The sequence below is a fragment of the Heptranchias perlo genome, chromosome 1 (assembly GCF_035084215.1).
Source record: "Heptranchias perlo isolate sHepPer1 chromosome 1, sHepPer1.hap1, whole genome shotgun sequence".
Classification (NCBI taxonomy): Eukaryota; Metazoa; Chordata; class Chondrichthyes; order Hexanchiformes; family Hexanchidae; genus Heptranchias; species Heptranchias perlo.
Window position 1 is genome coordinate 15,531,926 of NC_090325.1, and position 72,089 is coordinate 15,604,014.

The 72,089-nt window shown below is 46.3% G+C and overlaps 1 protein-coding gene across 1 annotated transcript; it reads left to right on the forward strand.

Moving 5' to 3' along the window:
- Positions 1 to 1,099: 1,099 nt before the first annotated feature.
- Positions 1,100 to 33,521, forward strand: thnsl2 (threonine synthase-like 2). Its single transcript, XM_067981718.1, has 9 exons — positions 1,100 to 1,199; positions 4,519 to 4,751; positions 7,845 to 8,039; positions 11,520 to 11,672; positions 15,313 to 15,543; positions 16,680 to 16,828; positions 19,144 to 19,269; positions 29,000 to 29,151; positions 30,183 to 33,521. The coding sequence occupies exons 2-9, from the start codon at positions 4,529 to 4,531 to the stop codon at positions 30,385 to 30,387; spliced, it is 1,434 nt and encodes a 477-aa protein (XP_067837819.1). The 5' UTR covers positions 1,100 to 1,199; positions 4,519 to 4,528; the 3' UTR covers positions 30,388 to 33,521.
- The last annotated feature ends 38,568 nt before the right edge of the window (positions 33,522 to 72,089 follow it).

Genomic DNA, 72,089 nt, shown 5'->3' on the forward strand with positions numbered 1-72,089 from the left:
CCTTACCTAAGAAAGGATATACTTGCCATAGAAGGAGTGCAGCGAAGGTTCACCAGACTGATTCCTGGGATGGCAGGACTGTCGTATGAGGAGAGATTGGATCGACTAGGCCTGTATTCACTAGAGTTTAGAAGAATGAGAGGGGATCTCATTGAAACATATAAAATTCTGACAGGGCTGGACAGACTGAATGCAGGGAGGATGTTTCCCCTGGCTGGGGGGTCCAGCACGAGGGGTCACAGTCTCAGGATACGGGGTAGGACATTTAGGACTGAGATGAGGAGAAATTTCTTCACTCAGAGGGTGGTGAACCTGTGGAATTCTCTACCACAGAAGGCTGTGGAGGCCAAGTCACTGAACATATTTAGGAAGGAGCTAGATAGATTTCTAGACACAAAAGGCATCAAGGGGTGTGGGGAGAGAGCGGGAATATGGTATTGAGATAGAGGATCAGTCATGATCATATTGAGTGGCGGAGCAGGCTCGAAGGGCCGAATGGCCTACTCCTGCTCCTGTGTTCTATGTTTTCTACCACTGGCAGGATCAGCCATGATCTAATTGAATGGCTGAGCAGGCCTGAGGTGCTGAATGATCTACTCCTATTCCTATGTTCCTAGTTCTGTATAGGGTACACCCGAGCAGCCCTATGCCCCATTTTATATTGCCGATTAGATGACTCAGTGCTGCACTGCCGCATGTGCCAGGAAAACGGGCAAACATTTAAATAGCATCATCGGGCACCAGTAGAAAACCTGATTGGAAAATTGGATGGGGCATTAAAATTTGATTTCAGCTGGTTAATCAGGACACAATTGGTTGGAAAATGTACCCAAAGATATAAAATGTCCAATAGGACGCAAATTCTAATTTCCTTACAGACGTTTTATGGAAATGTTAAGCTGTTGCTGAAAAGCACAGCCAGGGTTTGGGAGCAAATAAAAGCAGAAAATGCTGGAAATACTCAGCAAAGTCAGGCAGCATCTGTGGAAAAAGAAACAGAGTTAACGTTTCAGGTCGATGACCTTCCGTCGGTGAGTGTGGCATTGTAGTTTCAGAGAATGGTCAGAAAGCCTGTTGAGGGTGCTGTGGGGGGAGTTTGATCCGTCTGTCGGGCGCAGCTGTTCTTGTTCCACACTGTCATTAAAATTGTTCCTGTCCAAAGTCTCTGGAATGTTCTGTTGCTTTATCGTCTGCTGAAAGTAAGTATGGCAAGAGTTATAAAAACAAAAGAGGAAAATTAGAAGCAGCACTTTAATCAATGCCGTAACAGAGAGTGAACTGTGAACTGAGCCTAGGATTGCTAACACTTTCCACAATTGTAATCAAAGCTGAATATTCTTTGTGTTGAAGGTCAGATTGACAGTTTGGAAATACTTACAGAGGCAGTGCTGCCGAGCACTTGTGTGGCACTTTAACATATTTGTATAGGGTTCCCTACTCTGGCTGGACCTATTCCTAGAGGTTTGGTCACATGGCATTCGCTGCAGTCTGCCACCGCCATTGCATTTAATTTAAAGGTTTGATATCTGTGCATTGCTGAGGCCGTCAATGCCTCCCATTGACAGCTATCACTTTAAACCACTGATCTGGGTTTGATAATGCTGAATTTGAAACTCCAGGATGTCAAAGCATAATTCGGTTCATAATGGTAACCTGAGAATCTAACCATGCAAATTAAAAATTATGAAGTGGTTCGATAGACGTAGAGAAGATGTTTCCACTTGCGGGGGGGAGTCCAAAACTAGGGGGCCATAAATATAAGATAGTCACTAATAAATCCAATGGGGAAATCAGGAGAAACTTCTTTACCCAGAGAGTGGTTAGAATGTGGAACTCGCTACCACAGGAAGAGGTTGAGGCGAATGGTATAGATGCACGTGAGGGAGAAAGGAATAGAAGGATAAGTTGAAAGGGTGAGATGAAGTTGGGTGGGAGGAGGCTCATGAGGAGCATAAACACCGACATAGACCTGTTGGGCCAAATGGCCTGTTTTTGTGGTGTAAATTCTAAGTACCATGAATCTGTATATCATAGTTACATAGGGTGCTAAATTGGGCCGTGTAGTGCCTGTTGTTTTGGCGCTACATGCCTCTCCAACATCCAAGATGGCGTCTTGGCTGCACGTTTCCAGCATGCCGTGTGCCGGACGCCATCTTGGTATAGGAGTTAGCGCAGGTACAAATACCGAACGCCGGAAGCATGTAAAGTAAGGAGAAAATGGATACAGTCAGTGTACAACACCGATTTAAAGAGATAGACACCATTTTGGGACTTAACGCTCAACCTTTGGGACTTAACGCTCAATGCACAGCCTTAACCCCAATCATCTGAACGTGCTATAGAGTGCCTGGAGAACCCCCACCAGCCCAATTAAAGGGACCATGCAGAATTTACAGGTTGTTGGCTGGATTAATGCTCGTGGCTGCCGAGACATTTGTAACTGTTTTTGGAGGTCTCCTATACTTCAATACCGGGACTAGGGGACATAGCCTAACATTTAGAGCCAGGACGTGCAGGAGTAAAGTTAGGAAATGCTTCTACACTCAAATGGTGGGAGAAGTTTGGAACACTCTTCTGCAAATGACAGTTGATGCTAGCTCAATTGTGAATTCTAAATCTGGGATTGATAGATTTCTGTGAAGGGATATGGGGCTAAGGCGGGTATATGGAGTTAGGTCACAGGTCCATCATGATCTCATTGAATGGTGAATCAGGCTTGAGGGGCTGCCTCCTGATATGCACCACCTTCTCCTGCAAGAAAGCGGGATGTGTGCCTGGATGATGTGCCTGTCATGGTTGAATAGCTGCCAGTGTGTGTGGCCTGTGAGTTGTGAGTGTGCGGCTTGCAACAGTGGTAATGTATAAGGGTGAGAAGAAGCATCTGATTGGAAGAGTTGAGTACTTGTGGAAAGAGTTTGTTGGTATGTGGGTGATGGGGGGTGTAGTGTGTGGAGCAGTAGATGCGGCTCGTGGTGCAGTTGGTAGGAGACGCCACTTGACAGTTGACCTCACTCACCTTTACCTCTCGTGTCAAAGCATTGAACTTCTTCCTGCACTGCATCCATGTTCATGATGCTGTGCGCCTGGCATTGACTTCATCCCCCACTGCCTCCCACTGCTTTTTGGGCATATGTCTGGAGGGCCTCTTGTGCCCCCCCCCCACCCCCACCTGCCCTGCGGATATAGGATGTCCCTTTTTCTGTCCACCTCTTGCACCAAGGCCTCTAGTGCATCAGCAGAGAACCTTGGTGCATGCACTCTCACAGGCCTGGTACCAACTCAGATCGGCAGATTGGTGAGAACTGGTGTGCAGATTGGAGGATGTGGGATTTAGTAGTGCGCAACCTTTATTCAATGCTTTAACATAACTCATCAGTTTGTAAACATAGGGATGGGAGCTGCACCTGTGCTTTGCATGTGCGATGTCTGATCTACGTTCAGACTCCGTGCAGACAGCAGACTGTTATTTTCAGCGATTAACAGGTATCAGCTACCTTTAAGAGATTTTTAATAGGCAGCCTACCTTTAAGAGTTTGGCGTTCCGCCTGCTGGTGGAAAGTGCAAATTGCATCGAATCCTCGTTCAACGCTGCTTGCGGGTAACTCCTTAGGCCTCATAGAAATCTCGTCCTGCCTGGGCAGGGACCACTGGGCGCGGGGTAATAGCAGATCGTGCTACTCCTGTCCAATAAAAGGCCCTATCCAATATTTTCCCCCATAGAGTCTACAGCATAGAAACAGGCCATTTGCCCCAACTGCTCTATTTTGGTGTTTATGCTGCACACGAGTCTCCTTTCACCACTCTTCATCTAACCCTATCAGCATATCCTTCTATTCCTTTCTCCCTCATGTACTTATCTAGTTTCCCCTTAAATGCATCTATATGCTATTTGCCTCAACTACTCTTTGTGGTCGCAAGCTCCAGATTCTAACTACTCTCTGGGCAAAGGAGTTCCTCCTGAATTCCTTATTGGATTTATTAGTGACTATCTTATATTTGTGTCCTCTAGTTCTGGTCTCCCCTCCAAGTGGAAACATCTTCTCTACGTCCACCCTATCAAACCCTTTAATAATCTTAAAGACCTCTATCAGGTCACCTCTCAGCCTTCTTTTTTCTAGAGAAAAGAGTCCCAGCCTGTTCAGTCTTTCCTGATCATTATAACCTCTCAGTTCTGGTATCGTCCTTGTTAAAAGCTTTACATGGAATGTAAGGATCTATTTTCCATTCCCAGTGATGCGGGCGAACAAGGGGGTGGAGGCCAATCACCTGGAATATACTGGTGTTTTCTGACCGGGCAGTAGGCTTGCACCTGAAATTTTGTCATTGACACATTCTCCTCATAGGAACGGAAGAACAGGGGTAGGCCATTCAGCCCTCCAAGCCTGTTCCACCATTCCATTAGATCATGGCTGATTTGTAGCTCGACTCCGTTTACCCGCCTTTGATCCATATCCCTTGATACCCTTACCCAACTTGTGTTTGACATTGCAGGCTCTTAACTCTTATCTTGTCACACAGGTGGAGCAAAATGAAATACATGAGCACACGCGGTGGATTGACCAATGTGAGCTTTGAGCAGGTCCTCTTCTCTGGCTATGCCCCAGATGGTGGCCTTTTTATGCCTGAAGAAATCCCAAGCCTTGACTTGGCCACGCTACAGAAATGGAGTACTTACAGTTACCCGGAGCTGGTGGAGGAGGTTTGCGCACTGTTCATTCCCAGAGAAGACTTGCCAAGAGAAGATTTAAGTGGTAAGCTTTTCTTTGTCTTATTTTCCTAGTTTCCTCCCCTCCTCTCCTCTCCTGAGGTCACTGACTCGTGCAGGGGCAAGGTTTCATCGCTGCCATGCAGCCTGAAGCTCCTTGCCCAAGTGACCATTTTTCATGTGTCAGACTGGAGAGATGTGGAGATTGGTTGATAGGCAGATTGATCCATGGAAAGGGAAAAGCTTCTTGGACCTGTCTACAGTGCCACTAGAACAGTGTCCAAGCTTGTGTCTTTGTTGGCTGTATAGTTGTGTTCCATACATCCTCAGAAGTGGAACCTTTCACATCCTCATGATGTCCCAAAGCAATTCACAGCCAACGAATAGGAACGTAAGAAATAGGAGGAGGAGTAGGCCATAGGGCCCCTCGAGCCTGCTCCGCCATTCAATAAGATTATGACTGATCTTCGATCTCATCTCTGCTTTCCTGCCCTGTCCCCATATCCCTTGATTCCCTTAGTGTCCAAATATCCAACGATCTCAGCTTTGAAATACTCAGTGACTGAGCATCCACAGCCCTCTGGGGTAGAGAATTCCAAAGATTCACATCCCCCTGAGTGAAGAAATTTCTCCTCATCTTGGTCCTAAATGGCCGACCCCTTATCTTGAGACAATGACCTCTTGTTCTAGACTCTTCAACCAGGGAAACAGCCTCTCAGCATCTACCCTGTCAAACCCCCCGTTTCAATGAGATCACCTCTCATTCTTCTAAACTCCAGAGAATAAAGGCCCATTCTACTGAATCTCTCCTCTTAGGATAACCCTCTCATCATGAATGATTATGAAGTATAGTCACTGATGCTATGTAGGCAAATTTAACAGCCAGTTTGTGCATAGCAAAGTCCCGTAAACAGAAATGGGATATATGACCAGTTAATCTGGCCTTTTGATGTTTTTTGAAGGATAAATGTTGACCAAGACACTAGAAGAACTCCCCTGCTCATCTTTGAATATTGCTATGGGATCTTTTACACCTGAAAAGGCTCTGGGTTTTAATGTCTCTTTCAAAAGGCAGCATCTCAGACAATGTAGTACTTCTTAAGTACTGCACTGAAGCATCAGTCTAGATTACGTGCTCAAGTCCCTAGAATGGGGCTCGAACCCACTACCTTCTGACACAGTGGCAAGAGCACGACCACTGACCCAATCGCAGATACAGGGGTCCACAGATAAGAGTACATTTTGCAAGGTCCTGCACCATCAGCATGAGGCCTCTCAAAGTTTACCCTGTAAATGTTAAATCCATATTCCCATTATTTGTATCTACCTCAAGTTGCTGATACTAACAGATTTTGGTGTTGTGATTTAGAATTGATCCACTAACAAGGCAACATCCCTATCCAGACTTACAGGCCCACCATTGTCAAATGGGATAATCTGGTGAGTAAGAAATATATAAGTGCAAATGGGACTGAATTCCATCGAATTACATAGAATTTACAGCACAGAAACAGGCCATTCGGCCCAACTGGTCTATGCCGGTGTTTATGCTCCTCATGGGCCTCCTCCCACCCCTCTTCATCTAACCCTATCAGCATAACCTTCTATTCCTTTCTCCCTCATGTACTTATCTAACTTCCCCTTAAATGTATCAAACCGTTTTATAAATTGGGAAATTAACTTGTTTCCAGTTCCCTCGGATTTCAAGGCTGGATTTCTAGGGCTTGGGGCTCTATAGGTGGCCCACAGGCCCTGGTTGGAACACCTCTGCTTTAAGATTTTATCCTTTAATTCAGTTCGAGTCTCATTGGTATGGCAGTGTGAAACTAGTCTATGGAGTATCAGTGTACAGCTAAAGTCTCTTGGTCTTGTTATAAACTGGACTAGCACCAGACCTGTGACTGATGAACAGTTTGAACACCTAACACACTAGTGACAGTGACAGCAAGGATAAAAAAATTGGCTAAGGGACAGAAAGCAGAGAATAGTGGTGAACGGTTGTTTTTCAGACTGGTGGAAAGTATACAATGGTGGTCTCCATGGGTCGGTGTTAGGACCATTGCTCTTTCTGATATATATTGACATGGACTTGGGTATACAGGTTATAATATCAAAGTTTGCAGATGACACGAAACTCGTAAATGTAGTAAACAATGTGGAGGATTGTAACAGACTTCAGGAGGACCTAGACAGACTGGTGAAATGGACAGACACATGGCAGATGAAAATTAACGCAGAGAAGTGTAAAGTGACACATTTTGGTCGGAAGGATGAGGAGAGGCAGTATAAACTAAATGGTACAATTTTGAAGGGAGTGCAGGAACAGAGAGACCTGGAGCTGTATGTACACAAATCTTTGAAGATGGCAGGACGAGTTGAGAAGGCTGTTAAAAAAGCATCTGGGATCCTTGGCTTTATTAATAGAGGTATAGAGTACAAAAGCAGTGAAGTTATGCTAAACCTTTATGAAACATTGGTAGGGCCTCAGCTGGAGTATTGTGTTCAATCCTGGGTATCACACTCTAGGAAGGATGTCAAGGCCTCAGACAGGGTGCAGAAGAGATTTACTAGAATGGTACCAGGGATGAGGGACTTCAGTTATGTGGAGAGACTGGAGAAGCTGGGATTGTTCTCCTTAGAGCAGAGACGGTTAAGAGGAGATTTGATAGAAGTGTTTAAAATCATGAACGGTTTTGATAGAGTAAATAAGGGAAAAACTGTTTCTAGTGGCAGAAGGGTTGGTAACCAGAGGTCACAGATTTAAGGTGATTGGCAAAATAACCAGAGGCGACATGAGGAAAAGTTTTCGTACGCAGCTGTTGTACTAGTTGTTATGATCCGGAATGCACTGTCTGAAAGGGTGGTGGGAGCAAATTCAATAGTAACTTTCAAAAGGGAATTAGATAAACACTTGAAGGGAAAAAATTTACAGGGCTATGGGGAAAGAGCAGGGGAATGGGACTAGTTGCATAGTTCTTTCAAGGAGCCGGCACAGAAACGATGGGCCAAATGGCCACCTCCTGTGCAGTACCATACTATGAATCTACTACTACTATGATACTGTGAACATTGCCTTAGTCCTGAGCAATAGACAATTTCACTGCTCCCAATTAAAATGTGAATGGTTTGCAATTTTTAGACCTGGTCAACAAGGCGTTCAGGAGATTTCGACACAAGGACGTCGTGCAATTAGCCACCCTCAAAAATGGGCTGAACGTTCTGGAGCTGTGGCATGGCATGACATATGCCTTTAAGGACCTTGCTATGTCATGCGTTGGACAGCTGCTCCAGTATTTCCTGAAAAAGAGAAAGAAGCACGTCATTATTCTAGTAGGTAAGTGGAATATAAAGAGAGGGACTTTCCTGTCTGAAAATCTTAGAAGTTGGCTTATTTTGCATGCCTATTCTCAAATCATTTTATAAATCACTGATTAGGCCTCAGCTTGGGTATTGTGTCCATTTCTGGGAACCACACTTTAGGAAGGTGTCAAGGCCTTGGAGAGGGTGCAGAGGAGATTTACTAGAATGGAACCAGTGATGAGGGACTTAAGTTATAGTCGCCCAGTTTATACCACTAAGCTAGTCGCAATTGCCTGCACTTGGCCCATATCCCTCTATACCCATCTTACCCATGTAACTGTCCAAATGCTTTTTAAAAGACAAAATTCTACCCACCTCTACTACTGCCTCTGGCAGCCCGTTCCAGACACTCACCACCCTTTGAGTGAAAAAATTGCCCCTCTGGACCCTTTTGTATCTCTCCCCTTAAATCTATGCCCCCTCGTTATAGACTCCCCTACCTTTGGGAAAAGATTTTGACTATCTACCTTATCTATGCCCCTCATTATTTTATAGACTTCTATAAGATCACCCCTCAACCTCCTACTCTCCAGGGAAAAAAGTCTCAGTCTATCTAACCTCTCCCTATAAGTCAAACCATCAAGTCCCGGTAGCATCCTAGTAAATCTTTTCTGCACTCTTTCTAGTTTAATAATATCCTTTCTATAATAGGGTGACCAGAACTGTACACAGTATTCCAAGTGTGGCCTTACTAATGTCTTGTACAACTTCAATAAGACATCCCAACTCCTGTATTCAATGTTCTGACCAATGAAACCAAGCATGCCGAATGCCTTCTTCACCACCCTATCCACCTGTGACTCCACTTTCAAGGAGCTATGAACCTGTACTCCTAGATCTCTTTGTTCTATAACTCTCCCCAACGCCCTACCATTAACGGAGTAGGTCCTGGCCCGATTCGATCTACCAAAATGCATCACCTCACATTTATCTAAATTAAACTCCATCTGCCATTCATCGGCCCACTGGCCCAATTTATCAAGATCCCGTTGCAATCCTAGATAACCTTCTTCACTGTCCACAATGCCACCAATCTTGGTGTCATCTGCAAACTTACTAACCATGCCTCCTAAATTCTCATCCAAATCATTAATATAAATAACAAATAACAGCGGACCCAGCACCGATCCCTGAGGCACACCGCTGGTCACAGGCCTCCAGTTTGAAAAACAACCCTCTACAACCACCCTCTGTCTTCTGTCGTCAAACCAGTTTTGTATCCAATTGGCTACTTCACCTTGGATCCTGTGAGATTTAACCTTATGTAACAACCTACCATGCGGTACCTTGTTAAAGTCCATGTAGACCACGTCTACTGCACAGCCCTCATCTATCTTCTTGGTTACCCCTTCAAAAAACTCAATCAATGTGGAGGCACTGGACAAGCTGGGATTATTCTCCTTAGAGCAGAGAAGAATAAAGGGGCGATTTAATAGGGGTGTTCAAAATTTGATAGAGTAGATAAGGAGAAACTGTTTCCTTTGGCAGGTGGGTCGGTAACCAGAGGACACAGATTTAAAATAATTCAGGCCTTTATGTACTTAAAGTGAGGGAATGTCGGTTATGCCAACAACTTGCGTCACAAGCTCAGGTCCCGCTGCACTTTCAATATAGTAACTCATTTTCATGTGTCAACGTTTCACGTTTTTCGGTTGTTAGGTTTTTTTTAGGGCTGAGCTGGCTTTTTGACGCGGTTGGTCAGCTTTTGCTCATTTTCTTGGTTCATGTCGATGTCAAATGTTAATGTGCCAAACCCACAGCACCACAACCAGTCCCCCTTTCTCAGGCTGTGCTCGGGAGAAATAGATTGACTGTAGGAAACGTAGACGCTGGCCAACCCCTCCAGTTATACAATTATAACTGTTCTCAATGTATTATGGTCAGATAGGTTCTGTATCATGTTTTTCTCCGCACCACCTAGGAATGGTTATTGCCCACACGTATGGTAGGAAAAGTGCCATGTTGGGGCTTTCATAAGCGTAGAGATTACTGTTGCCAGTATTAGCAGATGAACACTTCTAATGACATTCCTCTGTGTGTTAGTGGGGATGTTAAACCATTTAAAATAAATGGGATAGCACCTGTGTAGTGGACAGAGGAATGTCACACAAAAACGTTAAAGATTTGGTTGGTAATAATACCAACGAAGACTTCCAGGCTCTGGTGACGTCCTATTTGTGTTCCATTTGACATGGCAGAAACTTGGTAGCTGCCACAATTGGCATGCTAAACATTTTGGGGCTACCCAGACTAGCATGGCAATACACAGGGAGCCACCTAGGTCGGCATGGCAGACATATAGGGAATTATCTAAACTGGCACCAGATTCAAGTGGCAGTACCAGACTGGCATGGCAGATGCTAGTTGATGTTTGCATCAGCACCAATTAGATTTTGACACAAACAAACAAAAGGTTGACTAACCCTATCACCCTGTTTTACCTGCTCTAGCAAATTGTGATGATTATAGCTACAGTTTTACTAATTAGTTATGGAATAAACCTGCCTGTGTGATTGTATCTCAAAATGTGAGCATTTAAAGGTCAGAGTGCTAAAACCAGTTGTTAAGTGGTTAGTCACAAGATGACACCTTCCTGTAATAGTAACTAATCATTGAGATGGACTGCAGTTCTGGCCTCATTTTTTTTACTATGGCTTTTTTACTGTTCTGAGGTTTCCTTCCTGGTTCCTCCTAAGGATCAAAAACAAAGTCCTACACACTCTTCATCCTGCATACACACTGTGTTGAAATCAATACTCCTCTCAGACTCTTCTACCCTAACTAATTCTTTCTTAGGACCTTAAAACTGTGAATCAGTTAACAAGAACTTACATTTATATATCACCGTTAACATAGTAAAATGTCCCAAGGAGCTTCACAGAAGCGTAATCCAACAAAAGCAAATTGACACCGAGCCAAAGAAGGAGGCATTAGGACTGGTGACCAAATGCTTGGTAAAAGAGATTTAAGGAGTGTCTTAAAGGTGGAGAGAGAGGTGGAAAGGCGGAGAGGTTTAGGGAGGGAATTCCAGAGCTTAGGGTCTAGACAGCTGAAGGCACGGCCACCAATGGTGGAGAGAAAGAAATCGGGGATGGGCAAAAGGCCAGAACTGGAGGAAGGCAGAGTTCTCGGAGGGTTGTAGGACTGGAGGAAGTAACAGAGATATGGAGGGGCGAGGTCATGGAGGGATTTGAAATTGAGGATGAGAATTTTAAACTTGAAACGTTTCCGGACTGGGAGCCAATGTAGGTCAGTGAGCACAGGGGTGATGGGTGAACGGGACTTGGTGCGAGTTAGGATACGAGTGGCAGAGTACAATCCACATCTTTTTGAAACGTAATTGCTATCCTTGATTAACCTTGTTTTCTTTCGGCTGTGTTTACTGCCTTGCGCTATGGGCCTTGGGCCTTTACCTCAATAAAGAAATAAGTAATAGGCTTCATCTCAACCACAGGGACCGCAGGAGACACCGGCAGCTCCGCCATCGAGAGTATTCGGGGCGCGGAGTGCATGAATATCATCGTGTTGCTGCCGCACGGCCGCTGTAGTCCAATTCAAGTGCTGCAGATGACGACCGTTATTGAAGACAACATCCATGTTTTTGCAGGTCTGTGACTGGATAATCGTGGGCTGCCTGTTAAGAGATCAACAGATCGAAAATCATGAGCAAGTACACCTGGATTATCCGAGATGCACTGGCCATGAGTGAGGCCCTGCCAATGGCATGGGGCCTTGCAAAATTTACCCTTATATTGGCTATCTGAAGAAAGAAAGAAAGAACTTGCATTTATATAGCACCTTTCACAACCTCAGGACACCCCAAAGAGCTTTACAGCCAATGAAGTACATACACTTAAAAAGGAAAAGTTTGCAGAGCTATGTGGAAAGAGCAGGGGGAGTGGGACTAATTGGTTCGCTCTTTCGAAGAGCTGGTGCAGGCACGATAGACTGAATGGCCTCCTTCGGCCGAAGGCCTTTGATAAGGTACCACATTGTAAACTCATAGCTAAGGTCAGAGCATATGGAGTCAGGAGACAGGTAGCAGAATGGATAGCAAATTGGTTACAAAACAGAGAGTAGGGGTTAACGGTAGCTACTCAGACTGGCAAAAGATGGGAAGTGGTGTACCACAGGGATCGGTGCCTGGACCACTGTTGTTCACAATTTATATCAACGATTCAGGAATCAGAAGTACAATTTCAAAATTTGCGGCCGACACCAAATTGGGGGGTGTAGTTGATACAAAGGAAGAATGTGTCAAAATGCAAGAGGATATTAATAAACCTGCAGTATGGGCATGTAATTGGCAAATTAATTTCGATATAGGTAAGGTGGTGCATTTTGGTAGGAAGAATATAGAGGCCACATATTGCTTGGATAATAGAAGTCTAAACAGGACAGAGGAGTAAAGGGATCTAGGGGTACAGATAGACAAATCACTAAAGGTAGCGATGCAGGTTAATAAGGCCATAAAAAGGCAAATCAAGCACTGGGGTTCATTTCTAGAGGGATAGAATTGAAAAGCAGAGAAGTTATGTTAAACTTGTATAGAACCTTGGTTAGACCACACTTGGAGTACTGTGCACAGTTCTGGACTCCATATTATGGAAAGGATATAGAGGCATTGGAGACTTGAGGGGTGACCCGATTGAGGTCTTTAAGATAATGAAAGGGTTTGATCGGGTAGAAGTAGAGAAAATGTTTGCACTTGTCGGGGAGTCCAACACCAGAGGTCATAAATATAAAATAGTCGCTAATAAATCCAATAGGGAATTCAGGAGAAACATCTTTACCCAAATAGTGGTAACAATGTGGAACATGCTACCACATGGAGTAGTTGAAACAAATAACAGATGCATTTAAGGGGAATCTAGATAAACACATGAGGGAGAAAGGAATAGAAGGATATCCTGATAGGGTTAGATGAAGTAGGGAGGGAGGAGGCTTGTGTGGAGCATAAACTCCGGCATAGACCAGTTGGTCCGAATGGCCTGTTTCTGTGCTATAGTTTCGATATAACTCGATGTAACGATGTAACTATATGATTCTACATCTTCTGTTCATCAGCACTGTATTCAGGGCAGCAGCAGCATCAACAACAGCAAAGGGCAGGATCCTGCAGTGATCAAAGCAGGGTCACGTGTGAGTAATAAAACTTAAGACATTGAATAGCAGCCAGGATTCTGTATTCAGACCAGTTACACTGCACATTTTGTGTGAATGTGAAACAGTTTTAGCATTGCATTATTGCCAACTATTCAGTGTCATTCAGGCAGGAAATCATCTAGTTGAGGCAGATGTTTTATAGCTGCTCGAGGTGTCTTACAACGGGTGGAATGCAAAGCTGTAACCTCGCTGGGAGTTTGTTTGAACTCCACGTTTAACTTTTATTTATTACAGTGAGCAGAGATCTAACTGAGCCCATTTTCCCTTGGGCAGAGTGCGATGCAGGAGCTGGCAGTCTATCTCTGGTCCACGTCACTCTGTACGATAATGTAACGGCACCCTAAGGTCGTTTGATGATGTTGATAAATCTGTTCATCACTGGACAGTTGATAGTGATGGTGTAGAGTGTGACTGCGAGCGTAAATATGTCAGTCAGTGCAAATTTATCACCTCTAATAAGTGGCTACGGCTAAAATTGTGTCAGCATTCAAATTATAAAGAATTACAAAGAATTTGCAGCACAGAAACAGGCCATTTGGCCCACCTGGTCTGTGTCGGTCTTTATGCTCCACAGGAGCCTCCTCCCACCCTATTTCATCTAACCCTATCAGCATATCCTTCTATTCCTTTCTCCCTCATGTACTTATCTAGCTTCCCCTTAAATGCATCTATGCTATTCTCCTCAACCACTCCTTGTAGTAGTGAGTTCCACATTCTAACCACTCTCTGGGTGAAGAGGTTCCTCCTAATGGTGTCCCACAGGGATCTGTGTTGGGGCCTCAACTATTCACTGTATTTATTAACGACTTAGATGACGGGATAGAGAGCCACATATCCAAGTTTGCTGATGACACAAAGATAGGCAGCATTGTAAGCAGCATAGATAGAAGCATAAAATTACACAGATATATTAATAGATTAAGTGAATGGGCACAACTGTGGCAAGTGTGAGGTCATCCACTTTGGACCTAAAATGGATAGATCAGAGTACTTTCTAAATGGTAAAAAGCTCAAACAGCGGAGGTCCAAAGAGACTTAGGGGTCCATGTACATAGATCATTAAAATTTCATGGACAGGTACAGAAAATAATCAAAAAGGCTAATGGAATGCTGGCCTTTATATCTAGAGGACTAGAATACAGGGGGGTAGAAGTTGTGCTGCAGCTATACAAAGCCCTGGTTAGACCACACCTGGAGTATTGTGTTCCGTTCTGGGAACCGCACCTTAGGAAGGATATATTGGCCTTGGAGGGAGTGCAGCGTAGATTTACTAGAATGATACCCAGACTCCAAGGGTTAAATTATGAGGCGAGATTACACAAGCTAGGGTTCTATTCCCTGGAATTTAGAAGATTAAGGGGTGATTTGATTGAAGTTTTCAATATATTAAAGGGAACTGATAGGGTAGATAGAGAGAAACTATTTCTGCTGGTTGGGGAGTCTAGGACTAGGGGACATAGCCTGAAAATTAGAGCCAGGTCTTTCAGGAGTGAAGTTAGGAAACACTTCGACATGCAAAGGGTGGTAGAAGTTTGGAACTCTCTTCCGCAAACGGCAGTTGATGCTAGCTCAATTGTTCATTTTAAATCTGAGATTGATAGATTTTTGTTAAACAAAGGTATTAAGGGATATGAGGCTAAAGTGGGTATATGCAGTTAGGCCACAGATCAGCCATGATCGCATTGAATGCTGGAACAGGCTCGAGGGTCTAAATGGCCTACCTAAGTTCCTATGAATTCTCTATGGATTTATTAGTGACCACCTTATAGTTATGGCTCCTAGTTCTGGTCTCCCCCACAAGTGGAAACATCTTCTCTACTTCTACCTTATCGAACCCCTTCGTAATTTTAAAGACCACTATCAGGACACCCCTCAGCCTTCTCTTTTATAGACAAATTAGATTGGATGAAGAAAAAGGTGAAGAAATATGGGAACAGGGTGGGTATATGTGATTAGGACTGCGTGCTCGCACGGAGGGTAAACGCTGACACGGGCTGGCTGCACCGAATGTCCTGTTTCAGTGTTGTAACTTCTACATATTGCTATGTATTTTCACTCTGCCCTTTGTGCTTTATCTTCAGTTGATGGCACAAGTGATGAGCTGGATGAACCGATCCGGAAAGTGTTTGCCAACACAGAGTTTGTGAAGAAACATAATATAATGAGCTTAAACTCCATCAACTGGGCTCGAGTCATGGTGCAGATTGTGCACTACTTCTACGCGTACTTCCACTGCAGCCCTTCGAAGAAGGAGACTCCCCTCCCTTTGGTGGAGATTGTTGTACCGACCGGAGCGGCAGGTAACATCACGGGTAAGAATAAGATGGAATATATCCTGTCTCACACAGTCGCTGACCAATTCTGGTTAACTGTATTTTACATTATGCTTTTCTTTTCGCTTATATCCCACCTGAGAGGGCATACAGGGCTTCGGTTTAACACCTCATCCCAAAGACAACACCTCCAACAGTGCAGCACTCCCTCAGTACTGCACTGAAGTGTCGGCCTAGGTCAAATCTCTGGAGTGGGGCTTGAACCCACAACCTTTCTGACTCGGAGGCGACAGTGCTACCACTGACCCAAGGCTGACGGTAGGATCCGACTTGGTCTAGCAACTAGCTAGTACAAACACGATTGGGCCAAATGGCCTTTTTCTGGGCTGTTAGCTTCTATGGTTCTGCGCAGCGACCCTACAATTCCCGTGGTCCCAGCATTCTGCGAAGTGAGCTAGCAATGGAATAGCAGCGGGACTTGTTGCTATGGAGCATAGGTGACCAGGTTGTCCTAGTAATGATGGTTTGCTGGGGGTTGCCGTGCAAGTTCTATGTTCCTTTAGATTGCATATAATTGGCACCCCATCCACCACCCTAAACATTCACTCCCTTCACCACCGGCGCACAGTGGCTGCAGTGTGTACCATCCACAGGATGCACTGCGGCAACTCGCCAAGGCTTCTTCGACAGCACCTCCCAAACCCCGCGACCTCTACCACCGAGAAGGACAAGAGCAGCAGGCACATGGGAACAGCACCACCTGCACGTTCCCCTCCAAGTCACACACCATCCCAACTTGGAAATATATCGCCGTTCCTTCATCGTCGTTGGGTCAAAATCCTGGAACTCCCTTCCTAACAGCACTGTGGGAGAACCGTCACCACACGGACTGCAGCGGTTCAAGAAGGCGGCTCACCACCACCTTCTCAAGGGCAATTAGGGGTGGGCAATAAATGCCGACCTTGCCAGCGACGCCCACATCCCATGAACGAATTTTTAAAAAGTACAGGAGGAGTCCATTCGGCCCATCGTGCCTCTGCCGGTTCTTTGAAAGAACAATCCAATTAAGCTCACTCCCCTGCTCTTTCCCCCATAGCCCTGCAAATTTTTCCCCTTCAAGTATTTATTTGTTTAATTGTTTTCTTTCTTTCCATTCTGTTCCTGTTTTCCCCCAGCTGGATGTATTGCACAGATGATGGGCCTCCCAATCCGGCTAGTCGCTGTAGTCAACGAAAATGACATCATTCACAGAACCATTCATAATGGTGACTTCTCATTAGCCGATTCAATTAAAGCTTCGTTAGCACCGTCCATTGACATTCAGGTACTTTAATGTGTGTCAGTCTCACAAATTGGACATTTTCATGTACACATAGCGCAATTTAGACAACAACAACTTGCATTTATATGGCACCTTTAACATAATAAAACGTCCCATGGCACTTCACAGAGCTTAATCAGACAAAATTTGACACTGAGCCACATAAGGAGGTATTAGGACAGGTGACCAAAAGCTTGGTCAAAGAGGTAGATTTTAAAGAGCACCTTAAAGGAGGAGAGAGAATTCCAGAGGTTAGGGCCTGGGCAGCACCAGCAATGCTTAAGAGGCCAGAATTGGAGGAGCACAGAGAAGGTTATAGAGATCAGGAGGGGTGAGGCTCTGGAGAAATTGATAGTGCAGCATTCCTTCAGTACTGCACTGAAGTGTCAGCTTAGATTTTATGCTCAAGTCTCTGGAGTGGGACTTGAACCCACAACCTTTATTGACTTAGAGGCAAGAGTGCTACCACTGAGCCACGGCTGACTAGATGTACTAGTAATACAGGAAACCAATAGTCAGCTGAACTGACAAATCTCCTAGGATAAAGCCCCTTCAGCCAAAGAAAACTAATACACTGGAGTAAAAAGGAAACAATTTTCTCTATTTCCCCCTTTGTAAATGTAATGTATGTTTAACCACCTGTATACACCATGGGGTATTAAAAACTTGAATTAGAATAAGAAAAAAGAGAAATGATGGGACTGATTCTGTGCCATATTCTGAACACACATAGAACGTTATTGGAGTTTTGTTTTGTGTTGAAGAGTTGATGGTAAATCAAGAGGAAGGTTAAAGAAGAATGTGGCTCGATGACATGACAGGCGTAACTTCAGGGGCTCAAGTCGTGCAGAGAATGGAAAGTGTACCAGTCATCAGACCATAAGAGATAGGAGCAGGAGTAGGCCATTCGGCCCCTCGAGCCTGCTCCGCCATTCAATGAGATCATGGCTGATCTGATTTTTACCTCAACTCCACTTTCCTGTCTTTTCCCCATATCCTTTGACTCCCTTGCTGATTAAAAATTAGTCTAACTCAGCCTTGAATGCATTCAATGACTCAGCCTCCACAGCTTTTTGGGATAAAGAATTCCAAAGATTCACGACCCTCTGGGAGAAGAAATTCCTCCTCATTTCCATCTTAAATGGGCGACCTCTTATTCTGAGACTATGCCCCCTAGTTTTAGGTTCCCCCATGAGGGGTAACATCCTCTCAGCATCTACCCTATCGAGTCCCTTCAAAATCTTGTATGTTTCAATGAGGTCTCCTCTCATTCTTCTAAACTCCAATGAGTATAGACCCAACCTGTTCAATCTTTCCTCATAAGACAACCCTTCCATCCCTGGAATCAACCTAGTGAACCTTCTCTGAACTGCCTCCAATGCAAGTATATCCTTCCTAAAATAAGGGCACCAGAACTGTACGCAGTACTCCAGGTGTGGTCTCACCAGCACCCTGTACAGTTGTAGCATGACTTCCCTGCTTTTATACTTCATCCCCTAGAAATAAAGGCCAATATTCCATTTGCCTTCCGGATTACCTGCTGCACCTGTATGTTGACTTCGTGTGTTTCACGTACGAGGACACCCAGATCCCTCTGTACCGCAGCATTTTGTAGTATTTCTCCATTCAAGTAATATTTTGCTTTTTTATTTTTCTTCCCAAAGTGGATGACTTCACATTTTCCCACATTATATTCCATCTGCCAAATTTTTGCCCATTTACTTAACCTGTCAATATCCCTTTGCAAACACTTTGTGTCTTCATCGCAACTTGCTTTTCCACCTATCTTTGTATCATCAGCAAATTTGGCCATAAGACACTCTGTTTCTTCATCCAAGTCATTGATATATATTGTAAATAGTTGAGGCCCCAGCACTGATCCCTGCGGCACCCCACTAGTTACAGATTGTCATTTTGAAAATGACCCTTTCATCCCGACTGTTTGTTTGTTTTCTGTTAGTTAGCCAATCCTCTATCCATGCCAGTATATTACCCCCAACACCATGAGCTCTTATCTTGTGCAGTAATCTTTTATGTGGCACCTTATCGAATGCCTTTTGGAAATCCAAATATTCTGCATCCATTGGTTCCCCTTTATCCACCCTGCCCGTTACTTCCTCAAAGATCTCTAATAAATTTGTCAGACACGATTTCCCCTTCATAAAACCATGTTGACTCTCCTTGATTGTATTATGAGTCTCCAAATGTCCTGCTACTACTTCCTTAATAATGGATTCTAGCATTTTCCAGGGATGGCACAGAGAGGAAGAAGGCAATCGGGGAATCTTATTTAGAACAAGCTATTCTTACTTCTGCAGGAACCGTACAACATGGAGAGAATATTCTGGCTGTTGTCAGACAAGGACAGCATCTCAATAAAAACGATGATGGAAGAATTCCAGAAACTGGGGAAAGCCAATCTGCCTGGAGACTTGTCTAGAAAGGTCTGTACTTGGGTTCTTTCAATAATGGGTTAGTATTTTCCTGTGGGAGCAGCACTGGCTGTTGAACATTGGTCAGACTCCATCTGCAGTACTGTCACCATGACCATGGGAAGGAATAATAGAATCATAGAATCATAGAAGTTACAACATGGAAACAGGCCCTTCGGCCCAACATGTCCATGTCGCCCAGTTTATACCACTAAGCTAGTCCCAATTGCCTGCACTTGGCCCATATCCCTCGATACCCATCTTCTCCATGTAACTGTCCAAATGCTTTTTAAAAGACAAAATTGTACCCGCCTCTACTACTGCCTCTGGCAGCTCGTTCCAGACACTCACCACCCTTTGAGTGAAAAAATTGCCCCTCTGGATCCTTTTGTATCTCTCCCCTCTCACCTTAAATCTGTGCCCCCTCGTTATAGACTCCCCTACCTTTGGGAAAAGATTTTGACTATCGACCTTATCTATGCCCCTCATTATTTTATAGACTTCTATAAGATCACCCCTTAACCTCCTACTCTCCAGGGAATAAAGTCCCAGTCTGTCTAACCTCTCCCTGTAAGTCAAACCATCAAGTCCCGGTAGCATCCTAGTAAATCTTTTCTGCACTCTTTCTAGTTTAATAATATCCTTTCTATAATAGGGTGACCAGAACTGTACACAGTACTCCAAGTGTGGCCTCACCAATGCCCTGTACAACTTCAACAAGACATCCCAACTCCTGCATTCAATGTTCTGACCAATGAAACCAAGCATGCTGAATGCCTTCTTCACCACCCTATCCACCTGTGACTCCACTTTCAAGGAGCTATGAATCTGTACTCCTAGATCTCTTTGTTCTATAACTCTCCCCAACGCCCTACCATTAACGGAGTAGGTCCTGGCCCGATTCTATCTACCAAAATGCATTACCTCACATTTATCTAAATTAAACTCCATCTGCCATTCATCGGCCCACTGGCCCAATTTATCAAGATCCCGTTGCAATCCTAGATAACCTTCTTCACTGTCCACAATGCCACCAATCTTGGTGTCATCTGCAAACTTACTAACCATGCCTCCTAAATTCTCATCCAAATCATTAATATAAATAACAAATAACAGCGGACCCAGCACCGATCCCTGAGGCACACCGCTGGACACAGGCATCCAGTTTGAAAAACAACCCTCGACAACCACCCTCTGTCTTCTGTCGTCAAGCCAATTTTGTATCCAATTGGCTACCTCACCTTGGATCCCATGAGATTTAACCTTATGTAACAACCTACCATGCGGTACCTTGTCAAATGCTTTGCTGAAGTCCATGTAGACCACGTCCACTGCACAGCCCTCATCTATCTTCTTGGTTACCCCTTCAAAAAACTCAATCAAATTCGTGAGACATGATTTTCCTCTCACAAAACCATGCTGACTGTTCCTAATTAGTCCCTGCCTCTCCAAATGCCTGTAGATCCTGTCCCTCAGAATACCCTCTAACAACTTACCCACTACAGATGTCAGGCTCACTGGTCTGTAGTTCCCAGGCTTTTCCCTGCCGCCCTTCTTAAACAAAGGCACAACATTTGCTACCCTCCAATCTTCAGGCACCTCACCTGTAGCGGGGGATGATTCAAATATCTCTGCTAGGGGACACGCAATTTCCTCCCTAACCTCCCATAACGTCCTGGGATACATTTCATCAGGTCCCGGAGATTTATCTACCTTGATGCGCGTTAAGACTTCCAGCACCTCCCTCTCTGTAATATGTACACTCCTCAAGACATCACTATTTATTTCCCCAAGTTCCCTAACATCCATGCCTTTCTCAACCGTAAATACCGATGTGAAATATTCATTCAGGATCTCACCCATCTCTTGTGGTTCCGCACTTAGATGACCTTGTTGATCCTTAAGAGGCCCTACTCTCTCCCTAGTTACCCTTTTGCCCTTTATGTATTTGTAGAAGCTCTTTGGATTCACCTTTGCCTGATCTGCCAAAGCAATCTCATATCCCCTTTTTGCCCTCCTGATTTCTCTCAACTCTACTCCGGCAATCTCTATACTCTTCAAGGGATCCACTTGTTCCCAGCTGCCTATGCATGTCATATGCCTCCTTCTTATTTTTGACTAGTGCCTCAATCTCCCGAGTCATCCAAGGTTCCCTACTTCTACCAGCCTTGCCCTTCACTTTATAAGGAATGTGCTTACCCTGAACCCTGGTTAACACACTTTTGAAAGCCTCCCACTTACCAGACGTCCCTTTGCCTGCCAACAGACTCTCCCAATCAACTTCTGAAAGTTCCTGTCTAATACCATCAAAATTGGCCTTTCCCCAATTTAGAATTTTAACTTTTGGGCCAGACCTATCCTTCTCCATAGCTATCTTAAAACTAATGGAATTATGATCACTGGTCCCAAAGTGATCCCTCACTAACACTTCTGTCACCTGCCCTTCCTTATTTCCCAAGAGGAGGTCAAGTTTTGCCCCCTCTCTAGTCGGGCCATCCACATACTGAATGAGAAATTCCTCCTGAATACACTCAACAAATTTCTCTCCATCCAAGCCCCTAATGCTATGGCTGTCCCAGTCAATGTTGGGAAAGTTAAAGTCCCCTACTATTACCACCCTATTTTTCTTGCAGCTGTCTGTAATCTCCTTACATATTTGCTCCTCAATTTCCCGTTGACTATTTGGGGGTCTGTAGTACAATCCTATCAAAGTGATCTCTCCCTTCTTATTTTTCAGTTCTACCCATATGGACTCAGTGGGCGAACCCTCGGATATATCCCCTCTCACTACTGCCGTGATGTTCTCCCTAATCAAGAACGCAACTCCCCCTCCTCTCTTACCTCCTGCTCTATCTTTCCTATAGCATCTGTACCCTGGAACATTGAGCTGCCAGTCCTGCCCCTCCCTTAGCCATGTTTCAGTAATAGCTATAACATCCCAGTCCCATGTACCCATCCATGCCCTGAGTTCATCTGCCTTGCCCATCAGACTTCTTGCATTGAAATAAATGCAGTTTAATCTAGACTTCCCTTGGTCTTTGCCCTGCTTTCTCAGACCATCTGTCCGGTCATGTTCTGTACACTCTCCCTTACTGCCTTTTGTTTCTGTCACCACTTTATTTCCCACTGACTTCCTGCATCGGTTCCCATCCCCCTGCCACATTAGTTTAAACCCTCCCCAACAGCACTGGCAAACACTCCCCCTAGGACATTGGTTCCAGTCCTGCCCAGATGCAGACCGTCCAATTTGTACTGGTCCCACCTCCCCCAGAACCGGTTCCAATGGCCCAGGAATTTGAATCCCTCCAGCTTGCACCATCTCTCAAGCCACGTATTCATCTTAGCTATCCTGTCATTCCTACTCTGACTAACCCGTGGCACTGGTAGCAATCCTGAGATTACTACCTTTGAGGTCCTACTCTTTAGTTTAACTCCTAACTCCCTAAATTCAGCTTGTAGGACCTCATCCTGTTTTTTACCTATATCGTTGGTGCCTATATGCACCACGACAACTGGCTGTTCACCCTCCCCCTCCAGAATGTCCTGCAGCCGCTCCGAGACATCCTTGACCCTTGCACCAGGGAGGCAACATACCATCCTGGAGTCTCGGTTGCGTCCGCAGAAACGCCTGTCTATTCCCCTTACAATCGAGTCCCCTATCACTATAGCTCTGCCACTCTTTTTCCTGCCCTCCTGTGCAGCAGAGCCAGCCACGGTGCCATGAACCTGGCCACTGCCACCTTCCCCTGGTGAGTCATCTCCGCCAACAGTATCCAAAACGGTATACCTGTTTTGGAGGGAGATGACCGCAGGGGACCCCTGCACTGCCTTCCTACTCTTCCTCTGTCTGTTGGTCACCCATTCACTATCTCCCTCAGTAATTTTTATCTGCGGTGTGACCAACTCACTGAACGTGCTATCCACGACTTTCTCAGCATCGCGGATGCTCCAAAGTGAGTCCATCCGCAGCTCCAGAGCCGTCAAGCGGTCAAACAATAGCTGCAGCTGGACACACTTCCCGCAGGTGAAGGAATCAGGGATACAGGAAGGATCCCTGAATTCCCACATCCCACAAGAGGAACATGACACGGCGCTGGGATCTCCTGCCATGACTTAACCCTTAAATTAGCTTAAGAACAACTACAATGTCAAGAGAAAAAAAAAGGAAAGAAAAACTACTTACCACTCCCTTTAAGGAGTTTACTCCTTTAAATTGTTCTCAATTTAGAGAATGTTAACTACACTAGGGACCTTGATTCACTAAAAAATAAACGCTACTTCCTATAAGACCTGCAGACCTTCCCTTTCCTTTTACTTCAGTTACTGTCGATAAGGAGAAATACTCACCTGAACCTACTCACCAATCAGGTGCCTCCCCTGTGTCGCGTCCCGATCTGATTCCTGACGTCACTTCGAACTCGGTTGCAGCTCCGCTCGGCTCGGCTCCTCTCAGCGCTCTGAAATCCCGCCTTTTATCGGACGCTCCCTCCGCTCGGCTCGGCTCCTCTCAGCTGTTCTCAGCGCTCTGAAATCCCGCCTTTTATCGGACGCTCCCTCCGCTCGGCTCGGCTCCTCTCAGCTGTTCTCAGCGCTCTGAAATCCCGCCTTTTATCGGACGCTCCCTCCGCTCGGCTCGGCTCCTCTCAGCTGTTCTCAGCGCTCTGAAATCCCGCCTTTTATCGGACGCTCCCTCCGCTCGGCTCGGCTCCTCTCAGCTGTTCTCAGCGCTCTGAAATCCCGCCTTTTATCGGACGCTCCCTCCGCTCGGCTCGGCTCCTCTCAGCGCTCTGAAATCCCGCCTTTTATCGGACGCTCCCTCCGCTCGGCTCGGCTCCTCTCAGCTGTTCTCAGCGCTCTGAAATCCCGCCTTTTATCGGACGCTCCCTCCGCTCGGCTCGGCTCCTCTCAGCGTTCTGAAATCCCGCCTTTTATCGGACGCTCCCTCCGCTCGGCTCGGCTCCTCTCAGCTGTTCTCAGCGCTCTGAAATCCCGCCTTTTATTGGACGCTCCCTCCGCTCGGCTCGGCTCCTCTCAGCTTTGTGAGGCGATCAACCCAGTTGACTCCCAAGTTATGAGGAAAGGTTAAGGAAGTTGGGCTTGTTTCTTTAGGGACCAGGGGACTAGGGACCACTGAACCCTTGAGAGAACCAAAAAAATGAGCTGTACATTCAGCACTTGGAGTCATCATGGCCAAGCCCAATCTTGTTTTCACCCAACATTCACACATCTAGTTCCTTCATTAAGGTATTTAAAATAACTTGAGGGAGAATTTCTTCACTGTTTTCAGGATAATTTCGGTGCATAATCAGGGCTGAAGGCCTTCACACTTTTTGGCCCTTCCTGCATTCCGTCCTAAGTGATCTCATTTGAATAGATTATGATACGGGCCAGTGACTCTGCAGCTCCAAGTTTCCTGTTTTCACTTTGGCAAAGCACTCGGGTTAATTTAGATTGAGATTTATAAGAACGTATGAACATCAGAAACAGGAGCAGGAGTAGGCCATACAGCCAATGTTCCCTCTAATTTTTTTCGGCCATGTGCGGAATGAACTTGGGTTTGTTTCCCCGATATAAAGACTGTGTGCCCCCCGCCCCGTAAAAAAATCGTATCTTTGAATAGAACATCTTTTTTGAAAAACTTTATTCAGGGTATATAACAAACAGAACAAATGTACAAAATAATGGATAATTTTAACAATTTAATGTTATATTGGCTGATAAACTTATATATTATTTATGAAATGGGTTTCTTAAGTTGCAGTAGGATTGAGCAGACCAGTCTCATTATATTTTATTAAAAATCATCTGATGGGAACGATTCCAATCAGCTTTTTGTTGAATCAGCTTAATGACTCTGATTCAAACACAAATAAATCGTGTGCAATCAGAATTTTAAAATTGAGTCAGAAATAGCTGTCAAATCAGTCAGTGTGAATTTGGGAATAGGGAACACTTTAATTAAAGTGCCCCCCACTCCTCCATTGAATCCTCAGCAGGATTTTAAACATCATTGCATTACAATTGTACATCTTGCGGGTCTCATTAGATTTGCTGCCTCTATGTAAGGCAAGGTGCAGTTTGGTCATGCACACTGTTTCCCCATTTGTTTCCAAAGGTTGAAGTTATATATTTAGGGAAAGGAAATGTTCGGACTTGTATTGAGATAGCACCTTTCATGACCTCTGGACGTCTCAAAGCGCTTTACAGCCAATTAAGTACTTTTGAAGTGCAGTCACTGTTGTAATGTAGGAAATGCAGCAGCCAATTTGCACACATCAAGATCCCACAAGCCACAATGAGATAATTTGTTTTAATGATGTTGGTTGAGGGATAAATATTGGCTGGGACACCGGGGAGAACTCCCCTGCTCTTCGAAAATGGGATTTTTTTTACGTTTACCCGATAGGACAGACGGGCCTCGGTTTAATAACTAATGCAAACAGTGCTCTCCCTCAGTATTGCACTGGAGTATATACTCAAGTCTCTGGAGTGGGACTTGAACCTTCTGGCTCAGAGGTGAGAGTGATACCCACTGAGCCACGGCTGATATGAATGCTATACAGAATCGTGGGGCCTGTATAGATCCACAGTGACCACTCCCTGTAACAATCCCTAACCAGAGGCAGCATCATTCTATAAAACAATCATTTATTACCAGTCAGCCATTCAGATTTGACTTTGTGTATTTGAAATGCCCTGTCAATGGCCAGGATTGTTCTAAATGTCTAGTTTAGAGTCTCCCCGCTTGGAGTTCTGTGAATTAAAGGCGTCTCACAGGCAGGACAATTCCATTGTCCCCTGTATCACTCACTGAAGATTCACACAAGCATCAGCTGGACACCGCTAAGGGCACTGTCCCTTTAAGAAGCCAGCGATTCCCTGTGCAAATACAGGAGTGCTGCCAAGTCCAGAGTGATGGGTTAATGGAGCAGTGCTGATACCGGGGAACAGCTGGCTTGTGTCACACTCAGCTATTCAAACACTGACATGTAACCAAATACCTTTACATGCCTCCCACAGCCAGCCAGGCTGACTCAGGACAACTGACCTCTCGCTGTTTACTGTTAAACCTCGTTACAGAGCAGCCCAGGTTGTCGCGAGACTTCAAAATGTGCCTGGGCCGACTCTCCTTTTGCCCTTGTAAGTTTCCCACTCCCTCTTTCACCAGCCGATTGTGCCACAGAAAACCCTCCAGTGTTTCACCCACCAGCCGTTATCTCCAGGTTCACCCAGACAATAAATGTTCAGCAAGGTGTCTGACCATTGAGGACAGACAGATCCAATCTTCTATCACTCAATGTCCGGCAGGCCGGCTAGCTGTCGGGGTCACTCGATAATGATCATGAGGAGAAACCCTCGTCCCGGGATAGCGAATCACAGGCAGTACTCCCACCGCTGATCTCCGCTAACTCGACACAGACCAGATAGCACTGGTTTGGTGCGCGGACAGAATGTTTAAGTGCGCGGCACACAACACACTGTTGCGCGGTCGGGCACGCGCGCAGCTTAGAGGGAACGGTGCATACGGCCCTTCGAGACTGCTCCTCCATTCAATAAGATCATGGCTGATCTTTTACCTCAACCCCACTTTCCCGTCCTATCTCCATTCCCCTGATTCCCTTAGTATCCAAAAATCTATCAATCTCAATCTTGAATATACTCGATGACTGAGCATCCACAGCCCTCTGGGGAGAAATTCCAAAGATTCACAACCCTCTGAGTGAATAAAGTTTTTCTCATCTCAGTCCTAAATGGCCGACCTCTTATCTTGAGACTATGACCCCTGTTCTAGACTCTCCAGCTAGGGGAAACAGCCTCTCAGCATCTACCCTGTCAAGCCCTCTAAGAATCTTATACATTTCAATGAGATCACCTCTCATTCTTCTGAACTTCAGCGAATATAAGCCCATTCTACTCAATCTCTCCTCATAGTACAACCCTCTCATCCCAGGAATCAATCTAGTGAACATTCGTTGCACCCTCTCTAAGGCAAATATACCTTTCCTTAGGTAAGGAGACCAACGCTGTACACAGTTCTCCAGGTGTGGTCTCACCAGAGCCCTACACAATTGCAGCAAGACCTTCTTACTCTTATACTCCAACCCTCTTGCAATAAAGGCTAAGATACTATTTGTTACTATCAGGCACAGGTGTTGCCAGGACCAGCTGAGGCGGGTGGAAGCGAGGAGTTTCTAATCCTGAAGAGTGTGAAGAGTTTCACACACGATTTCTACAGCTGGGAAGTATTTTTTTTATCGTGATTCCAATTTGCTTACGCAGACCTGGAATTGCTTCTCATCGCTTCTGCGAGGGTGAGGCCACCAGGAGACTTTTACACCCCCCCACCCCCAATTCCCCTATTTACTCAGTGAGGGCTTCTCAGAAGCAGGTGTGGCATTCCTTATGCCACACCTTGTGTCCCATTATCATGGAGGAGGAAGAGCAGCACTCGCCAAAGCTTCTTCGACAGCACCTCCCAAACCCGTGACCTCTACCACCTAGAAGGACAAGGGCAGCAGGCACATGGGAACAACACCACCTGCACGTTCCCCTCCAAGTCACACACCATCCCGACTTGGAAATATATCGCCGTTCCTTCATCGTCGCTTGGCCAAAATCCTGGAACTCCCTTCCTAACAGCACTGTGGGAGAACCTTCACCACACGGACTGCAGCGGTTCAAGATGACGGCTCACCACCACCTTCTCAAGGGCAATTAGGGATGGGCAATAAATGCCGGCCTCGCCAGCGACGTCCACATCCCATGAACGAATAAATAAAAGAAAAAGGATGGAGCAAAGAAAAGTTAGGCAGCATTTAAGGAGGATGCACCTCACCAGATATTGCCCACATAGAATATACAAGCAGTACAGGTCATGTCAGGGACCTAGAGAGGAGATGTGCTTAAGAAGAGTGTGCTTCACCAAAGAGGCTCTGCCGCCTACTGCATGAGGACCTGCAGCCGCTGTCATCGGCCCGTACTGCTCCCTCTGTGACTATGAAGGTGACTACCGCATTCAACTTTAATTGCACAGGCACATTTCAGGCAGCCATGGGGATTCCCTGTAATATCAGCCAAGCTACAGCAAGGGCGTGCATTCAGCATCAGACTCAACTGATGCCCCTGTGGCCAGATAACTGTGCATTGTCTAGATTCGCACATGAAGAATGGCTACATAGGCGAGGTATCGAGAGGGCAGCTAAGACCAATGGAATGGTGTCCCAGCAAAATTTAGCAGCTTCCTCATCCAAAGGGTTTTGTAAACAGGGTCAACCCTTCATGGTCTCACTTCACCCGACTCTTAAACTTGTTGATGAATTTCCATGCGTCTCAGGCACCGTCACACAAAGGGTAGTGGAAATCTGGAACGCTCTCTTCCCAAAAAGCTGTTGAGGCTGGGGGTCAATTGAAAATTTCAAAACTGAGATTGATAGATTTTTGTTAAGCAAGAGTATTAAGGGTTACGGAACCAAGGAGGGTAGATGGAGTTAAGATACAGAACAGCCATGATCTAATTGAATGGCGGAACAGGCTTGAGGGACTGAATGGCCTACGTTCCTATGTTCCGAACCCCGTCCCACAGCAATTGTGAATAGAGACCCAGGGATATATCGAATAAGATGCGTGCTGAAAGCCACAGCTGAAGGGAGGGAGACCACAAATGGCCCCTTGGATGTTACTATGAGCATCGATAGGTCACTGACATAACCTTTAACCTGTTGTCTTTCTTATTGACATGCAGCTATCAGAATCTCTCAGTTCATCCACAGTGAATGACGACAATGTGATTGAAACTATGATGCGCTGTTGGAGAGAGAATCAGTATCTGCTGTGCCCTCACTCTGCTGTCGCTGTCACTTACCATTATCAGCAATTGGACCTGGGCGCAACCAGGTAATGGCATTCGTCAACCGTTCACTCATAGAACAATTAAACTTTAATTGCTGCACCGAACAAACAGGAGCTGTTCAGACTGCAAAGAGAAGCGTCGTATTAATACCCGTTTATCGAGAGAAAAATAACTTTTATTCATGTCGCGCCTTATTATGTCTGGAAGAAAAGTCCCAAAGCACTTCACATACAATGAATTACTGTGACTGTTGTTAAGTAGGTAAAAGAGGCAGCCATTTTTGTACACAGAATGATCCTACAAACAGCAATGAGATCTAATTGAGGTGTTTTAGATGATTAAAGGATTTGATAGGGTAGATAGACATAAACTGTTTTCTCTGGTGGGGGAGTCCAGAACAAGGGGGGCATAACCTTAAAATTAGAGCTAGGCCATTCAGGGATGATGTCAGGAAGCACTTCTTCACACAAAGGGTAGTGGAAATCTGGAACTCTCTCTCTCAAAAAGCTGTTCAGGCTGGGGGTCAATTGAAAAATTTCAAAACTGAGATTGCTAGATTTTTGTTAAGCGAGGGTATTAAGGGTTACGGAACCAAGGAGGGTAGATGGAGTTAAGATACAGATCAGCCATGATCTAATTGAATGGTGGACCAGGCTCGACGGGCTGAATGGCCTACTCCCTGGTCCTATGGATGATAGTTAGGCTGTTTTTGGATGAATGTTGGCCAGGAGGAGACTCCCTGATATTCTTGGGATAATGTCCAGTCGAACAGGCAGATGGGGCCTTTGTTTAATGTCTCATCCAAACTAGAAAGGAAGGAAAGTGGGTGGTGGGGGTGTGGGGGGAGTGTGGGCAGGGGCAGGGAAAATGAAAGCAATCAGAAAGAGCTGTTTTCATTGGAACAGTGGAGATTAAGGGCTGATTTGACAGAGGAGCGCAGCATTTTTTTTTGAAACGTCGCTATGAAAAGGCAAGGTTCTTTATTTCATTGTCATTGTTGTAACTGTCCAGGAGTAACTAAACCAAACAAAAACTCTTTCCTGACCACTAATTATCTTCGTCTGTCTGCACTTAGCATCCCTAGATGTTGCCTAGCGACTGCTTCTGCTGTTAAGTTCCAGGAGGCGGTGTTGAAGGCTGGGCTAACTCCAGAGGTTCCACCTGAAATACGTGCTTTGGAGACCATGGAAACCCGGTGTATGTCAATGAAGAAAGGAGAAGACTGGGAAAAGATGCTCTACAACAAAATAGAGGAAATTGGTGCACTCAGAAAGACATGAATGTCCCTCCAGAATCGAAAATATCAATAGTCATGGTTTAGTCACACTGGCCTCTTGTACCTAGATGATGGAAGGCCAAATCCTCTTGATCTGTGCGTGTGCGTTTATAATATCCTGCTCAACTCAGCCAAGCTTTCAGTATAAAGTAGAGGAGCTGGCACCCGGTTACCTTACCTTTTCATGTTCTTGTGTCAGCTGATTTAATTTCCCTTTTCAAATCCCAGAGGTTGTCCTATTTCTCAAATGGGCCAGCTCTCGATTGGTGTTGGGTTCAGATGAACTAACATGTTGCATTCATCAACTCAGTCCATTTCCCACTCCCTCGTTCCCTATGGTACTCAACTTCATCGTTATTGCTGCCTGCCCTCTAGTGATCAGTTAATAGATACCGACTTACTTTGAGACTGCAGGTTATTTAAAAAAAAACTTGCAGTTTCAGTAAAGACCTACGCTCCATCCCAGGAGTGCTCCTCCTGACTGCACAAAAAAACATACTAAGGGCTGCTGCCAGTGTGGGCTCAGCCCCTCTCCGGGTCGCCTCCTACTCACCCCCCAACTCCCCTATTGCTTCTCCTGAATTCCCTATTGGAATCTCTGAGTTGAAATTCTAGATTGAAGAACAATTATCTGCTGATATTATCAAAAGTAATTTCTAGGCAATTCATTGTGACAGTTATCAGAACACCGACAAGTTGTAATCCAACTAAAGTGCTTGATTGTTTGTGTACAGAATAGTACATGCCCAGGAGTGATCCCAGTGCAGTACTTTCATTGGGAAGTTCAGATGGTTCAGGAGAACCAATAGGGAATTCGGGGGAACCAATAGGGAATTCAAGAGAAACTTTCTTCTCCAGAGAGTGGTTAGAATGTGGAACTCACTACCACAAGGAGCAGTTGAGGTGAATAGCGTAGATGCATTTAAGGGGAAGCTGGGAGAAAGGAATAGAAGGTTATCATAGAATCGCATGTATTCCATTGCCTTGTTTGCCCTCCTCACACTTCTACGGAGTCCCTCCCCCTGGCCCGGCCCCTTGCCTATCTTGTAAGGGGCGGACAGAAGCTCCATACCTGACAAGGCAGTGAGGGCCAATGAGTTTGGGGGCAACCCACTTTTGTTCCTCACACATATGCTCACAATGCACCTCTGTTGAGGGATGGAAAACATTTCAGGCAGTCAAAGTCCAGTACAGCTGGATGCAGAGTAAATTTCTCTCTCCAGCAATTTGCTCCTCAGCCCCAGCATCAAATCTGGCAATAAAAGTTAACCACAACCGCCCTCTCTGAATGAGATTGCCGCAAACATAGCGACGGTTTTGTGCTGTGGGCCTAGGCCAACTAAAAACTGCCCCTGTAAGAATCTTACAAATGGAACTGCATCTCATCAATGTGGGCTGCATTTGAAACTATGTCCCTGAGGGGAAAGGCCAGTCTCTAATCTCCTATGCCACCCAGTTCCTCCGAAGTGTAAAAAAAAATCCTCCTCTCCTCTGATTCTTTTGCCAATTATCTTAAATGTGTCCTCTGTTCACCGTCCACCAGTGGAAACAGTTTCTCTTTATTTACCCTGTCAGAACCCCTCATTTTTGTGAACATCTCTATCAAATCTCCCCTTAACCTTCTCTGCTTTAAGGAGAACAACCCCAGCATCTCCAGCTTCTTCACATAACTGGAACCATTCTCGTAAATCTCCTCTGCACCCTCTCCAAGGCCTTGACATCCTTCCTAAAGGGCCGTGCCCTGAATCGGGACACCATACTCTAGCTGAGGCCTAACCAGTGATTAATATTTACGTTAAGTTATGTGGTGAGAGCTTGAAAGTCAAAACTCTGAACAAAGGTTTCTCCAGCAAGGTGCCCGGGATTGGATATGTAGGAGCAGATTCAGCTGCGAGGAGGTCTATGGTGCCATCGCCATCCCCTCTAACTTTGGGTGGTCTGGCCTGAAAAAATCCTTTCCTTGCGTTTGTTTTATGTCAAGTGGTGCAGGGGTTCCAAGTTTGTCAAAAACCATCTGTCAGGTGCAGTTCGTGTGGAATGTGCCTGGTTGTCATATATTCAAAAAAAAAATCCTATTATACCCATTACACACACACACGAAAGGTGACTGAATGATTAGATTAGTTAGGATTTAGGGAACTCGTGCCTTTTCCTGCGCTCACTGGAGCACTCACACAGCAGTACTGCTTTGTTTTATTTTGTACCTTTCCTTCCACTTTTCCCTGAAGGCGATGATTTACATTGTTTCCCAGGTGCCATCAGCCCGAGTGGCCGTTCTTCATTTGCCCAGACAGCGAGCGTCAGCAGGGCTATTGGACGACAGGTAGGGGCATCACAGCCGGGTTGGATGTCACCCCCTACCCACAGTCGGACTGTGGCTAGGATTGGAGAACTTGGGCTGATTTCTCTCTTCTGTAGCCAGGGACACTGAAGCTTATTATTTCCCCCTCGCTGCCGTCCTGGCTGAAATGGGATAACTCAACATATCTCACAACATTAGCTCATCGTTCAAGTGTGCAAATTGGATCAAGTACAAAAACTTGAACAAAGAGGCCATTCAGGGCCGTTATTATGAATGTGAGCTCCTAGCAAGGAGTGTCACCCTCGGGAAACAAATGTCTGGAAACTGTGGGCGTGCTCCCTTTAATTTTCTGCTCCGAGTGGAAAATCTTGGGGAGCGTGTCCATGATTTCTCTACATGCATAACTGGTGCGTAAATCTGCCCAACGGGAACTCAATTTAATATAATCAGTCGTACAACTTAGTTGGACGATCTGTCTGGGTGGCGTCAGCCCCTCAGCTGCAGCTCTCCCGCTTGTCGTTGTCACCAAGTGAACTCTTCCCTTTTTTAATCTGTCTTGGTTTCTTTAAACACTGGTTTCTGTAAAACTACAGCTCTTTGATGCTTTCATGGATGTCATCCAATGCCCTGTTTGAACCTTTCTTCTTTGGCACCTCTTCATATTTTTTTTGGTGAACAGTGTCTGCAGGATTCCTGGATGGTGTCGACATTAATTTTTCTGTAATTGATGTTGATTCAGTAACAACTTCATGTGGCGGGCATGTTTAGCATTTTATTAATTGTCATATCTGTTACATTTCATAAATGGCTCCAAATCTGTAAGCTGCATCTTTAAATTGTCTCCTGTTGCCAGATTTCTATTAGGTCCAACGTAATCTAAAAATGTATCATTACTGGTCCATCCGGGAGCGGCTCTCCAGGAAAGCCCATCTACCCACCGAGCTTGCTTGAAACTTCCCACTTACGCTAACCCCGCCCTTCACATAATGGCGGAGTTACTTGCATTTTTGTCGCAGAGTAAGAAAGCTCAGGGCAATAACAGGGTCAATTGGCCCATCACCTGCTCCTTTCACAGACTATGTACAATCTACTTACCATGGATTCTACCCCAAACATTTAATCATCAGATGGAAAATTTCTCCCTGACCTCCAAAGGTAATCAAGTAAAACTACATCCCACAGTACCTGGCCCTCCTAGAGTATCTGGCCCTCCTAGATACCTGTTGCTCACAGAGTATGTGGCCCTCTTAGAGTACTTGTCTCTTCCAGAGTACCTGTTCCCCCCAAGAGTATCTGTCTATCCCAGCATATCTGTGCCCCCCAAGAGTATCTGTCTATCCCAGAGTATCTGTGCACCCCCCCCAAGAGTATCTGTCTATCCCAGAGTATCTGTGCCCCCCCCCAAGAGTATCTGTCTATCCCAGAGTATTTGTCCTTCCCAGATACCTGTCCCTCCCAGGGTATCTGTGTTCCCAGAGTATTTGTCCTTCCCAGAGTACCCGTGCTTCCAAAGAGTACTGCCATTTCCAGAGTAACTGCACCTCCCAAGAGTACCTGCTCATCCAAGTATCTGTTGTTCCCAGAGTATCTGTTGTTCCCAGAGTATCTTTCCTCCCCAGGGTATCTGTCCATTCCAGAGTACCTTTCCTCCCCAGAGTATCTAACCATCCCAGAGTATCTGTCCCTCCCAGAATACCTGTTCATACCAGCGTAGCTGTCCTTCCCAGACTATCTATTCATCACAGGATAGCTGTCCATCTCAGAATGGCTGGCCATTCTGGAATACTTGTCCATCTCCACTGTTGGAGCCTGACTAAGTTTTCCACAAAAACATTTCCACGCTCCAAGCAGCACAAGCAGCTTTGTGTTCCACAGAACATTTGAATTATCTCTGTCCAAACTTGTCCTTACAACCTTCAAAGTGAATGTTAACCAGATATTTATCCAATTCATTGCTGATGGGGTTAGTTGATACGTAGCTGAGAATTTATTGCACGTATCCAAACTCTGGGGGAGGGGAGGGATTTCCATTGTCTGCAGAAAGTTTACATCTACACTATATCTACGTTGTCTCAGCATCTATAACAAAGACCTGGAACAATACTTTTAGCTACTTCAAGGCAGCAAAACAAGAGGGCAATGGTTAAGGGGTGTGATTGGCAAGCTTAGAACAGACATAAAAAAATGTTTCTTTACATAAGGTTGATCAACAGCTGGAATGGTTTTCCAAGAAGGGTGGTAGTGGCCTGGTCATTTAAGAAATTGATAGCGTCTGTAATGGGATTGGAGCAGATATCGCCAGTTAAAGAACTAGCATTGGTACAGGTAAAATGGGCGTCCATGTGCTGAAATTTCTGATAAGGATTGGTAGGATGAGATCAAATGGACCCGATCCTGTGATGTACCATTCTACCATCAACGTTCATCCAACGAAAATCAATTTAGACCTGAGTCTCTCCTCGTACCTTATTGTCCCAAGTCCCCAAACCATCCCTGTTGCTCTTCTACGAATCCTCTTCAACCCAGCAATGTTCTTGTTAAGAAATATTTCATTAATATATGTCTATTTAGTAAAGAATAAGAAGTCCGGTTCCTGCACTTTACTTCGCTATTAAATAGAAAAATGGATGCCTCAGAATGATTATGAGGCACTAAACAGGTGAGCCTAGAGATTCCTGTTAATAATATCAGTGAACGAATGCTTAACGTGGTTGGGTGACATTCTTCCGTCTGCTGTTTTAGCAGAGGCTTTAACCCATTTCAAATAAACAGATTACACAGAACTAGATAGAATATACAGCACAAAAACAGGCCATTCGGCCCAACTGGTTTATGCCGGTGTTTATGCTCCACACGAGCTTCCTTCCACCCTTCTTCATCTAAGAAAGGTGAGAGAGAGAAACCAGGAAATTATAGACCTGTTGGTCTAACATCTGTTGTGGGGAAGTTACTGGAATCTATAATTAAGGAAAGAGTGACTGACCATTTAGAGAAATTTGAGCTGATTAGCGAGAGCCAACATGGATTTGTAAAGGGTAGGTCATGTCTAACAAACCTAATTGATTTTTTTTGTGGAAGTAACTGAAGCAGTAGACAGGGGAATTCTATGGATGTAGTTTAAATGGACTTCCAGAAGGCATTCAATAAGACACAGTTAGCTAAAATTAAAGCTCATGGAATTGCAGGCAAATCATTAGGTTAGGAGATTGGTTAGGTGGTAGATGACAGAGAGTAGGGATAATGGTTATGTACTCGAATTGGAAGGAAGTGACTAGTGGTGTCCCACAAGGCTATGTGCTGGGGTCGCAATTATTCACTTTATTTATTAATGACTTATAGAACCATAGAAAACATAGAAAAGATACAGCACAGAAGGGGGCCATTCGGCCCATCATGTCCGTGCCAGCTGAAAGAACAACCAGGTGCCCATTCCAATCCCACCTTCCAGCACCCGGTCCGTAGCCCTGCAGCTTACAGCACTCTAGGTGCAGGTCCAGGTACTTTTTAGAAGAGTTGAGGGTCCCTGCCTCTACCACCAATTCGGGCAGCGAATTCCATACACCCACCACCCTCTGGGTAAAAGAGTTTTTCCTCATGTCCCCTCTAATCCTTCCGCCAATCAGCTTAAAAAACAATAGAACACAATAGAGAACCATATATCCAAGTTTGTCGATGACACAAAAATTGGTGGCATAGTAAGTCGTGTAGACTGCAGCATAAAATTCCAAAGAGACATTGATAGATTAAGCGAGTGAGCAAAACTGTGGCAGATGGATTTCAAAGCAGGTAAGTGTGAGGTCATCCATCTTGGACCAAAAAAGGATCGATCCGAGTATTTTTTAAATGGTGAAAAGCTAGGAACAGTTTTGATGTCCAAAGAGGTTTAGGGGACCAAGTACATAGATCATGTACAAAAGATAATCAAAAAGGCACAGAGGGCTAGAATATAAAGGGGAGGAAGTTTTGCTACAGCTATACAAAGCCCTGGTTAGACCACATCTGCAGTGCTGTGAGCAGCTCTGGTCACCACACCACAGAAAGGATATATTGGCCTTGGAAGGAGTGCAGCGCAGATTCACCAGAACTTTACCAGGTCTCCAAGGGTTAGATTATGGGGAGAAATTACATAAACTAGGCTTGTATTCCCTGGAATGTAGAAGGTTCAGGGGTGATTTGATTGAGGATTTTAGGATTTTGAAAGGAATTGATAGGGTCGATAGAGAGAAACTTTTTCCGCTGGTGGGGGAGTCTGGGACAAGGGGACATAATCTTAAAATCAGAGCCAGGCCATTCGGGAGAGAAGATAGGAAACACTTCGTCACTCAAAAGGTGGTAGAAGTGTGGAACACCCTCCCACAAAAAGCAGTAGATGCTAGCTCAATTAATAATTATCAATCAAAGATCAATAGATTTTTGCTAACCAAGGGTATTAAGGGATATGGAACCAAGGCGGATGGATGGAGTTTAAGATACAGATCAGCCATGATCTCATTGAATGGTGGAACAGGCTCGAAGGGCTGAACGGCCTACTCTTGTTCCTATATCCCTAACCCTAACGCATGGCAGACTAGTCAAAAAAGTAAAAGCCTATGGGATCCAAGGGAAAGTGGTAAGTTGGATCCAAAATTGACTCAGTGGCAGGAAGCAAAGGGTAATGGTTGACGGGTGTTTTTGCGACTGGAAGGCTGTTTCCAGTGGGGTTCCGCAAGGCTCAGTACTAGGTCCCTTACTTTTTGTGGTACATATTAATGATTTGGACTTGAATGTGGGGGGCTTGATCAAGAAATTTGCAGATGATACAAAAATTTGTCTGTGTGGTTGATAGTGAGGAAGAAAGCTGTAGACTGCAGGAAGATATCAATGGACTGGTCAAGTGGGCAGAAAAGTGGCAAATGGAATTCAATCCAGAGAAGTGTGAGGTAAAGCATTTGGGGAGGGCAAACAAGGCAAGGGAGTACACAATAAATGGGAGGATACCGAGTGGTGTAAAGGAACAAAGGGACCTTGGAGTGCATGTCCACAGATCCCTGAAGTAGCAGGACAGATAGAAAAGGCGGTTTAAAAAGGCATACGGGATACTTTCCTTTATTAACCGAGGCATAGAATATAAGAGCAGGGAGGCAATGCTAGAACTGTATAAAACATTGGTTACTGCGCACAGTTCTGGTCACCACATTACAGGAAAGATGTGATTGCACTAGAGAGGGTACAGAGGAGATTTACGAGGATGTTGCCAGGGCTGGAGAATTTTAGCTATGAGAAAAGATTGGATAGGCTAGGGTTGTTTTCTTTGGAACAAAGGAGGCTGAGGGGAGATTTAATTGAGGTACATAAAATTATGAGGGGCCTAGATAGAGAGGATAGGGAGGATCTATTTCCTTTAGCAGAGGGGTTAATGTCCGGGGGCATACATTTAAAGTAATTGGTAGAAGGATCAGAGGGGAGCTAACGAGAAACATTTTTCACCCATAAGGTGGTGGGGGTCTGGAACTCACTGCCTGAAAGGGTGGTAGAGGCAGAAACCCTCAATTCAGTTAAAAAGTACTTGGATGTGCATTTGAAGTGCCGTAACCTACAGGGCTACGGACCAAGTGCTGGAAATTGGGATTAAGCTGGATAACTCTTTTTCGGCTGGCACGGACACGATGGGCTGAATGGCCTCCTGCATGCCCTAACTTTTTATGATTCTGTGATTCTATGACTTCATGAGCTGCTCTTCAATGAGTGAATGGAGACAGCCAGCATTCTCAAGAAAGTACGTAAGCCCCAGGCCAGTGCTGTTGAAGATGCCAGAGTTTCTAAAAATAATTAGAGATCACCTTCCTTGCCCCGGGGCAGGGGGTGGGTTGGGTGGCCAAAGAGGTATTGGCTGTGGGGGGTGAGGGGGGAGGAATGGGGCCTGGGAACCCCCTCCCCCCACCATGGGCACTAAATTTCTGGCAGTCATGGACAGGCGGACATCAAAGGTGCATTCAAAGTACCAGCCTGGCCCATGTTAAATGAGGTCACCTCCCACTGACCCCTAACCTCTGACAGGGGGTCACATGCTCAGGGACACCATTGGGCGTGATCCGAACGTAACAACTGGGGTCACAACCTAACGGATTTTGTGGCCATGTTATTTTATTGTGGCAGTTACACACAGCCGACAACTCATTATAGTGTGGCAGAACAAAGAAATAAAGGAAGTCTTTGCAACAAATTTTACAGCGGCCAACAGTGTTTAATTCAGTTAAAGTGACAAAATGTGTTGTCCAGGGCCATGGCTCTCTACAAAGTCCAAGACTGCCCAGGACTTGACTATTGCTCCCTTACCCAAGGAAACTCAGAAGGTTGCACTCAGACTCCAAGACAAGTTAAAGGAAAAAGATTGCATTTGATCAGCAGTCCTGCCATACCCATAACCACCAACCACCCCACCACTCCTCTCTCTTGCTCTCTCACTCTGTCACAACCCTTTTCCCTCTATTTTATCAACGCTACTATGTTCATTAAGTCCTCTGATATTTATTCTCTTATTCCTTTTAAACCCTAAATACACCGTCCTATATATTCTTCCTGCTTCGTTGAGTTGGGTTGAACTCAAAACTCATTGCACTGTCTCCGGCTGTAAGAATATGGTTCAAAACTAAGTACAGTCAAATATATCGGCTTGCATAGTGCCAAAACATTTAGCAAGAGGGCAATGTTGGGGGGGAGGTGAGGGGCGTGTTTCAGCGTCTCTGAAAACAAGGACAGCTTACACAGCAGGACATCAAGGAGGCCAGTGAACAGATAACATTAACATCAAAAGGTGCTTTACACCAAACCAAGAGATGTGGTTGCTATGAAACCAACATTGGTGGGGTTTGTGGAAGGCTGACCTCAGATAAGAAATCACATTCCTCAGAGGAACGTAACATGTTGTAAACAGAGATGAAGGTTGAGGTCATTAGTTACGCCACATAAAACAGCTCATCTTGAGTTGCTAACATGGCGTCAGCATGGTGGGATGGCTTACAACTAAGAGATAAGACCACGGATGCATATGTGCAGAACAATGCAGCCGAATAGTATAAAAATAGGGCACGCTCCCTCACAAAAGTTAGAGCTCTCAAGAGGACAATCGGAAGTCCACCACTCCAGGCCAACGCAGAGGTCAGATATGATCAATCTGAGTCTGCGGGCAAACCAGATTTTTAAAAATTCATTCATGGGATATGGGCGTCGCTGGCCCATTTATTGCCCATCCCTAATTGCCTTCGAGAAGGTGGTGGTGAGCCGCCTTCTTGAACCGCTGCAGTCCGTGTGGTGATAGTTCTCCCACAGTGCTGTTCGGTAGGGAGTTCCAGGATTTTGACCCAGCGACGATGAATTAATTTGACCCAGCCACGTTGTATTAATTGCTTGTCATTTAATGTAATCTAAAGATAGTTCTATTATAACTATAATACTGTTGTGTGTCAATCTATTCAAGCTTGTTGCTTAATAACCACTTGGGCCAGAAGCAAGCGGAAGTTATTGTTGAAGGATTAACAACCCTTTAGTTGCAACAATAATTGGAAATATCCACTAACACCTACACTAATTTATTCTTTCACAGGAATGGGCCGTCAGCAGTGTAGGATAAATTTGTGGAACACTCCTGCCAAAAACCCCAGGAATACTGATGGTAGTTGGTCAGTTCATTGGCAAAGGGGGTCTCCCGTCCCTAGGAAGAACATTGTGGGTGCTGTTAGACCACCCCCCACCCCAAACAGTTTTTGGGCTTCTTGTCTTCAGGGGTCCAGGCTCCAACAACCGGCCTGGACTCCCTTGTGCACCACACTTCCTCTGAGATAGGGCAGGGATGGCTGGTTAGACCAGGCATACCTGTGTTCATCGTAAGCTGGGTCCCAACTGAAGGCCGCGGTGTGGAAACTTCCGTCATAAGGAATCTCCAGACTCAGATCCTGCCCCTTGTCATCACTTATGGTGTAAGCGGTGGGTGGAGCTTCCACCCTTTGCAAGGTCCAGCAGGAATTTCCAGTGTAGACTAAGACCTGACATATCTGGATCTGGCTAAATTCCAGGACCAGAGTTGCAGCAAAAGTGCACCAGATGGTCTAAGCAATTTTGGGCTCTTTGTCTGGGCGAACTTCCGTTAGATCACCTCAACATCATTTTTGCCACAGTAACCATCCCAACTTCCTTCATCTTTTCTCGCTATTGAGATTCCCGAGACCTGATATCATCTTTGTTGCCCATTGCTGCACCCTCTCAAAGTCAGTAATATCCTTCCTATAGTATGGTGACCAATACTGCAGATGGGCTCTAACCAATGCCATATATAGTAGGAAAGGGAGGGACAAAAACCAGTGTGTGTCATTGTGAGCTGCTTCTACACCTCTTAGTGGGTAAACATAGCATAGCATGGACAGAGGCTTGGGACTTGGCTGTCTGTTCAGCATTTGGCTTCTTCATTGAGGAGGAATCTAGAGAGGAATAGTAAATAAAATCTCGTGCAAACAGTATCATCCCTGTTGATTTTTGTATGTGGTGTATTCTTCATGTCTCTCTCAGGTCTACCACCTCTTTACCTTTGGTGGCTCCACCCCTTAGTCCCCCTTCATCTATTGACACTCTTGGCCTCATCATGTCCTTCATTGCTAAAGTTCTCTCCAAATTTGTAGAATAAATGTTCAATAAATAGAAATGAATTGGTACAGGGAGACTTAGCGAGGGACCTGGGAGTAATAGTACACCCATAACTTTCAAAATCCAGACAAGGTGATGAAGCAATTAAAAAAGCTGGGAGGTAGCTGGAGCAGCAGAACACAGAGGTGGTTTCATGAGGGTCCATTGCTGGCTTGGGTCAGAGACTCGGGACTGGCATCATAGACTTATCACTGATCTCTGCCCGCACCCACCAAGGTTCCATGCCAGCAGTGGCATTTTGCGACAGCGCTCCTCATTAATCTACAGAAGGGGGGCTACGGATTTAATATGCAGTGGTTAAACCACAATGAGAAAGCTGCAACAAAAGGGAAAATGCTGGAAACCCTCAGCAGGTCAGGCGGCATCAGTGGAGAGAAGAGAGGAGTTGACGTTTCAGGTGTGGACCCTTCATCAGAACTGGAAGATAGTAGGGCTTTTAAAAAGAATGCACCACACACACACACACACACGTGAGAACATACATACGAACATATGAAATTGACGGGCAGGAAAAGTCCAGCTGGCCCATTCTTCCTGCCTCACACTCATGATGGCGGGAGCACTTCCTTCCCACCCTCCCTCCCTCCCTCTCTCCCCACACCCCCCCACCTCCCCGTAGCCATATATTCTCCTGGGAGAGGCAAAATAACCAGACCAAAAAACCCAGGGTCAATAAGGGAAAAAATACCCTGTGAAATTCCTCTCCCACCCCTGTCAGGTGATCGAAACCAGTCCAGGGGATCAGACGCACCAAGTATTAAAATAGAAACACAATAATCTATAAAGTACTTGAGTGGAAAACAGGCGACGGTAGCATGTGTCAGTGGGAGGCGCAACGACAGGAATCAAAGAAGTTAAAGAACCTTATGAGACACAGAGAGTGTGTGAATAGCTCAGCAGGTGGGTGGCGGGCGGGCGGGCGGGGGGGCCAAAAGGCAGCATGAAAAATTGGCCACAGCAGAGCAGGGGGCTGGGGCTGGGAGAAGAAAAAAGCAAGTCGACACCGGGGGGTGCAGGGTCGATGGAGGGTCCCCAAGATGTTCAGTTTTAGTCACCATGCCACAAAAAAGATATATTTGCGTTAGAGAGGATACAAAAAGAGGACGAGACGGACAACTGGCTCGATTGGCATCCCTGCCACAGGACTCAATGGGGTAGAAATTGGGAACACTGCATAGGTGCAATTGTTTCTTCACCATTTAATGTAACTTGTTCTATAACCAAAGCATGAAAACCCTGCTGAACTTAATAGAAACCTTTAATTGGAAATAATTTGGGCATTACAAGGTGCCATTAGGTTGGAATTGCAATGATGAGCTTTTGTACACGGGTGCATTTCTGTGCCGGATTTGGAAAACTTTCAGATGTGCTCCCGAAATTCCTGGGTCTGGGATGGTGCTACACTGGGCAAGGGGCGGGGGTGAGGAATTTAGATGAGAATCTGGTGCCACCAAGTCTCCACCCCTTTTCCCCCACAATGAGAAATTCTAACGGGGGGGGGGGGGGGGAGGGGAGGGGGAGGGGGAGGGGGTGGGCACTTCATGCGTCCATCTCGCTTTTGTCCCGATGGCTGAGGAGGCAGGAATGGTGGGATTACATCGCCCAAGAGAAATCCTGCTACTTCCGCCTCACTCGCACGACACAGACGCACGCTGAACATTCCTGACAGCAGTCAATCACAGCGCAGTAGATCGCCATTAGGAAAGTGGGAAGTTTGAAATCGGCGCCTTTTTTCAAGTTTGGAATGCCTTTGGTCAGAACAGTTTGCCTCCGGTGTGGGAGCAGCAAAGTGCGCTCTGATATTCCTGGGGGCCTGCAAGGTGTCAGCCTCGGCTCAGTGACACCAATGCTCCGGCCTCTGAGTCAGAAGGTTGTGGGTTCGAGTCCCGCTCCAGAGGCCTTGAGCACATAATCTCGGCTGAGGTACTAAGGGAGTGCTGCACTGTCAGAGGTGCCACCTTTCAGATGAGACGTTAAATTAAGGTGCAAACTGCCCACTTAGATGGATGTAAAAGATCCCGTGGCAGTTTTTGATGAAATGCAGGGGAATTCTCCCAGTCCCAGGCCAAAATCTATCACTAAAACAGATTATCTGGTTATGTATCTCATTGCCGTTTGTGGGATCTTGCTGTGCACAATTTGGATGCTGCGTTTCCCTACATTACAACAGTGACTACACTTCAAAAGTCCTTAATTGGTCCTAAGGTCGTGTAAGGCGCTATATAAATGCAAGTTCTTCCCCTTCAAATGACCCCGTGCCCGGTATTTGGAACAGGGTCAAGGCTGGGGCAGACCGACGGCCAGAACTCTCAATTCCAAAGCCAGAGGGAGCCTCCCCCACCCCCACCCCACCCCAAGCAATATCAGGCCCCTTGTGTACATTTTACTTTAAACAGAAGCAGTGTTTTGTGATATCGGTGGATGCAATCCATTAAAATATCACTGAAGGGAATTCCCAGCCAAGCGTCCCAGTGAGATAAAAGGAAAACCAGGGGTGCTGAGAAATCCAAAGCAAAAAAACATAAACTGCTGGCAATGGTTTGGCAGGTTCGACAGGCTCTGTTGACAGTGAAGTTTTACTGAGATTTAAAGGCTACTCACCAGAGGGCGCCATTGTGTTTTCTTACCAGTTCCAAATATACATCTCAATTAACTGGTTTATACTCACCTGTTCAGTGGCAGTAACCTGTATGATATTTGACAAAGGGTGTCCCCAGGGCTGCAATCTCCTCTCTTATAAATGGGGTTCATTAAGTGGGAGGAAGGAAAGGAGAGAATATAAATTCCATTAAACAAAAGCTGGCTGTACAACACGTTTTGTGTTGTTAATAATGCTTTAGAAAATCTTGCTGTCTCTGATTTCTTCTACAAATTTAAAATATGTAAGGCGTCCATTTTAATTTAAATCTATTTAGGACAAATTAAGTTTGTGAGTGGGTAATTTTCTCGCAGGATTCCACATGCTAACAACAGTCCGTGTGTTAAGTACGTTTACACAGGAGGAGAGCGGGCGTGCAGTTCGCCCCTCTGCTGGCTGAAGTCCTAACCGGCCTGCAGGGTATCAATGGCATCGCAGACTTAATGAAAAATGAGTCCATGAATTTGCTGTGAAAGACACTGGCCAGCTCTGAAGGAGGGTACACACTCATAAACATTGTACCCTGTCCTTTCTTTTTACAGATGCCAACTGACCTGCTGTGCAATTCCAGCATTTTCTGTTTATGTTTCAGAGTTAAATTATGAGTACAGGCTGCATAAAATTGGCCTGTATTCCCTTGAGGATAGGGGATTGAGGGGGTGTTAAAAGGATTGTATAGGTAGGTACAGGGAAGCTGTTTCCTCTAATGGGGCAATCAAGAACAAGGGGGACATAAACAAGGTACCTGGGGACAAGGTATCTGGGGACGAGATACCTGGGGACGAGGTACTGGGGGACAAGGTACCGGGGGACGAGGTACTGGGGGACAAGGTACCGGGGGACAAGGTACCGGGGGACAAGGTACTGGGGGACAAGGTACTGGGGGATGAGATACCTGGGGACAAGGTACCGGGGGATGAGGTACTGGGGGACGAGGTACTGGGGGATGAGGTACTGGGGGACAAGGTACTGGGGGATGAGATACCTGGGGACAAGGTACCGGGGGATGAGGTACTGGGGGACGAGGTACTGGGGGATGAGATACTGGGGGACAAGGTACTGGGGGATGAGATACCTGGGGACAAGATACTGGGGGATGAGGTACTGGGGGACAAGGTACCGGGGGATGAGGTACTGGGGGACAAGGTACTGGGGGACGAGGTACTGGGGGACATGGTACCGGGGGACAAGGTACTGGGGGACGAGGTACTGGGGGACAAGGTATTGGGGGACGAGGTACAGGGGGACGAGGTACTGGGGGACGAGGTACTGGGGGATGAGATACCTGGGGGCGAGGTACAGGGGGATGAGATACCTGGGGACGAGGTACTGGGGGATGAGGTACTGGGGGATGAGGTACTGGGGGACAAGATACCGGGGGACAAGGTACTGGGGGACAAGGTACTGGGGGACGAGGTATTGGGGGACGAGGTACTGGGGGATGAGGTACTGGGGGACAAGGTATTGGGGGACGAGGTACTGGGGGATGAGGTACTGGGGGACGAGGTACTGGGGGACGAGGTACAGGGGGACGTGGTACTAGGGGACAAGGTACCGGGGGGTGAGGTACTGGGGGACGAGATACCTGGGGACGAGGTTTAGGGGGACGAGATACTGGGGACGAGGTACTGGGGGATGAGGTACTGGGGGACGTGGTACTAGGGGACAAGGTACCGGGGGGTGAGGTACTGGGGGACGAGATACCTGGGGGATGAGATACCTGGGGACGAGATACCTGGGGACGAGGTACAGGGGGACGAGATACCTGGGGGATGAGATACCTGGGGACGAGATACCTGGGGACGAGGTACAGGGGGACGAGATACCTGGGGGATGAGATTCCTGGGGGATGAGATACCTGGGGGACGAGGTACCTGGGGACAAGGTACTGGGGGACAAGGTACTGGGGGACGACATACCTGGGGGACGAGATACCTGGGGGACGAGGTACCTGGGGACAAGATACCTGGGGGACAAGGTACTGGGGGATGACATACCTGGGGGACGAGATACCTGGGGGATGAGATACCTGGGGGACAAGGTACCTGGGGACGAGGTACCTGAGGATGAGATACCTGGGGATGAGATACCTGGGGGACGAGGTACCTGAGGACGAGATACCTGGGGACGAGATGCCTGGGTGACGAGGTACCTGAGGACGAGATACCTGGGGACGAGATGCCTGGGGGACGAGGTACCTGAGGACGAGATACCTGGGGGAACGAGGTACTGGGGGATGAGATGCGTGGGGGACGAGGTACCGGGGGACGAGATACCTGGAGGAACGAGGTACTGGGGGACAAGATACCTGGGGAACGGGGTACTGGGGGACGAGATACCTGGGGGACGAGATATCTGTGGGACGACGTACTGGAGGACGAGATACTGGGGGACGAGATACCTGGGGGACGAGGCACCTGAGGACGAGATACCTGGGGTTGAGATACCTGGGGGAACGAAGTTCTGGGGGATGAGATACCTGGGGACGAGATACCTGGGGGACGAGGCACTGGGGGATGAGGTACTGGGGGACGAGATACCTTGGGACGAGGTGACTGGGGACGAGGTACTGGGGGACGAGATACCTGGGGATCAGATATTTGGGGATCAGATTCGGTGGGATCAGATACCTGGGGATCAGATTCCTGGGGATCAGATACCTGGGGATCAGATACCTGGGGATCGGAGTCCTGGGGATCAGATTCCTGGGGATCAGATATCTGGGGATCAGATTCCTGGGGATCAGATACCTGGGGATCAGATTCCTGGGGATCAGATTCCTGGGGATCGGAGTCCTGGGGATCAGATTCCTGGGGATCAGATATCTGGGGATCAGATTCCTGGGGATCAGATACCTGGGGATCAGATTCCTGGGGATCAGATACCTGGGGATCGGAGTCCTGGGGATCAGATACCGGGGGATCAGATACTGGGGGATCAGATACCGGGGGATCAGATACCGGGGGATCAGATACCGGGGGATCAGATACGGGGGATCAGATACCAGGGGATCAGGTACCGGGGGATTCAGATACCTGGTGATCAGATACCTGGGGATCAGATATGGGGGATCAGATACCTGGGAATCAGATACCGAGGGATCAGATACCGGGGGAGCAGATACCTGGGGATCAGATATCTGGGGATCAGATACCGGGGGATCAGATACTGGGGGTCAGATACCTGGGGATTCAGATACCGGGGGATCAGATTCCGGGGGTTCAGATATTTCGGGATCAGATATCTGGTGATCAGATACCTGAGGATCAGATATCTGGGAGTTCATATACTGGGGGATCAGATACCGGGGGATCAGATTCCGGGGGTTCAGATATTTCAGGATCAGATATCTGGTGATCAGATACCTGAGGATCAGATATCTGGGGGTTCATATACTGGGGGATCAGATACCGGGGGATCAGATTCCGGGGGATCAGATACCTGGGGATCAGATACCGAGGGATCAGATACCGGGGGATCGGATACCTGGGGATCAGATACCGGGGGATCAGATATCTGGGGGTTCATATACTGGGGGATCAGATACCGGGGGATCAGATTCCGGCGGTTCAGATACCGGGGGATCAGATACCTGGGGATCAGATACCGGGGGATCGGATACCGGGGGATCAGATACCTGGGGATCAGATACCGGGGGATCAGATACTGGGGGATCAGATTCCGGGGGTTTAGATACCGGGGGATCAGATTCCGGGGGTTCAGATTCCGGGGGTTCAGATACCTGGGGATCAGATACCTGGGGTTCAGATACCTGGGGATCAGATTCCGGGGTTTCAGATACCTGGGGATCAGTTACCTGGGGATCAGATTCCGGGGGATCAGATACCTGGGGATCAGATACCTGGGGATCAGATACCGGGGGATCAGATTCCGGGGGATCGGATACCTGGGGATCGGATACCTGGGGATCGGATACCTGGGGATCAGATACCGGGGGATCAGATACCGGGGGATCAGATACCTGGGGATCAGATACCGGGGGATCGGATACCTGGGGATCAGATACCTGGGGATCAGATTCCGGGGGATCAGATACTTGGTGACGGTCTGTATTAGGGAGTTAAAATTTCAACTGGGCTGCTCCAATGGCAGAATGGATCTTTAGTCAGTCCAGGTCGAGAGCTCTAGACCCTGTCCCAGCTTGTGGGGAGGGGTTAATTTGCACCGTTGGGGACATACCCACCCCAAAAAGCCGTTAGCGAAATTGGAGCTGCATCGTGCCATTCCGACAGGGAGCATAGAGGTCCGGGAAGGGCCCAACAGAAATATGCAAGTATTTTCAAATCTTCATCTTCCAATGGAACCAGCGGAGCATTGTTTGAAGCTAGTGGATCCTCTCCGGGATTGAGTCCAGCCGAGGCCTTTAAAGGGTGCAATTCCCGGGAGACTTCAGCAGACACATTGTTTTGATGTAGGAAGATTCACTCTCCCCCCTCCCAATCAGGCAATGGTTCAGTTGTGGAAACAGGGAGGATCCCGATGCAACCGGGTGTCACCTCATTTTCTGTCCCCCTCCCCCTATTGATTTGCTGCGTTTCTGCCAAGGGGCCTGATCAAAATTTCAAGCCTATGTATAAAACTGGTTATTTGTGGGGATATAAATGAACTTCTTTCCGATGTTCCAAAATGCACTACATTTTTAAGCTTATTTCTAAAGTAGCTCATACCTTGCTCATGGCATTACATTGCTGCGAATCGTATGCACCTCCAAGTGTGTGGATCAGATCGGAGGGAGAGCGAGCAGCGGCACCAACATCATTGTCAGTGTAATGGAGGAACATAGGAATTACTAGACGATAAAAGACCAAGGTCCATCCAGCTGGTCTTCTCCCATCCTGGTAGTCCCATGATATAACGATAATGGAGTTGTTGACGAATCAATCTCTATCAGTCAGTCTACAACAGACCCAACCATGAGGCAAGGAAAAGCCCCAGTGGAGGAGAGCTTTGGGAAGCGGTCAGGGAGGGTTGGAACAAAAAGTGTTCCACATACTCTACAGAAAAGTAGATGGGCTCCTGTAGTAACAGCTTTCCTCTGGAAGAAGTGAATGCAGTTAAAACAGAAGTTGTTCTAGCTGAAATGAAAGACTTGCATTTATATAGCGCCCTTCAACCTCAGGATATCTCAAAGCACTTTACAACCAATGAAGTACTTGTGAAGTGTAGTCACTGTTGTAATGTGGGAAACGTGGCAGCCAATTTGCACACAGCAAGCTCCCACAAACAGCAGTGAGATAAATGGCCAGATAATCTGTTTCAGTGATGTTGGTTGAGGGGTAAATATTGGCCAGGACATCGGGGAGAACTCCCCTGCTCTTCTTCGAAATAGTTTCATAGGATCTTTCATTTCCACCTGAGAGAGCAGACAGATTTAAACTTCTCATTCAAAAGATAGCACCTCCAACAGTGCAGCACTGGCATGTCAGCCTAGATTTTGTGTTTAAGTCTCTGGAGTGGGACTTGAACCAACAACCTTCTGGCTCAGAAGCAAGAGTGAGCCACCTCCGACATTTTTTTTCAAAGAATATACTTTATTCATAAAACTTGCAACAATACATACAATACAGTTGTCATATCACATTTCAAATGTACACAATACAGATTATACAATTTGCAAGATACATAAAGTACAGTTCAAATATGATTCCAACAATACAGTTACACCGTACATAATTACAGTTCATGATACTCTAGGGTGCCTCATTGCATTACAATCATTACAGCTTATTGATTACAGATTCATTGCAGGCACATCACATTTCATTACATAAATTTGAATTTTACATTACATGAACTGATAAAAACAGATTTTTTTTTCACAAAGAGGCACCGCTGACACATACGATAAATTCAGCCAAGAACTTCAAGACTGATCGAGAGAACTTCATTTACTGTGCTTCCAATTTCAACCCAGGCCCTTCACCTTTACCTGATTCCATCTCTGACTCTCCCACCCCCTTCATGGGCTTCTCCCTGTCCATTATTACGCTTCAAGTAGATATTCAATACATTAATATAGTGATGGGTGACAGGGAGTCTGGCCTGATAATCAAGTACTTTGATATGAGTCTCCATTCATATCCAAATGAGCACCATTCGGGGAGAGTCCTTTGATGTAAGTGTCCTGTCATACAAACATAGGCCGCTTCTATAAGTGTAGATTCTTCGGGCTAAATTGCACTTGAATGAAGTAATCATTGCTCCTATTTACTGTATGATGTGGAGATGCCGGTGATGGACTGGGGTTGACAATTGTAAACAATTTTACAACACCAAGTTATAGTCCAGCAATTTTATTTTAAATTCACAAGCTTTCGGAGATTTTCTCCTTCCTCAGGCAAACATTTGCCTGAGGAAGGAGAAAATCTCCGAAAGCTTGTGAATTTAAAATAAAATTGCTGGACTATAACTTGGTGTTGTAAAATTGTTTACAACTATTTACTGTAGACAGTTGTTTATTTAGCTACCTTCAATTATAAAGGCTGAACTGGCAACCTCCCTGCTTATTCTGTCAAGCTGTGCTGAGTAGGTTTATTGTATTTGTCCACCTATCCCTGGAGGGTTCTAGTGTTGAGTTCCTTTCAACACCAAGTGAAGCACCATCTCAAAATCATAATGACTAATGTATCTTACACATATTTTTAGTGAAGTTCTACAGGTTGTTATACCTGTTTATACCCATCACCCCTGTGTTCGCTGACCTACATTGGCTCCAGGCCTGGCAACGCCTCAATTTTAAAATTCTCATCCTCGTTTTCAAATCCCTCCGTGGCCTCGCCCCTTCATATTTCTGTGACCTCTTCCGGCCCTACAACCCACCAAGAACTCTGCGCTCCTCCAATTCTGGCCTCTTACGCATCCCCGATTTTCATCCGTCCACCATTGGCAGCAGTGTCTTCAGCTAGGCCCTAAGTTCTGGAATTCCCTTCCTAAACCTCTCCAATTCTCTACTCTTCTAAGGCGCTTCTTAAAAATGACCTCTTTGACCAAGCTTTTGGTCACCTGTCCTAATATCTCCTTATGTGGCTCAGTTTCAATTTTTGTCTGATGACGCTCCTGTGAAGCGTCTTGGGACGTTTTACGATGTTAAAGGTGCTATATAAATGCAAGTTGTTGTTGTTGTTGTGACTATTCTAACCCCATTTATTTTGTGGTACACATTCAGCAACACCAGAAGGCATCCACATGTGCAATTGGAATCTCATCCCACCCGTGGCCAGAGTACAATGACTTGACTCGACGACAGCAAGTGTTGCTCGTAGCATTTTCCCTCTGGAGGCAGGGAACAAAAAATGACAGGCACGATGGGCCGAAACGCCGCCTCCGGTGCTCTACCCTACTACGTCCCTACTACGTACCTACTACGTCCCTACTACGTACCTACTATCACCTCTTGAGCCTCCTGAACGCAGGGGTGCCACTGGAGAGATAGAGAAAAAAAGAAAGAACTTGCATTTATACAGCGCCTTTCATGATCTCAGGACCTCCCAAAGCTCTTTACAGCCAATTAAGTACTTTTGAAGTGTAGTCATTGTTGTGATGTAGGGAATATGCGCAAAACAAGCTCCCACAAAGAGCAATGTGACAATAGGATGTTGAACTACATAGCCAAAACAGTAGAATACAAAACAGTAGACGTCCAAAGGGACCTAAGGGTTCAGGTACATAGATCATTGAAGTGTCGTGAACAGGTGCAGAAAATAATCAATAAGTCTAATGGCCTTTATATCTAGAGGACTAGAGTACAAGGGGGCAGAAGTTATGCTGCAGCTAGACAAAACCCTGGTCAGACCGCATCTGGAGTACTGTGAGCAGTTCTGGGCACCGCACCTTCGGAAGGACATATTGGCCTTGGAGGGACTGCAGCGTAGGTTTACTAGAATGATACCCGGACATCAAGGGTTAAGTTACGAGGAGAGATTACACAAATTGGGGTTGTATTCTCTGGAGTTTCAAAGGTTAAGGGGTGATCTGATCGAAGTTTATAAGATATTAAGGGGAACGGATAGGGTGGATAGAGAGAAACTATTTCCCCTGGTTGGGGATTCTAGGAGTAGGGGGCACAGTCTAAAAATTAGAGCCAGACCTTTCAGGAGCGAGATTAAAAAACATTTCTACACACAAAGGGTTGTAGATGTTGGGAACTCTCTTCCGCAAACGGCAATTGATACTAGCTCAATTGCTAAATTTAAATGTGAGATAGATAGCTTTTTGGCAACCAAAGGTATTAAGGGATATGGGCCAAAGGCAGGTATATGGAGTTAGATCACAGATCAGCCATGATCCTATCAAATGGCGGAGCAGGCACGAGGGACTGAATGGCCTACTCCTGTTCCTATGTTCCTAAGTCAGAAGTGAAAGCAGAAAATGCTGGGAAACACTCAGCAGGTCAGGCAGCATCTGTGGAGAGAGAGAAATAGTCAGAGATAGTCACGATCAAACTGTACAGTGCTCTGGTCAAACCACACCTGTCCAGTTCTGATCAAGATACATGGGAGACATTCAAGTCCTGGAGGCAGTGCAGAGAAGAGCCACAAGACTGATCCCTGGTGTCAGGGGTCTGAGTTATGAGGAAAGACTGGAGAAACTTCAGGTTTTTCAGCCTCGAATGGAGGGGTCTGAGAGGCGATCTCATTGAGGTAAATAAGAGAGTAAATGGTATGGAAAAGGTAAATCTGGAAAATTGCTTCAAACTAAATTGTGAGAGTAAGACAAAGCGACAGAGGTTCAAACTCGTAAAAGGTAAAGTTAGGACTGATATTAGTAAGTTCTGTCTCACACAAGGAGTGATCAACACATGGAATGGACTTCCGAATAGATTGGATGCTGCAATGGGGGGAGACTGTTGGGTCATTTTGGATGGAACAGCTATGATGGACCATGAATCATAGAATGATACAGCACAGATGGAGGCCATTGGGCCCATTGTGCCTGTGTCGGCTCTTTGAAAGAGCTATCCAATTAGTCCCACTCTCCCTGCACTTTCCCCATAGCCCTGTATGCTTTTCCCCTTCATCATGGCCTCCCTCATCTGTAATTATCTCGTTATCTTGAGGGGGTTAAAATTCCTGCGGACTGTTGTCTGCCTTTGCCTCCTCAGTCTAGGTCTTCTTCCATTTTCTTGCACTTCAGTGGAAGATTGGTGGAAACCCCAGAGAAACCGCATAAATGACCACTTATGCCATTTCCCCACGGTTTCTGCCATTCTTCCATCAAAGCTACGGTGAGAGATCAGGATAACCTCAATAGAAATTCTACTTCCCGCCCCGTGTCTCTGCAGTTTTACAAAGTCCCATGTAAGCAATAAACTTACTTTCCATTTGGATCCAATTTGCTATCAATATTGCCGCTATAATGTTTCCGGGGTTCAATGATCCACACAGAGTGATGGCACTTGGCGTCACAACAGGAAATGTCTAACAAGGAAAACTAATCAATCGAGACATTTATTCCACTGGAGCGACGAAAAGTTCAATTGACCCAGCAACCACAGCGTTTTTTTGGGGAGAGAATTCCACATTTCCGCTACCCTTTGAGTGGGCAAATGCCTCCTGATTCCACTCTTGAATGGTCTAGTTTTAATTTTAAGATCCTGCCCCCGAGTTCTGGATTTCTCCCCACCAAAGGTAATAGCTTCCTTGTATCTACTCTATCCCTGAAATCCCTTGTCAACGCTGGGCCCCCAGAGCCAAGATAGCAGCAATCTGAGCTACCATGACGACAGTGTGCATTAGAGCTGAATTCCAGAGGTGAGGTGAGAGTGACTGCCCTTGACATCAAGGCAGCATTTGACTGAGTGTGGCACCAAGGAGCCCTAGTAAAATTGAAGTCAATGGGAATCAGGGGGAAAACTCTCCAGTGGCTGGAGTCATACCTAGCACAAAGAAAGATGGTAGTGGTTGTTGGAGGCCAAGCATCTCAGCCCCAGGGCATTGCTGCAGGAGTTCCTCAGGGCAGTGTCCTAGGCCCAACCATCTTCAGCTGCTTCATCAATGACCTTCCCTCCATCATAAGGTCAGAAATGGGGATGTTCGCTGATGACTGCACAGTGTTCAGTTCCATTCGCAACCCCTCAGATAATGAAGCAGTCCGAGCCCGCATGCAGCAAGACCTGGACAACATCCAGGCTTGGGCTGATAAGTGGCAAGTAACATTCGCGCCAGATAAGTGCCAGGCAATGACCATCTCCAACAAGAGAGAGTCTAACCACCTCCCCTTGACATTCAACGGCATTACCATCGCCGAATCCCCCACCATCAACATCCTGGGGGTCACCATTGACCAGAAACTTAACTGGACCAGCCATATAAATACTGTGGCTACAAGAGCAGGTCAGAGGCTGGGTATTCTGCGGCGAGTGACTCACCTCCTGACTCCCCAAAGCCTTTCCACCATCTACAAGGCACAAGTCAGGAGTGTGATGGAATACTCTCCACTTGCCTGGATGAGTGCAGCTCCAACAACACTCAAGAAGCTCGACACCATCCAAGATAAAGCAGCCCGCTTGATTGGCACCCCATCCACCACCCTAAACATTCACTCCCTTCACCACCGGCGCACTGTGGCTGCAGTGTGCACCATCCACAGGATGCACTGCAGCAACTCGCCAAGGCTTCTTCGACAGCACCTCCCAAACCCACGACCTCTACCACCTAGAAGGACAAGGGCAGCAGGCGCATGGGAACAACACCACCTGCACGTTCCCCTCCAAGTCACACACCATCCCGACTTGGAAATATATCGCCGTTCCTTCATTGTCGCTGGGTCAAAATCCTGGAACTCCCTTCCTATCAGCACTGTGGGAGAACCGTCACCACACGGACTGCAGCGGTTCAAGAAGGCGGCTCACCACCACCTTCTCAAGGGCAATTAGGGATGGGCAATAAATGCCGGCCTTGCCAGCGACGCCCACATCCCGTGAACGAATAAAAAAAAAAAAATTAGAATCATAGAATCATAGAATGGTTAAAGCACAGAAGGAGGCCATTCAGTCCATCGAGCCTGTGCTGGCCCTCTGCAAGAGCAATCCAGTTAGTTCCACTCTCCCGCCCTTTCCCTGTAGCCCTGCAAAATTTTTCCCTTCAAGCACTTATCCAATACCCTTTTGAAAGCCACAATTGAATCTGCTTCCACCACCCTTTCAGGCAGTGCATTCCAGATCTTGACCACTCGCTGCGTAAAATAGTTTTTCCTCATATTGCCTTTGGTTCTTTGGTTCCAATCACCTCAAATCTGTGTCCTCTGGTTCTCGACCCTTCTGCCAATGAGAACAGTTTCTCTCTATCTATTCTGTCTAGACCCTTCATGATCTTGAACACCTCTATCAAATCTCCTCTCAACCTTCTCTGCTCCAAGGAGAACAACCCCAGCTTCTCCAGTCTATCCACGTAACTGAAGTCCCTCATCCCTGGAACCATTCTAGTAAATCTCTTCTGCCGGAAGTTGCCACGGAAGTTGTCAGAGCTGCCAGCAGAAGCTCCGTGATGGTGGGCGCACCAGTGTCGGTGTCATCGAGCTGCCCACTCGGTCCACGTTGGACAGAATAGTTTCCATGCTGTGTGGAAAGACGAACTGGAGCTAGATTCTTCCATGTTCTGAGCCATTGTGCGTAAGCTCGCTGGCAGGTTGCCCAGTGCATCTAGCATATCCTGGTTGATGCCCTTCAGCCTTCTTTGGTAGCCTGGGCCCACGACATTTGCATCTGAGTCCTCAGTAGCAGAGCTAGAGTGTCATCTCACCCTCCGGCAAGTTGGCATCGGAGACGTCCTATCCCCCTGCCCCAGCCCCTGCACACTTGTGCCTGGTGATTCACCACGTAAAGACCCCCTCTCCTCTGGCCTACCCTCTAAAGTAAGCGTGGTGCCAAGTCTCTGAGCTGCTGCTTGCTGGGGTCAGATCGAGTGAGGCAGCATCTTCAGGAAGGCTGGTCTCCTCTTCCTGAAGTGGCACAGTGGCGTCCACATCTTCAGCACCTGAAATGAAAGAGAGGGACAAGGGTTAGCTTTTAGTGTGAAGGGAGAACAGAGAGAGGGAAGTAACTGGTGAAAGTGTGCAGAGTGTGTCAGGTGAGATAGAAGTAAGGAGGGATAAAGAGGATAAGGGTGTGAGGAAACCCTGTCTGATGTCTCCTCCGGCATTGCCACGCGCCGCGGCCTTGACTCTCCCTCTGTCCTTGACGACCAGCACGTTTTCTTCCAGAGGGGCGAAGAGTGTACGCAGGCAGGCTCGGCCTCCTCCAGTCGCGTCCTCCTGTCGCGTGTTGGGCACGACCTCATCCTTCAAGAAAGAAGGGAGTGTGTCAATTCCGGCCTTGTGAGTTGTTTAACGAATGTGCCTATCGCGAGAGAATTTTCAGGCGTGATCTAATTTCTAGGCCCGTAATTATAAAAATCGCAATTAAATCTCCCGTTAGTCTTCTCTGTTCCAGTAGAAATAGTCCAAATCTCTCCTCATAACTATAGTTTCCCATCCCTGGCATCGTCTGATGAATCGATGCTGTACATTCTATGGCTTTAATGGTCTTTTGACAACCGAGTGCCCAAAATTGCACTCAGTATTCTAAATGTGTCCTAACCAATGAAATCAGTCATTGGCCTTTTTTTATATATTGTAAACAATTTTACAACACCAAGTTATAGTCCAGCAATTTTATTTTAAATTCACAAGCTTTCGGAGGCTTCCTCCTTCGTCAGGTGAACGATGTGAAAATGAAATCCTCGAAATGAAATCGCATTTATAATTCACAGAACAATGCTTTTTTTTATATAGCTTTATCTACCTGCATTTTCAGGGAATTATGTATTTGAAACCCTAGGTCTCTTTGATCATCCCCCAACACCTCCCCCTCCACCCCACCCTCCATCCCACCCTCCAGTTGCTTGCCATTAAACGTCTGGCTGCGTTTAGTGACACCAACCCAGTGTAATTAACAAGATTTGAAGTTGCACCACCAGGAAGTTACATCGCCGATACAACTAATGAAGAAGTGTGATGTACTTTGGGGATTTTAGGAGTAGGGGGCACAGTCTAAAAATTAGAGCCAGACCTTTCAGGAGTGAGATTAGAAAACATTTCTACACACAAAGGGTGGTAGAAGTTTGGAACTCTCTTCCGCAAAAGGCAATTGATACTAGCTCAATTGCTAAATTTAAATCTGAGATAGATAGTTTTTTGGCAACCAAAGTTATTAAGGGATATGGGCCAAAGGCAGGTATATGGAGCTAGATCACAGATCAGCCATGATCTTATCAAATGGCAGAGCAGGCACGAGGGGCTGAATGGCCTACTCCTGTTCCTATGTTCCTATGTACTTTGATGCAGTTCCCCCTACATGGCTAAGTGCAGAGCTCAACAATGTTGAACACTTCAACACAGCACAGCACTAACACTCGGGCCGGGCTTGAGAGACTGAACGACGTCCTCGGCCTGGCGGTTTGTGTCAATATTCACCCTGTAAATTTATACGCCCATTCCTTGTTTTATTTCCTCCCAAAATGTATTACCACGCACTCGTCCACGTTAAAAGGCATTTGCCACCTGTCTGCCCATTCCGCTCGCCTGGAACTTCCTCGGAGCTGCTGCCGGTGCTGTAACTTCACCGGTGATGCGTTCCATCGCATTTTCCACCGCTCTTGCGGTGAAGTAACAGCGGCTGATCAGGAGCAGCTCCGAGGAGATTCTTGGTCAAATGGTCCAGTCTTCCTGAAGTATGTCACAGTCCTCCTCACTATTTGTCAAACCCCCCGTAACTTTGGTGTTGTTGGCAAATTCAAAGTATGCTCTCTATGCCCAAGTGCAAGGGGGAAAATTTGCAGAGCCACAGGGAGAGAGCAGGGGAGTGGGACTAATTGGAAAGCTCTTTCAAAGATCCTGCGAAGGCACGATGGGCCGAATGGCCTCCTTCTGTGCTGTATCATACTATGACTCCATCTTTAGGGACCGAGAACAAAAATGGACCCAGCACTGAGCCCGGTGATACATCAGTTCCAACACTTCTCCAATCTGAGCAACACCCATTTGCCATAACTCTTTGGCGTTGCATTTCCATGGGGGTTATCCCGATTGTTTGCCGGAATTTCAGCAGAAAGTTTGGAGTGGAGGGGGAGGGAGGTGACCAGCAGCAATGTTAGTCCTTCCCAAACTTAGATTTATACTCCAGACAATGGGGGGTAATTCTGACTTTGGGCGATAATGTAAAACGGGCAACATCGGCTCAACCTCCTGTTAAACACCTTTCCTGATTTTCATTTCCATTGACATCAAACGTGGCCGAGCCTATACACTATAGCCCAAAGTCCAAATTACCCCCAATGTATCAACTTATATTTATAGACCAAGCTCACTCTACTTCCATGAGAGGTGATCTCATTGAAACATATAAGATTCTGAGGGGGCTTGACAGGGTAGATGCTGAGAAGCTGTTTCCCCTGGCTGGAGAGTCTAGAACAAGGGGGCATAGTCTCAGGATATGGGTTCGGCCATTTAAGACTGAGATGAGGAGGAATTTCTTCACTCAGAGGGTTGCGAATCTTTGGATTTCTCTACCCCAGAGGGCTGTGGATGCTCAGTCGTTGAGTATATTCAAGGCTGAGTTAGATAGATTTTTGGACTCTAGGGGAATCAAGGGATATTGGGATCGGGCGGGAAAGTGGAGTTGAGACTAAAGATCAGCCATGATCTTATTGAATGGCGGAGCAGGCTGGAGGGGCCGTATGGCCTACTCCTGCTCCTATTTCTTATGTTCTTATGTTCTTACAATTAGAGCCAGACCGTTCAGGGATGATGTCAGGAAGCACTTCTTCACACAAAGGGAAGTGGAAATCTGGAACTCTCTCCCTTAAAAACCTGTTGAGACTGGGGATCAATTGAAAATTGCAAAACTGAGATTGATGGATTTTTGTTATGTAAGGGTATTAAGGGAGAGGGAACCAAGGCATGTAGATGGAGTTAAGATACAGATCAGCCATGATCTAACTGAATGGCGGAACAGGCTTGAGGGGCTGAATGGCCTATTCCTGTTCCTACATATATATGCAGAGTTACAAACCGTGGAATTTATCATAACACATTTTTAAATACATAAAATACCTCAATATACATAAGTTTAATAATTTTCCTGCATATTCTGTATTTTTTATATCTTCATTATTTCACAAACCTTATTTCCACTACTAAGTTTTCCAGCTTAACAGAGGATCTAAGATGGTAGCCAAATGGATTTTCCAAAAATACTTGGAGCAATTTCATGAGTTCCCCATTCTAAAAAAACAATGGGATCTTTTGCTGAGAGCTCAGTGTTCAATGCTTGTTTACATACAGTTGTAAACAATTTTACAACACCAAGTTATAGTCCAGCAATTTTATTTTAAATTCACAAGCTTTCGGAGGCTACCTCCTTCCTCAGGTGAACGATGACATCGTTCACCTGAGGAAGGAGGTAGCCTCCGAAAGCTTGTGAATTTAAAATAAAATTGCTGGACTATAACTTGGTGTTGTAAAATTGTTTACAATTGTTTACATACACACATCATCAATGGGATCAGATACCTGGGGATCGGATACCTGGGGATCAGATACCTGGGGATCAGATACCTGGGGATCAGATATGGGGGATCAGATACCTGGGAATCAGATACCGAGGGATCAGATACCGGGGGAGCAGATACCTGGGGATCAGATATCTGGGGATCAGATACCGGGGGATCAGATACTGGGGGTCAGATACCTGGGGATTCAGATACCGGGGAATCAGATTCCGGGGGTTCAGATATTTCGGGATCAGATACCTGGGGATCAGATACCGGGGGATCGGATACCTGGGGATCAGATACCGGGGGATCAGATATCTGGGGGTTCATATACTGGGGGATCAGATACTGGGGGATCAGATTCCGGCGGTTCAGATACCTGGGGATCAGATACCTGGGGATCAGATACCGGGGGATCAGATACCGGGGGATCGGATACCTGGGGATCAGATACCGGGGGATCAGATATCTGGGGGTTCATATACTGGGGGATCAGATACCGGGGGATCAGATACCGGGGGATCAGATTCCGGGGGTTCAGATACCTGGGGATCAGATACCTGGGGATCAGATACCGGGGGATCAGATACCGGGGATCGGATACCTGCGGATCAGATACCTGGGGATCAGATACCTGGGGATCAGATTCCGGGGGATCAGATACCTGGGGATCAGATACCTGGGGTTCAGATACCTGGGGATCAGATACCTGGGGATCGGATACCTGCGGATCAGATACCTGGGGATCAGATACCTGGGGATCAGATTCCGGGGGATCAGATACCTGGGGATCGGATACCTGGGGATCAGATACCGGGGGATCAGATACCTGGGGATCGGATACCGAGGGATCAGATACCGGGGGATCAGATACCGGGGGATCAGATACCTGGCGATCAGATACCTGGGGATCAGATTCCGGGGGATCAGATACCTGGGGATCGGATACCTGGGGATCAGATACCTGAGGATCAGATACCGGGGGATCAGATACCTGGCGATCAGATCCCGGGGGATCAGATACCGGGGGATCAGATACCTGGGGATCGGATACCTGGGGATCAGATACCTGGGGATCAGATACCGGGGGATCAGATACCTGGGGATCGGATACCTGGGGATCAGATACCTGGGGATCAGATACCTGGCGATCAGATACCGGGGGATCAGATACGGGGGATCAGATTCCGGGGGATCAGATTCCGGGGGTTCAGATACTTGGTGACGGTCTGTATTAGGGAGTTAAAATTTCAACTGGGCTGCTCCAATGGCAGAATGGATCTTTAGTCAGTCCAGGTCGAGAGCTCTAGACCCTGTCCCAGCTTGTGGGGAGGGGTTAATTTGCACCGTTGGGGACATACCCACCCCGAAAAGCCGTTAGCGAAATTGGAGCTGCATCGTGCCATTCCGACAGGGAGCATAGAGGCCCGGGAAGGGCCCAACAGAAATATGTAAGTATTTTCAAATCTTCATCTTCCAATGGAACCAGCGGAGCATTGTTTGAAGCGAGTGGATCCTCTCCGGGATTGAGTCCAGCCGAGGCCTTTAAAGGGTGCAATTCCCGGGAGACTTCAGCAGACACATTGTTTTGATGTAGGAAGATTCACTCTCCCCCTCCCAATCAGGCAATGGTTCAGTTGTGGAAACAGGGAGGATCCCGATGCAACCGGGTGTCACCTCATTTTCTGTCCCCCTCCCCCTATTGATTTGCTGCGTTTCTGCCAAGGGGCCTGATCAAAATTTCAAGCCTATGTATAAAACTGGTTATTTGTGGGGATATAAATGAACTTCTTTCCGATGTTCCAAAATGCACTACATTTTTAAGCTTATTTCTAAAGTAGCTCATACCTTGCTCATGGCATTACATTGCTGCGAATCGTATGCACCTCCAAGTGTGTGGATCAGATCGGAGGGAGAGCGAGCAGCGGCACCAACATCATTGTCAGTGTAATGGAGGAACATAGGAATTACTAGACGATAAAAGACCAAGGTCCATCCAGCTGGTCTTCTCCCATCCTGGTAGTCCCATGATATAACGATAATGGAGTTGTTGACGAATCAATCTCTATCAGTCAGTCTACAACAGACCCAACCATGAGGCAAGGAAAAGCCCCCAGTGGAGGAGAGCTTTGGGAAGCGGTCAGGGAGGGTTGGAACAAAAAGTGTTCCACATACTCTACAGAAAAGTAGATGGGCTCCTGTAGTAACAGCTTTCCTCTGGAAGAAGTGAATGCAGTTAAAACAGAAGTTGTTCTAGCTGAAATGAAAGACTTGCATTTATATAGCGCCTTTCAACCTCAGGATGTCTCAAAGCACTTTACAACCAATGAAATACTTGTGAAGTGTAGTCACTGTTGTAATGTAGGAAACGTGGCAGCCAATTTGCACACAGCAAGTTCCCACAAACAGCAGTGAGATAAATGGCCAGATAATCTGTTTCAGTGATGTTGGTTGAGGGGTAAATATTGCCAGGAAACCAGGGAGAACTCCCCTGCTCTTCTTCGAAATAGTTTCATAGGATCTTTCATTTCCACCTGAGAGAGCAGACAGATTTAAACTTCTCATTCAAAAGACAGCACCTCCAACAGTGCAGCACTGGCATGTCAGCCTAGATTTTGTGTTTAAGTCTCTGGAGTGGGACTTGAACCCACAACCTTCTGGCTCAGAAGCAAGAGTGAGCCACCTCCGACATTTTTTTTCAAAAAATATACTTTATTCATAAAACTTGCAACAATACATACAATACAGTTGTCATATCACATTTCAAATGTACACAATACAGATTATACAATTTGCAAGATACATAAAGTACAGTTCAAATATGATTCCAACAATACAGTTACACCGTACATAATTACAGTTCATGATACTCTAGGGTGCCTCATTGCATTACAATCATTACAGCTTATTGATTACAGATTCATTGCAGGCACATCACATTTCATTACATAAATTTGAATTTTACATTACATGAACTGATAAAAACAGATTTTTTTTTCACAAAGAGGCACCGCTGACACATACGATAAGTTCAGCCAAGAACTTCAAGACTGATCGAGAGAACTTCATTTACTGTGCTTCCAATTTCAACCCAGGCCCTTCACCTTTACCTGATTCCATCTCTGACTCTCCCATCCCCTTCATGGGCTTCTCCCTGTCCATTATTACGCTTCAAGTAGATATTCAATACATTAATATAGTGATGGGTGACAGGGAGTCTGGCCTGATAATCAAGTACTTTGATATGAGTCTCCATTCATATCCAAATGAGCACCATTCGGGGAGAGTCCTTTGATGTAAGTGTCCTGTCATACAAACATAGGCCGCTTCTATAAGTGTAGATTCTTCGGGCTAAATTGCACTTGAATGAAGTAATCATTGCTCCTATTTACTGTAGACAGTTGTTTATTTAGCTACCTTCAATTATAAAGGCTGAACTGGCAACCTCCCTGCTTATTCTGTCAAGCTGTGCTGAGTAGGTTTATTGTATTTGCCCACCTATCCCTGGAGGGTTCTAGTGTTGAGTTCCTTTCAACACCAAGTGAAGCACCATCTCAAAATCATAATGACTAATGTATCTTACACATATTTTTAGTGAAGTTCTACAGGTTGTTATACCTGTTTACACCCATCACCCCTGTGTTCGCTGACCTACATTGGCTCCAGGCCTGGCAATGCCTCAATTTTAAAATTCTCATCCTCGTTTTCAAATCCCTCCGTGGCCTCGCCCCTTCATATTTCTGTGACCTCTTCCGGCCCTACAACCCACCAAGAACTCTGCGCTCCTCCAATTCTGGCCTCCTACGCATCCCCGATTTTCATCCGTCCACCATTGGCAGCAGTGTCTTCAGCTAGGCCCTAAGTTCTGGAATTCCCTTCCTAAACCTCTCCAACTCTCTACTCCTTTAAGACGCTTCTTAAAAATTACCTCTTTGACCAAACTTTTGGTCACCAGTCCTAATATCTCCTTATGTGGCTCAGTTTCAATTTTTGTCTGATGACGCTCCTGTGAAGCATCTTGGGACGTTTTACTATGTTAAAGGTGCTATATAAATGCAGGTTGTTGTTGTTGTTGTGACTATTCTAACCCCTTTTATTTTGTGGTACACATTCAGCAACACCAGAAGGCATCCACATGTGCAATTGGAATCTCATCCCACCCGTGGCCAGAGTACAATGACTTGACTCGACGACAGCAAGTGTTGTTCGTAGCATTTTCCCTCTGGAGGCAGGGAACAAAAAATGACAGGCACGATGGGCCGAAACGCCTCCTTGGTGCTCTACCCTACTACGTCCCTACTACGTCCCTACTATCACCTCTTGAGCCTCCTGAACACAGGGGTGCCACTGGAGAGATAGAGAAAAAAAGAAAGAACTTGCATTTATACAGCGCCTTTCATGATCTCAGGACCTCCCAAAGCTCTTTACAGCCAATTAAGTACTTTTGAAGTGTAGTCAGTGTTGTAATGTAGGGAATATGCGCAAAACAAGCTCCCACAAAGAGCAATGTGACAATAGGATGTTGAACTACATAGCCAAAACAGTAGAGTACAAAACAGTAGACGTCCAAAGGGACCTAAGGGTTCAGGTACATAGATCATTGAAGTGTCGTGAACAGGTGCAGAAAATAATCAGTAAGTCTAATGGCCTTTATATCTAGAGGACTAGAGTACAAGGGGGGCAGAAGTTATGCTGCAGCTATACAAAACCCTGGTCAGACCGCATCTGGAGTACTGTGAGCAGTTCTGGGCACCGCACCTTCGGAAGGACATACTGGCCTTGGAGGGAGTGCAGCGTAGGTTTACTAGAATGATACCCGGACTTCAAGGGTTAAGTTACGAGGAGAGATTACACAAATTGGGGTTGTATTCTCTGGAGTTTCAAAGGTTAAGGGGTGATCTGATCGAAGTTTATAAGATATTAAGGGGAACGGATAGGGTGGATAGAGAGAAACTATTTCCCCTGGTTGGGGATTCTAGGAGTAGGGGGCACAGTCTAAAAATTAGAGCCAGACCTTTCAGGAGCGAGATTAAAAAACATTTCTACACACAAAGGGTTGTAGAAGTTGGGAACTCTCTTCTGCAAACGGCAATTGATACTAGCTCAATTGCTAAATTTAAATGTGAGATAGATAGCTTTTTGGCAACCAAAGGTATTAAGGGATATGGGCCAAAGGCAGGTATATGGAGTTAGATCACAGATCAGCCATGATCCTATCAAATGGCGGAGCAGGCACGAGGGACTGAATGGCCTACTCCTGTTCCTATGTTCCTAAGTCAGAAGTGAAAGCAGAAAATGCTGGGAAACACTCAGCAGGTCAGGCAGCATCTGTAGAGGGAGAGAAATAGTCAGAGATAGTCACGATCAAACTGTACAGTGCTCTGGTCAAACCACACCTGTCCAGTTCTGATCAAGATACATGGGAGACATTCAAGTCCTGGAGGCAGTGCAGAGAAGAGCCACAAGACTGATCCCTGGTGTCAGGGGTCTGAGTTATGAGGAAAGACTGGAGAAACTTCAGGTTTTTCAGCCTCGAATGGAGGGGTCTGAGAGGCGATCTCATTGAGGTAAATAAGAGAGTAAATGGTATGGAAAAGGTAAATCTGGAAAATTGCTTCAAACTAAATTGTGAGAGTAAGACAAAGCGACAGAGGTTCAAACTCGTAAAAGGTAAAGTTAGGACTGATATTAGTAAGTTCTGTCTCACACAAGGAGTGATCAACACATGGAATGGACTTCCGAATAGATTGGATGCTGCAATGGGGGGAGACTGTTGGGTCATTTTGGATGGAACAGCTATGATGGACCATGAATCATAGAATGATACAGCACAGATGGAGGCCATTGGGCCCATTGTGCCTGTGTCGGCTCTTTGAAAGAGCTATCCAATTAGTCCCACTCTCCCTGCACTTTCCCCATAGCCCTGTATGCTTTTCCCCTTCATCATGGCCTCCCTCATCTGTAATTATCTCGTTATCTTGAGGGGGTTAAAATTCCTGCGGACTGTTGTCTGCCTTTGCCTCCTCAGTCTAGGTCTTCTTCCATTTTCTTGCACTTCAGTGGAAGATTGGTGGAAACCCCAGAGAAACCGCATAAATGACCACTTATGCCATTTCCCCACGGTTTCTGCCATTCTTCCATCAAAGCTACGGTGAGAGATCAGGATAACCACAATGGAAATTCTACTTCCCGCCCCGTGTCTCAGCAGTTTTACAAAGTCCCATGTAAGCAATAAACTTACTTTCCATTTGGATCCAATTTGCTTTCAATATTGCCGCTATAATGTTTCCGGGGTTCAATGATCCACACAGAGTGATGGCACTTGGCGTCACAACAGGAAATGTCTAACAAGGAAAACTAATCAATCGAGACATTTATTCCACTGGAGCGACGAAAAGTTCAATTGACCCAGCAACCACAGCGTTTTTTTGGGGAGAGAATTCCACATTTCCGCTACCCTTTGAGTGGGCAAATGCCTCCTGATTCCACTCTTGAATGGTCTAGTTTTAATTTTAAGATCCTGCCCCCGAGTTCTGGATTTCTCCCCACCAAAGGTAATAGCTTCCTTGTATCTACTCTATCCCTGAAATCCCCTGTCAACGCTGGGCCCCCAGAGCCAACATGGCAGCAATCTGAGCTACCATGACGACAGTGTGCATTAGAGCTGAATTCCAGAGGTGAGGTGAGAGTGACTGCCCTTGACATCAAGGCAGCATTTGACCGAGTGTGGCACCAAGGAGCCCTAGTAAAATTGAAGTCAATGGGAATCAGGGGGAAAACTCTCCAGTGGCTGGAGTCATACCTAGCACAAAGGAAGATGGTAGTGGTTGTTGGAGGCCAAGCATCTCAGCCCCAGGGCATTGCTGCAGGAGTTCCTCAGGGCAGTGTCCTAGGCCCAACCATCTTCAGCTGCTTCATCAATGACCTTCCCTCCATCATAAGGTCAGAAATGGGGATGTTCGCTGATGACTGCACAGTGTTCAGTTCCATTCGCAACCCCTCAGATAATGAAGCAGTCCGAGCCCGCATGCAGCAAGACCTGGACAACATCCAGGCTTGGGCTGATAAGTGGCAAGTAACATTCGCGTCAGATAAGTGCCAGGCAATGACCATCTCCAACAAGAGAGAGTCTAACCACCTCCCCTTGACATTCAACGGCATTACCATCGCCGAATCCCCCACCATCATCATCCTGGGGGTCACCATTGACCAGAAACTTAACTGGACCAGCCATATAAATACTGTGGCTACAAGAGCAGGTCAGAGGCTGGGTATTCTGCGGTGAGTGACTCACCTCCTGACTCCCCAAAGCCTTTCCACCATCTACAAGGCACAAGTCAGGAGTGTGATGGAATACTCTCCACTTGCCTGGATGAGTGCAGCTCCAACAACACTCAAGAAGCTCGACACCATCCAAGATAAAGCAGCCCGCTTGATTGGCACCCCATCCACCACCCTAAACATTCACTCCCTTCACCACCGGCGCACTGTGGCTGCAGTGTGCACCATCCACAGGATGCACTGCAGCAACTCGCCAAGGCTTCTTCGACAGCACCTCCCAAACCCACGACCTCTACCACCTAGAAGGACAAGGGCAGCAGGCGCATGGGAACAACACCCCCTGCACGTTCCCCTCCAAGTCACACACCATCCCGACTTGGAAATATATCGCCGTTCCTTCATTGTCGCTGGGTCAAAATCCTGGAACTCCCTTCCTAACAGCACTGTGGGAGAACCTTCACCACACGGACTGCAGCGGTTCAAGAAGGCGGCTCACCACCACCTTCTCAAGGGCAATTAGGGATGGGCAATAAATGCCGGCCTCGCCAGCGACGCCCACATCCCGTGAACAAATAAAAAAAAAAATTAGAATCATAGAATCATAGAATGGTTAAAGCACAGAAGGAGGCCATTCAGTCCATCGAGCCTGTGCTGGCCCTCTGCAAGAGCAATCCAGTTAGTTCCACTCTCCCGCCCTTTCCCTGTAGCCCTGCAAAATTTTTCCCTTCAAGCACTTATCCAGTTCCCTTTTGAAAGCCACAATTGAATCTGCTTCCACCACCCTTTCAGGCAGCGCATTCCAGATCTTGACCACTCGCTGCGTAAAATAGTTTTTCCTCACGTCGCCTTTGGTTCTTTGGTTCCAATCACCTTAAATCTGTGTCCTCTGGTTCTCGACCCTTCTGCCAATGAGAACAGTTTCTCTCTACCTATTCTGTCTAGACCCTTCATGATCTTGAACACCTCTATCAAATCTCCTCTCAACCTTCTCTGCTCCAAGGAGAACAACCCCAGCTTCTCCAGTCTATCCACGTAACTGAAGTCCCTCATCCCTGGAACCATTCTAGTAAATCTCTTCTGCCGGAAGTTGCCACGGAAGTTGTCAGAGCTGCCAGCAGAAGTTCCGTGATGGTGGGGGCACCCGTGTCGTTGTCATCGAGCTGCCCACTCGGTCCACGTTGGACAGAATAGTTTCCATGCTGTGTGGAAAGACGAACTGGAGCTAGATTCTTCCATGTTCTGAGCCATTGTGCGTAAGCTCGCTGGCAGGTTGCCCAGTGCATCTAGCATATCCTGGTTGATGCCCTTCAGCCTTCTTTGGTAGCCTGGGCCCACGATATTTGCATCTGAGTCCTCAGTAGCAGAGCTAGAGTGTCATCTCACCCTCCGGCAAGTTGGCATCGGAGACGTCCTATCCCCCTGCCCCAGCCCCTGCACACTTGTGCCTGGTGATTCACCACGTAAAGACCCCCTCTCCTCTGGCCTACCCTCTAAAGTAAGCGTGGTGCCAAGTCTCTGAGCTGCTGCTTGCTGGGGTCAGATCGAGTGAGGCAGCATCTTCAGGAAGGCTGGTCTCCTCTTCCTGAAGTGGCACAGTGGCGTCCACATCTTCAGCACCTGAAATGAAAGAGAGGGACAAGGGTTAGCTTTTAGTGTGAAGGGAGAACAGAGAGAGGGAAGTAACTGGTGAAAGTGTGCAGAGTGTGTCAGGTGAGATAGAAGTAAGGAGGGATAAAGAGGATAAGGGTGTGAGGAAACCCTGCCTGATGTCTCCTCCGGCATTGCCACGTGCCGCGGCCTTGACTCTCCCTCTGTCCTTGACGACCAGCACGTTTTCTTCCAGAGGGGGGAGAGTGTACGCAGGCAGGCTCGGCCTCCTCCAGCCGCGTCCTCCTGTCACGTGTTGGGCACGACCTCATCCTTCAAGAAAGAAGGGAGTGTGTCAATTCCGGCCTTGTGAGTTGTTTAACGAATGTGCCAATCGCGAGAGAATTTTCAGGCGTGATCTAATTTCTAGGCCCGTAATTATAAAAATCGCAATTAAACCTCCCGTTAGTCTTCTCTGTTCCAGTAGAAATAGTCCAAATCTCTCCTCATAACTATAGTTTCCCATCCCTGGCATCGTCTGATGAATCGATGCTGTACATTCTATGGCTTTAATGGTCTTTTGACAACCGAGTGCCCAAAATTGCACTTAGTATTCTAAATGTGTCCTAACCAATGAAATCAGTCATTGGCCTTTTTTAATATATTGTAAACAATTTTACAACACCAAGTTATAGTCCAGCAATTTTATTTTAAATTCACAAGCTTTCGGAGGCTTCCTCCTTCGTCAGGTGAACGATGTGAAAATGAAATCCTCGAAATGAAATCGCATTTATAATTCACAGAACAATGCTTTTTTTTATATAGCTTTATCTACCTGCATTTTCAGGGAATTATGTATTTGAAACCCTAGGTCTCTTTGATCATCCCCCAACACCTCCCCCTCCACTCCACCCTCCATCCCACCCTCCAGTTGCTTGCCATTAAACTTCTGGCTGCGTTTAGTGACACCAACCCGGTGTAATTAACAAGATTTGAAGTTGCACCACCAGGAAGTTACATCGCCAATACAACTAATGAAGAAGTGTGATGTACTTTGGGGATTTTAGGAGTAGGGGGCACAGTCTAAAAATTAGAGCCAGACCTTTCAGGAGTGAGATTAGAAAACATTTCTACACACAAAGGGTGGTAGAAGTTTGGAACTCTCTTCCGCAAAAGGCAATTGATACTAGCTCAATTGCTAAATTTAAATCTGAGATAGACAGCTTTTTGGCAACCAAAGTTATTAAGGGATATGGGCCAAAGGCAGGTATATGGAGCTAGATCACAGATCAGCCATGATCTTATCAAATGGTGGAGCAGGCACGAGGGGCTGAATGGCCTACTCCTGTTCCTATGTTCCTATGTACTTTGATGCAGTTCCCCCTACATGGCTAAGTGCAGAGCTCAACAATGTTGAACACTTCAACACAGCACAGCACTAACACTCGGGCCGGGCTTGAGAGACTGAACGACGTCCTCGGCCTGGCGGTTCGTGTCAATATTCACCCTGTAAATTTATACGCCCATTCCTTGTTTTATTTCCTCCCAAAATGTATTACCACGCACTCGTCCACGTTAAAAGGCATTTGCCACCTGTCTGCCCATTCCGCTCGCCTGGAACTTCCTCGGAGCTGCTGCCGGTGCTGTAACTTCACCGGTGATGCGTTCCATCGCATTTTCCACTGCACTTGCGGTGAAGTAACAGCGGCTGATCAGGAGCAGCTCCGAGGAGATTCTTGGTCAAATGGTCCAGTCTTCCTGAAGTATGTCACAGTCCTCCTCACTATTTGTCAAACCCCCCGTAACTTTGGTGTTGTTGGCAAATTCAAAGTATGCTCTCTATGCCCAAGTGCAAGGCGGAAAATTTGCAGAGCCACAGGGAGAGAGCAGGGGAGTGGGACTAATTGGAAAGCTCTTTCAAAGATCCTGCGAAGGCACGATGGGCCGAATGGCCTCCTTCTGTGCTGTATCATACTATGACTCCATCTTTAGGGACCGAGAACAAAAATGGACCCAGCACTGAGCCCGGTGGTACATGAGTTCCAACACTTCTCCAATCTGAGCAACACCCATTTGCCATAACTCTTTGGCGTTGCATTTCCATGGGGGTTATCCCGATTGTTTGCCGGAATTTCAGCAGAAAGTTTGGAGTGGAGGGGGAGGGAGGTGACCAGCAGCAATGTTAGAACCTTCCCAAACTTAGATTTATACTCCAGACAATGGGGGGTAATTCTGACTTTGGGCGATAATGTAAAACGGGCAACATCGGCTCAACCTCCTGTTAAACACCTTTCCTGATTTTCATTTCCATTGACATCAAACGTGGCCGAGCCTATACACTATAGCCCAAAGTCCAAATTACCCCCAATGTATCAACTTATATTTATAGACCAAGCTCACTCTACTTCCATGAGAGGTGATCTCATTGAAACATATAAGATTCTGAGGGGGCTTGACAGGGTAGATGCTGAGAAGCTGTTTCCCCTGGCTGGAGAGTCTAGAACAAGGGGGCATAGTCTCAGGATATGGGTTCGGCCATTTAAGACTGAGATGAGGAGGAATTTCTTCACTCAGAGGGTTGCGAATCTTTGGATTTCTCTACCCCAGAGGGCTGTGGATGCTCAGTCGTTGAGTATATTCAAGGCTGAGTTAGATAGATTTTTGGACTCTAGGGGAATCAAGGGATATTGGGATCGGGCGGGAAAGTGGAGTTGAGACTAAAGATCAGCCATGATCTTATTGAATGGCGGAGCAGGCTGGAGGGGCCGTATGGCCTACTCCTGCTCCTATTTCTTATGTTCTTACAATTAGAGCCAGACCGTTCAGGGATGATGTCAGGAAGCACTTCTTCACACAAAGGGAAGTGGAAATCTGGAACTCTCTCCCTTAAAAACCTGTTGAGACTGGGGATCAATTGAAAATTGCAAAACTGAGATTGATGGATTTTTGTTATGTAAGGGTATTAAGGGAGAGGGAACCAAGGCATGTAGATGGAGTTAAGATACAGATCAGCCATGATCTAACTGAATGGCGGAACAGGCTTGAGGGGCTGAATGGCCTATTCCTGTTCCTACATATATATGCAGAGTTACAAACCGTGGAATTTATCATAACACATTTTTAAATACATAAAATACCTCAATATACATAAGTTTAATAATTTTCCTGCATATTCTGTATTTTTTATATCTTCATTATTTCACAAACCTTATTTCCACTACTAAGTTTTCCAGCTTAACAGAGGATCTAAGATGGTAGCCAAATGGATTTTCCAAAAATACTTGGAGCAATTTCATGAGTTCCCCATTCTAAAAAAACAATGGGATCTTTTGCTGAGAGCTCAGTGTTCAATGCTTGTTTACATACAGTTGTAAACAATTTTACAACACCAAGTTATAGTCCAGCAATTTTATTTTAAATTCACAAGCTTTCGGAGGCTACCTCCTTCCTCAGGTGAACGATGACATCGTTCACCTGAGGAAGGAGGTAGCCTCCGAAAGCTTGTGAATTTAAAATAAAATTGCTGGACTATAACTTGGTGTTGTAAAATTGTTTACAATTGTTTACATACACACATCATCAATGGCTTCTCACTGGAGGCTCATGTACCTGTTTACAATTGGTGTGGGTCCCACCTGTTGAGCTGTGATTTGTTGCAGTTTATAGGAATATGT

Coding starts and splice junctions, on each gene's coding strand:
- thnsl2 (XM_067981718.1), top strand. CDS start 4,529: ATGAAATACATGAGCACACGCGGTGGATTGACCAATGTGAGCTTTGAG. Junction 8,040..11,519: donor GCACGTCATTATTCTAGTAG/GTAAGTGGAATA, acceptor TCTCAACCACAG/GGACCGCAGGAGACACCGGC. Junction 29,152..30,182: donor TTGGACCTGGGCGCAACCAG/GTAATGGCATTC, acceptor GTCTGCACTTAG/CATCCCTAGATGTTGCCTAG.